We start from the raw sequence: 70,223 nt of genomic DNA on the forward strand, positions 1-70,223 counted from the left end.
GATGGGAACATATGAAAGTTAAGAGTGTGCTGAGAGTGGCACTTACTGTTTCTTGACCTCAATTCAATGGAACATCCAAATATTGACTCAGGGTCCTAAAGGGGAAAATATTTTTTAATCCCTAAAACATGATAAAACGTGAGTCATGATGACAGTGAATGAAATCAGTTGTGTCTGGCTGGGCACGGTGGCTCACATCTGTTAATCTTAGCATTTTGGGAGGCCAAGGTGGGTGGATCACCTGAGGTCAAGAGTTCAAGACCAGCCTGACCAACATAGTGAAACCCCATCTCTACTGAAAACACAGAAATTAGCCGGGTGTGGTGGCACATGCCTGTAACTCCAGCTACTTGGGAGGCTGAGGCAGGAGAATTGCTCGGACCTGGGAGGCAGAGGTTGCAGTGAGCCAAGATTGTGCCACTGCACTCCAGCCTGGCCAACAGAGCAAGACAGTTTCAAAATAAATAAATAAATAAAATTGAAAAGGAATATGTCCATTTGTTATTAAACTATAAACAGTGCAAATTCGGGGGTCAAAATAGGAAATAAAAACAAAGACAATAAAGGTTATTATTGTGGAGGAATCTGCCAATACCAAATCAGAACTATCTTTCTGATTTGCTTAGTCTGTTCACTTCTGAGAGGAGTATATTACTATCTTCAACTATTATTGTTTCCTTACTTAGTTCTATTCATGATTCTTCCAACTGTTGTTTCATCAAGACTGTCCAATGTAGTAGGTAGTAGGCACATGTGGCTATTTACATTTTAATTGGCAGGGCACAGTGGCTCATGCCTGTATTCCCAGCACACTGGGAGTCCAACGTAGGAGAATCACTTAATTCCAGGAGTTTGAGACCAGCCTGGATAACATAGTGAGACCTGCGAACAATTTTTAAAAAATTAGTCAGGCATGGTGATGCATGCCTATAGTCCCAACTACTTGAGAGGCTGAGGCAGGAGAATTGCTTGAGTCCAGGAGGTGGAGGCTACAGTGAGCCATGATCACACCACTGGGTGATGGAGGAAGACCCTGTCTCAAAAACTAAAAAAAAGTTTTAATTAATTAAAATTAAATCTTCAATTCCTGAGTCACAGTAGCCACATTTCAAGTGTTCAGCAGCCACATGTTGTTAGTGGTTACTGCAATGGACAATGCAGATATAGAACATTTCTGTCATTGCAAAAAGGTATTTGGGACTGCCTGGCTTTATATAATCCTGGGCTATATTGTTAGATGCATATATGTTTATGTTTATGTCTTCTTGGTCTATGTTTCTTTTATTAATCCATAAAATGCCTCTTTGTCCCTTATGATGTTTGTTACTTGAAATTCTATTTGTCAGAATTTAAATTTGCAACCCAAGCTTTAATTGGTTTATATTTACTCAATGCATTTGTCTCTTTTTACCTGCCACATCTAAAATCTACAAATTTGTTAATAAAATGTTTCCATTTTCTTGCTGATCAAAGTGATAAAGGAATCACAGAAAATAAAAAGACATTTGATACAAAATTGATACAAAATCACAGAAAATAAAAAGACATTTGAGTTTGTTGAAAAAAATTCACATTAAAAAATTCACGTTGGTTGATTCAGATCTATCCGATTGTTATTCAGCAACCATTTTTCTGCTTTTGTGGACTTCTTACTGAATTTCTCCTGGGAAGCAATACAAAAAAAATTCATTTCTTTAAATCCAATCAGTTTCTGTGTAAGCTGAAAAATGATCCACCAAAAGATATCCACATCAAATGCCTGGAACCTATGAATGTTACCTTATTTGGAAGAAGGAACCTTGTCAATGTTATTGAATTAAGCACGTTGAAATGAGGAGCTAATCCTGGATTATCTGGGTGGGTCCTAAATGCTATTGCAAGTGTCCTCATGAAAGAGAGGCTGAAGGAGATTATATGTCACCACATGCAGAAAGGGCTATGTGAAGATGGAGGCAGGCTTTGGAATGATACTGCTATAAGCCAAAGACCCCATGGAATGCCAGCAGCCACCGGAAGCTAGAAGAGGCAAGGAATGGATTCCACCCAGAGCCTGCAGAGAGGGGCTGGCCTCGCCAACACGTTGATTTTAGATCTGGCCTTCAGAATGGTGAAAGAATATATTGCTGTTGTTTTAAGCCCTCAAGGTTGTGATATTTGTTACAACAGCCCTAGGGAACAAATATATTCCCATAACTTCCCTATCTTCAGCCAGAACTTCAACTCTATTTTCTGCCAACAAGAAGTTGAGAAATTTCTCAACTTCTTCCAACTACAATTCAAAATATCTCTCTAGCCACCTTTTCTAACCCCTCTTCCATTGGTATGGTCAGAACTGTTCTTTCTTCCTTTTCCCCAGGCTAACGTCTGCATTCAGGATTTGTCCCATCTTTTATATTCCATGACCCTGGGCCTTCAGCCACCCTCTCTGAATAGCACTACTTTGCTGTTGCTGTTTAAAAATAATTATATATTGGATATGTGACATGCATATAAATAATATACCAAACATCTGTATACCTATCACCTAAGAAATAAATCATTATTAATATAGTTGAAGCCCCCCAAGTATTACTCCTCAATACCATTCACCCATCTCCCCCATTGCCTTTTATTTGATTTTATTTTTCTATAAAAATAATACCTAAACAATTTTTCTAAAAATTAAATATCACAAGGATTATAATAAAAAACAGTGGCCTTCTGGCCAAATGCTCCACATCACACATAACTGCTACTCAAAGGTAAGCATTTTCAAACTATTTAGCTTTTTCTTCCTATAGTTAGTTCTAATTTCTAAACAGTACCCATATGTTGATATTTCTTTGTCATCCTATTTGGAACATTATGTACTTCCTATGAAATATGAAGAAACGGTCGGGCGAGGTGGCTCACACCTGTAATCCTAGCACTTTGGGAGGCCAAGGTGGATGGATCATCTGCGGTCAGGAGTTCAAGACCAGCCCGGCCAACATGGTAACATGGTGAAACCCCATTTCTATTAAAAATACAAAAATCAGCCAGGCATGGTGGTGTGCACCTGTAGTCTCAGCTACTCAGGAGGCTGAGGCAGGAGAATCACTTGAACCCAGGGGGCGGAGGTTGCAGTGAGCCAAGATCATACCACTTCACTCCAGCCTGGGCCGAAAAGCAAAACTCAGTCTCAAAAAAAAAAAAAAAAAAAAGAACCTGACATCAGGAGTTTGAGACCAGCCTGGCTAACATGGTGAAATCCCATCTGTACTAAAAATACATAAATTAGCCAGGCGTGGTAACATGCACCTGTAATCTCAGCTACTCAGGAGGCTGAGGCAGGAGAATCGCTTGAACTGGGGAGGTGGAGGTTGCAATGAGCCAAGATAGTGCCATTGCACTCCAGCCTGGGCAACAAGAGCGAAACTCCGCCTCAAAAAAAAAAAAAAGATGGAACACACATCTCTCTTTCTTCACCCTTCCAAAATAGTCACATCATCATTTTGGGGAATTAAATCAATATTCAGTGGTTCTATTGTTATTATTATGTAAATGATGACAAAAGGGCAACATACCTACTACTTTTGTACATTTTCTCATTCTTGGTACCAGTAATTGTCTCTCTTTTTAACTTAGTTTACTATGTGCCTACTATTAATTTATCTCAAACTAATAGAATCTCCTTTTGGTATGATTCCCTTTTGTTATTGACAGATATTCAGGACCCCTCTGCACTCTACATTGGCTCCTCTCTGGGCTCAATACACAGCTGTCACCTGGAGACATCCTGTCCGCATCTTCCCTGGAATATCTTACACTTTTCTCTTCTCCTGGAGTTCCTCTTTTTTGGATTCCTCCTCCATTTAGGTGGAGCATATCTTCCAATAGCTTCTTTAAAAAGACACGTGGAAGATAAATACTTGAAGGTGTAGATTTCTTAAAGCATCACTTTATTTTGTTTTCATATTTGATCTGTAGTTTGCTTGGGTATAGAGTTTTAGGTTACAAATCATGTTCCTCACTTGATGCTTTTTGATGATGTAAAAATAATTTTGTTTAAAAAAAGAAATCACTTTCCCTCAGAAGTTTGAGGCATTACATCACTGTCTTCGGTCTTCTAAAGAAGTCTGGTGCCTTTCTGACTCCTGGACCTTACTGCATGCCCCATTACTCTTCTCTGGAGGCTTCTAGGTCTTCCTCTTATCCTCAGTGACTTTATTTCCACAGTGATGTCCCTTGGTATGGGTCTTCCTTTAGTCATCTTGTTGAGCCTCTAGGGAGCCCTTTGTCTTAGGTGATCCATATACTTCAGTTTTGATAAATTTTCCTCCTCCCTGTTTTCTCTCTTCTCTTTCTAGAATTCCTATTCATCAGATATTAAATTTCTAGGTGAAACCTCTAATTTTCTTGTGTGTTCTGTCCCATTTTCTTTTTTCTTTTTAATTTCTGTACGTACACAGTAGGTATGTATGTTTATGGGGTACATGGGATATTTTGACACAGGCACACAATGCATGTCAGGGTACTGGGGTATCTGCCACCTCAAGCATTTATCCTTTGTGTTACAATCAATCCAGTTATACTCTTTTACTTATTTAAAAATGTATAATAAATTATTGTTGACCATAGTCACTCCGTTGTACTATCAAATACTATTCATTCTAACTATATTTTTGTACCCATCAACCATCTCTCCTTCCTCCCCACTCCCCACAACCCTTCCCAGCCTCTGGTAACCAACCTTCTACTCTCTACCTCTCATGAGTTTAGTTGTTTTAATTTTTAACTCCCACAAATAAGCGAGGACATGCGAATAAGTGGAATTTGTCTTTCCGTACCTCACTTATTTCATTTAATATAATGACCTCCAGTTCTATCCATGTTGTTGCAAATGACAAGATCTCTTTCTTTTGATGACTGAATAGTACTCCATTGTGTATATGTACCAGATTTTCTTTTTCCATTTGTCTGTTGATGGACACTTAGGTTGCTTCCAAATCTTGGCTATTGTGAATAGTGCTGTAGTAAACATGGAAGTCCGAATATCTTTTCAATATACTGCTTTCCTTTCTTTTGGATATATACCTACCAGTGAGATTGCTGGATCATCTGATAGCTGTATTTTGAGTTTTTTAAAAGAATCTTCAAACGGTTCTACATAGTGGTTGTACTAATTTACATTCCAACAACAGTATACAAAGGTTCCCCTTTCTCCACATCCTTGCCAGCATTTGTTATTACCTGTTTTTTAAATAAAAGCCATTTTAACTGTGGTGAGATAATATCTCATTGTAGTTTTGATTTGCATTTCTCTGATGGTCAATGATAATGAGCACCTTTTCAAATACCTGTTTGCCATTTGGATGTCTTCTTTTGAGAGATGCCTATTCAGCTCTTTTGCCCATTTTAAAATCAGTTTATTAGATTTTTTTCCCATAGAGTTGTTTGATTCCTTATATATTCTGCTTAATAATCCCTTGTCAGATGAATAGTTTGCAAGTATTTTTTCTCATTCTGTGGGTTGTCTCTTCACTTTGTTGTTTATTTCCTTTGCTGTGCAGACACTTTTAAACTTGATATGATCCCATTTGTCCATTTTTGCTTTGGTTGTCTGTGTGTGTTGGTATTACTCAGGAAATCTCTGCCTAATACAATGTTCTGGAGAGTTTCCCCAATGTTTTCTTTTAGTAGTTTCATAGTGTGAGGTCTTAGATTTAAATCTTTAATCCATTTTGAATTAATTTTTATATATGGCAAGAGAGTCTAGTTTAATTTTTCTGCATATTGATATCCAGTTTTGCTAGCACCATTTATTGAAGAGACTCTCCTTTCTCCAGTGTATGTTCTTAGAACATTTGTTGCAAATGAGCTCATTGTAACAAAAAATAAATAAAATAAAAAAGAAAGAAAATGAGTGTATTGTAGATATATGGATTGGTTTCTGGGTTCTCTATTCTGTTCCATTGGTCTACATGTCTGTTTTTATGCCAGTACCATGATGTTTTGGTTACTATTGCTTTGTATTATAATTTGAAATCAGGTAATGTGATTCCACTAATTTTGATCTTTTTCTCAGGATAACTTTGGCTATTCTCGATCTTTTGTGGTTCCATACACATTTTAGGATTATTTTTTCTATTTCTATGGAGACTCGCATTGGCGTTTTGTTAAGGATTGCTTTGAATCTGTAGATTCATTGGGTAGTATGGACATTTTAACAATATTGATTCTTCCAATCCATGAACATGGAATATCTTTCCATATTTTGGTGTCCTCTCCAATTTCTTTCATCAAGGTTTCATAATTTTCATTGTAAAGATATTTTACTTCTTCTGTTAAGTTAATTCCTAGGTATTTCATTTGTAGCTATTGTATATTACTTTCTTGGTTCCTTTTTTAGAGTGTTCACTGTTGGCATGTAGAAACGCTATTGATTTTTGTATGTTGATTTTGCATCCTGCAACTTTACTAAACTTATCAGTTCTAATAGTTTTTTGGTAGAGTTTTTAGGTTTTTCCAAATATAAGATCATATCATCTACAAACAAGGATAATTTGAGTTCTTCCTTTTCAATTTGGATGCACTTTATTTCTTTCTCTTGTCTGATTGCTCCAGCTAGGACTTCCAGCACTATGTTGAATAACAGTGGTGAAAGTGGGCATCCTCGTTGTTCTAGACCTTAGATGAAAGGCTTACAGTTTTCCTTCATTTAGTATAATATTAGCTATGGGTCTGTCACATGTTGCTTTTATTGTGTTAAGATATGTTCCTGGTATATCCCGTTTTTTGACGGTTTTTATTGTGAAGGGATGTTGAATTTTATCAAATGCTTTTTCAGCATCAATTGAAATGATCATTTTTTGTCGTTATTCTATTGATATGATGTATCACATTGATTGATTTGCATATGTTGAATTATCCTTGCATCCCTAGGATAAACCCCACTTGTTCTTGATGAATGATCTTTTTATTGCTGAATTCAGTTTGCTAGTAATTTGTAGAAGATTTTTGCGTAAATGTTCATCAGGGATATTGGTTTGTAGTTTTCTTTCTTTTCTTTTTTTAATGTGTCTTTGTATTAGAGTAATACCTTGTAAAATGAGTTTGGAAGTATTCCCTCCTCCTCTATTTTTTGGAATATTTTGAGTAAGCTTGGTATTTGTTCTTCTTCAAACGTTTGGTAAAGTTCAGCAGTAAAGCCATTTGGTCCCAGGCTTTTCTTTGCTGGAAGACTTGTTATTACAGCTTCAATCTCCTTACTTGTTGGTCTATTCCGGTTTTGGATTTCTTCATGGTTCAGTTTTGGTAGGTTGTGTGTGTCTAGGAATGTATTAATTTCTTCTAGGTTTTCCAATTTATTGACTTATTGCTTATAGTAGCCTCTAACGATCCTTTGCATTTCTGTGGTATCAGTTGTAATAGCTCCTTTTTCATCTCTGATTTTATTTATTTTGTTCTTGTCTTCTTTTCTTAGTCTGGCTAAAGGTTTGTTGATTTTGTTTATCTTTTCAAAAAACTAACTTTTCTTTTCATTGATCTTTTGTATTTTTTCTTCACTACCATTTCATATATTTCTGATCTGATCTTTATTATTTCCTTTCTTTTACTAATTTTGGGTTTCGTTTGCTCTTGCTTTTCTAGTTCTTTAAGATGCATCAGCTGGGTACAGTGGCTCACACCTGAAGTCCCAGATACTTGGGAGGCTGAGGTGGGAGGATCACTTGAGCCCGAGAGGCAGAGGTTGCAGTGAGCTTAGATCATGCCACTGTACTCCAGCCTGGGGAGACAGAGTGACAGTCAGTCTCTCTCTCTCTCTCTCTCTCTCTCACACACACACACACACACATACAGAGATGCATCATTAGGTTGTTTACTTAAAATTTTTCTACCTTTCTACTTTTTTGTTTTTTGTTTTTTGTTGAGACAGGGTCTCACTCTGTCACCCAACCTGGAGTGCAGTGGTGCCATCTCGGCTTACTGCAACCTCTGCGTCCCAGGTTCAAGAGATTCTCATGCCTCAGTCTCCCAAGTAACTGAGACTACAGGCATGCACCACCACACCTGGCTAATTTTGGGCATTTTTAGTAGAGATGGGGTTCATCATATTGGCCAGGATGGTCTTGAACTCCTGGCTCAAGTGACCTGCCCACCATGGCCTCCCAAAGTGCTGGGATTATAGGTGCCAGCCACTGCACCTGGCCTGAAATTGTTCTACTTTTTTGATGTAGGTGCTTACAGCTGTAAACATTCCTCTTAGTATTTCTTTCACTGTAGCCAATAGGTTTTGGTATGTTCTGTTTCCATTATCATTTGTTTCAAGATTTTTTTTTCTTAGACAAGACAGCATGAGCAAAAAATAAAATAAAATAAAGGATTTTAAAATTTTCCTTCTTAATTTCTCATTGACCCAATAGTCATTCAGGAGCATATTCTTTAATTTCCATGTGTTTGTATAGTTTCCAAAATACCTCTTGTTATTGATTTCTAGTTTTATTCCATTGTGATTAGAGAAGATACTTGATATCATCTCAATTTTTTTGAATTTTTTAAGACTTGTTTTGTCTTAACATATGGTCTGTCCTTGAGAATATTCCCTGTGCTGAGAAGAATGTGTATTCTGCAGCTATTGGATAAAATGTTCTGCAAATATCCATTAGGTCCATTTGGTCTGTAGTGCAGATTAAGTCCGGTGTTTCTTTGTTGATTTTCTATCTGGATGATCTGTCCAATGCTGAAAGCAGAGTGTTGAAGTCTCCAGTTATTATTGTATTGGGGTGTATCTCTCTCTTTAGCTCTAATAATGTTCGTTTTGTATATCTGGGTGTTCCAATGTTGGGTGCATATATATTTACAATTGTTAAATCCTCTTAGTGAATTAACTCTTTTATCATTATATAACGACCTTTGGTTTTTGTCTTGGAATTTATTTTGTCTGATGTAAGTATAGCTACTCCTGCTTTTTTTTGGTTTCCATTTACATGGGATATATTTTTCCATCCCTTTATTCCCAGTTTATGTGTGTCATTATAGGTGAAGTGTGTTTCTTACAGGCAACAGATCATTGGGTTTTTGTTTTTTGTTTTTTTTTTAAATCTATTTAGCCACTCTGTGTCTCTTGATTGGGGAGTTTAGTCCATTTACATTCAGTGTTGTTTGTTGTTGTTGTTGTTGTTGTTGTTACTGAGACAGGGTCTTGCTCTGTTACCCAGGCTGGGAAGCAGTGGCATGGTCATGGTTCACTGAAGTCTTGACCTCCTGGGCTTAAGTGCTCCTCCTACCTCAGCCTCCTGAGTAGCTGGAACCACAGGTATGTACCACCATGCCCAGCTAATTAAAATAATATTTTGGCTGGGTGCAGTGGCTCATCCCTGTAATGGCACCACTTTGGGAGACCTGAGATCAGGAGTTCAAGACCAGCCTGGCCAACATGGTGAAACCCCATCTCTACTAAAAAAATAAAAATTAGCTGGGCATGGTGGCAGGCACCTGTAATCCCAGCTACTCAGGAGGCTGAGGCATGAGAATCACTCAAACCCAGGAGGTAGGGGCTGCAGTGAGCCAAGGTTGTGTCATTGCACTCCAGCCTGGGCAGCAAGAGTGAAACTCCATCTCAAAAAACAAACAAACAAAAAATTGTAGAACAGCAACATAAGACAGGGTGAGAAATAAAAATAAAAAATATAAATTTATTTATTTATTTATTCATTTATTTTCTATAGAGACTGGGACTTACTATGTTGTCTGGGTTGGTCTCAAACTCCTGGGCTCAAGCAATCCTCTCACCTTGGCCTCCCAATGTGCTGGAATTATAGGCGTGAGTCACTGTGCCCAGCCCAATGTTACTATCAATAAGTAAGTACTTACTCTTGCCATTTTGTTATTTATTTTCTGGTTGTTTTGTGGTCTTTTCTTCTTTATTTTCTTCCTTTTAGTGAAGTGATTTTCTCTGATGGTATGTTTTAATTTCTTGCTTTTTATTTTCTGTGTGTCTGTTGTAGGTTTTTTGTTTGTTTGTTTTGTTTTTCTGTTTTGAAACAGGTTTTCACTCTGTCACCCAGACTGGAGTACAGTGGAACAATCATAGATCACTGAAGCCTCTACTTCCTGGGCTCAGGCAATCCTCCCACCTCAGCCTCTCAAATAGCAGGGACTACAGGCATGCACCATCATACTTGGCTAATTTTTTTTCTATTTCTTTGTAGAGGCAGGGTCTCACTATGTTGACTAGGCTGGTCTTGAGCTCCTGGACTCAAGCAAACCTCCCATCTTGGCCTCCCAAAGTGTTGGGATTACAGGCATGAGCCAACATGCCAGATCTGTTGTAGGTTTTTTGATTTGAGATTACCATGAGGCTTGCAAATAATACCTTACAACTTATTATTTTAAACTGATGACAACTTAACACTGATTGTATAAACAAACTAACAGACAAAGAGAAAACTAATAAAAATGCTACACTTCAACTTTCTTTGTTTCTGCTTCATCTTTGAAGGGTATTTTCTTTGCATATACTTTTCTAGGATAAAAGTTTTTTTCCTTCAGCACTGTAAATATGCCCTGCCACTCTCTCCTGGCCTATAAAGTTTTCACTGAAAAGTCTGCTGCCAGATGTGTTGGAGCTCCATTGTATGTTATTAGTTTCTTTTCTCTTGCTTTTAGGATCCTTTCTTTATCCTTGACTTTTGAGAGTTTGATTATTATATGTCTCGAGGTAGTCTTATTTGGGTTAAATCTGTTTGGTATTCTAGAACTTTCTTGTACTTGAATATTGATATCTCTTCCCCTAGGTTTGAGAAGTTGTCAGTTATCATCCCTTTGAATAAACTTTGAATAAACTTTCTATCCCTCTCTCTCTCTCTCTCTCTTTACACCCTCTTTAAGGCCAATAACTCTTGGATTTTTCTTTTTGAGGCTATTTTCTAGATCCTGTAGGCATGTTTCATTGTTTTTTATTCTTTATTCTCTTGTCTCCTCTGACTGTGTATTTTCAAATAGCCTGGCTTCAAGCTCACTAATTCTTTCTTCTGCTTGACCAGTTCTGATGGTGAGAGACTCTGGTGCATTCTTCAGTATGCCAGTTGCATTTTTCTACTCCGGAATATCTGCTTGAGTCTTTTTAAGTACTTTAGTATCTTTGTTAAATTTATCTGATAGGATTCTGAATTCCTTCTCTGTGTTTTCTTGAATTTCATTGAGTTTCCTCAAAGCAGCTCTTTTGAATTATCTGTCTGAAAGGTCACATATCTCTGACTCTCCAGATTGGTCACTGGGAACTTATTTAGTTCATTTTGTGAGGTCATGTTTTCCGGGATGGTCTTGATGCTTGTGGATGCTCATTGGCATATAGGCATTGAAGTATTTATTGTAGTTTTTGCAGTCTGGGCTTGTTTATACCCATCTTTCTTAGGAAGGTTTCCCAGGCATTTGAAGGGACTTGAGTGTTGTGATCTAACTTTTCGGTCACTGCATCCATACATGAATTAGGGCAAACCCCAAACCCAGTAATGCTGTGGCTCATACAGACTCACAGAGGTACTGCCTTGGCAGTCTTGAATAAGATCTAGAAGAGTTCTCTGGATTACCAGGCAGAGGTTCTTGTTCTCTTCCCTTACTTTCTCCCAAACAAATAGAACCTCTTTGTCTGTGCCAAGCTGCCTGTGTAACACAGCACCTCTGTAGCTACTACCACTGAGACTGCACTGGGACAGATCTGAAGCCAACACAGCACTGGGTCTCGCCTAAGGCCTGTGGTAATCACTGCCTGTTTACCCAAGGCCCTAGTGCTCTACAATCAGCAAGTGGTAAAGCCAGCTAGGCTTGTGTCCTTCCCTTTAGGATGGTGAGCTCCTCTTGGCCCTGGGCAGGTCTAGAGATGCTCTCTGGGAGCCAGGGCCTTGAGTTGGAAACCTTAGGAGTCTGCCTGGTACTCTATTCCACTGCAGCTAAGCTAGCACCCAAGCCACAAGACAAAGTCCTTCCCACCCTTTCCTTCCCATTCCACAAGTAGAGGAGTCTCTCCCCATGGCTACCATCATCCCAGGCCTGTGGTGAGTACAACTTGGCTACCACTGATATTCACTTAAGGCCCGAGAGCTCTTCAGTCAGCTTGTGGTGAATGATACCAAGCCTGAGATTCTCCCTTCAGGGCAGTGGGCTATCCTCTGGCCCAGGGCAGGTCCAGAAATATCAAGGCCCATAACGAGTATTGTCTGGGTATCATTGTGGATTATTCAGGACCCAAGGGCTCTTTAGTAAGCAAGTGATGGATCCTGACAGGACTGGGTCCTTCCCTTCAAAGCAGCAGGTTCCCTTCTGGCCCAAGGTGTGTCTAGAAATGTTGTCCAGGAGCTAGGGCCTGGAATGAAGGCCTCAGGACTCTGCCTGGTGCCCTATCCTACTTTGGCTAAGCTAGTATCCAAGTTGCAAAACAAAGTTCTCTTTACTCTTCCCCCTCTTATCCTTAAGTGGAGTGAAAGAATCTCTTCCAGAGCTGCCTGCTGCATTGCCTGGGGCTGGGGTGGTGGGGGGGGGGCGTGGTGCAAGCACTTTCTTGGCTTTCCTGGCTGGTGTCTCACTAGGTCATTTGCCCTGCAAATCCACTGGCACCAAGCCCACCACAGTACCAAGACTTGCCCAGGAATTGCAGTCCTTGTGGCCTAGATTGTCTCTCAAGTTTATTTAGAACCCTAGAGCACTGTAGCCCACGATGGCAGGGCTTGCTGAAACTCAGGTTTCAATTGCTGGGGTGGACGATTTCCCTCTGGCTAGGGCTGGTCTACCTGCTCCCGCCATGGGTGCCAGCTGAGTTCTGCCTGGTGTTGCTTTCCCCTGTGACCAGGCAGCATTGAGTTCCAATGCAAAATCCCACAATCACTGTTTCTCTCCCGCCCACAAGTGCAGATTATCTGTCTGTACCACAGGCTGCTGCAGATGAAACGAGGAGGGGATGGCACCAGCAACTCAGGACTATCTTTCCTACCCTCTTCAGTGCCTATTTCAGTGATATGAAGTTAAAACGAGGTACTGTGATCGCTCACCTGATTTTTGGTTTTTATGAAGGTGCTTTTTTGTTCACTTTGGTGTTCCTATGGGGAGGATGATCAGTGAAGGCTTCACTCAGCCATCTTGCTCCACCTCCATCTGTTTTGTTTTCTGTTTAACTTTTTGGTCTATTTTCTGGAAGTTTTACACTACTTGATATTTAAATATTTTATTGCATTTAAAATCTCTGCTGTACTATTTTCACTTGTGAAGAACATTTTTTGTTCTTTTAATATTCCTTCTTAAGTAGTATTATTTACTTTTTGGATGTAATATATTTGATTTGTTTGCTGATAATATTAATTATGATGTTTTTTCCCCCCTTTCTTTCTTTAAAGTGTCCTGCCTGCTTTGTATCTATTCCTTCTCAGTTTTCACCTACTCTTTGTTTGGGTAACTTTCAAGTAGAAACCTTCCTCAAAAGGCTGGTGATCCTTTGCTGGCTATTCATATTGAAGAGTGAGGCACTAAAAGCCTGATTAGGGGATCTGTCTTTGTGTGGAAAGGGCTCATTGACTGTGGGCCTCACTGTAGGGTGATGGAGCAGAAGTCCAGCTGGTTCACTGGGAACCCCAGATAGGAATATCTATAGGTTTTTGCCATTGGCTTGATCAGTTTCCTCAGAGAGAAATTCTTTTGTCTCATGCCAGGAGGTTAGAGATTAACAGAAGCATTTTGGGGGCAGAGTGTGGGAAGTTGTACAGTTGTGAGGTCTCACTATTCAGAATGCCGTATGTGCCACCACAATCTCCTCTTCCCACCTGTAACTCCTGGGAACTATGAAACTGTTCTCCATTTTTATAATTTTGTCACTTAAGGAAAATTTTTTAAGTGGAATCATGCAGTATACACCTTTTGAGACTGACTTTTACACTCAATATAATTATCTGGAGATTGATCTAAGTTGTTAGGTGTATAAATAGTTTCCCTTTATTCTAGTAGAATTACGTGGTATGGACACACCACAGTTTATTTAACCATTCGCCCATTGAAGGACATCTGGGTTGTCTCCAGTTTTTTACTGTTATGAGTAAAGCAGCTATAAACATCCACATACAGATTTTTGTGTGAAATATGTTTTTGTTTCTCTGGGATAAATGTCCAGGAATGCAATTGCCGGGTTGTATGGTAGTTGCATGTTTAGTTTTTTATGAAACTCCCATTTTCCAGTATGACTGTTTTTGCATTTTAAATAAAAACTTAGTTAAACATAGAACTGCAGGTCCAAAGTTCTTTTCCTTCTACTCTTTGAAGATGTTATTCCATTTCCCTGCATTCAATGTTGCTGTTGAGAAGTTAGATATCAGTCTCACTCTTACTTCTTTGTAGGTGATCTTTTCCTCTCTGGAAGTTTATAGAACTTTATTTAAAAAATTTTTTCCAGCCTCTACATTACAGACAAAAGAATTTCATTTTTGACTTTCAGATGTTTAAGATTCCACTGAAATGTATCTAGATGTGAATTTTTACTTACAGACTTAGTTGGGAATGCAATGGATTATTTCCATATTAACATGCATTCTTTTGTATTCTGGGAAATCTTGGTTATTATTTTTTCAAATATTTTCTCTACTCTATTTAGTCTTTTGGGGTTTCTAGTATATAGATAGTGCATTAGTTATCTCCTGTTGCATTAAAAACTACCCTAAAACTTAACAGCTTAAAACAGCATTAAGCCTTTATTATCTTGTGCAATTTCTTGAGGTCAGGAATCTGGGGTGACTTAGCTGAGTGTTTCTGGCTCAAAGTTTTTCATAGCTGGAGTCAAGATGTTGGTCAAGGCTGAAATCATCTGAAGACTTGGCTGGTATTAGAGAATCTGATTCCAGAATGGCTCACTCACATGACTGGCAAGTTGATGTTGGCAGTTGCCCTCAGTTCCTGCAAATGTGGACCTCTTTGTAGGATTGATTGAGTATCCTCCCAACATGGCAGTTGGCATCCCCCTGAGCAAGGGATTCCAGAGAGGGTAAGAAGAAAGCCACATTGACATTTATGGTCTGGACTTAGAAACTACACTCTGTTAGTTCCTTAATATTCTACCTGTTACACAGGTCTGACCCAGTCAATGTTGTGAGTAGGTGGGTTGACTTCTACACAGGGAAGTGAACACCAGGAGATGGAGATTACTGAGGGCTGTCTTTGAAGCTAGCTACTCTAGATCAGAACATTTCTTCTTCTTTTCTCTATATCTCCTGACTTGTCTTTCATTCTCATTTCTTTATCCCTTCCTGATGTGTTTTGGATTAGTTTCTCAACCAAGTCATTTAGCTCAGTAATTCTCATTTAGCTGTATACTCTCTGCTATTTAGCCCATCCCACTGGAGTGCAGTAATGCAATCATAGCTCACTGCAGCACTGAACTCTGGGCTCAAGTGATCCTCCATTCTCAGCCTCCCAAGTATCTAGAACCACAGGCATGTACCACCATGTCTGGCTAATTTTTGTATTTTTTGTAGAGACAGGGTCTATGTTGCCAAGGATGGTCTCAAACTCCTGGCCTTAAGTGATTCTCCCACCTTGGCCTCCCAAAGCTCTGGGATTACAGGTATAAGCCACTGCACCTGGCCATCCCAAGTTATTTCAAAAATTAGTTTTTTTTAAACATAGGTGTTGTATTGTTTGTGCCTTATGCCCTGCTAGTGTATGCACATGAACATGTTTAAGGAGGGGGAGCGGGGGGAGGTAGCAGCTTGGGGGAAACAGCCAGCTCTTCCTCTACCTTCATCCCCAGGGCCTAGTACATCCCCCAGCATACAGGAGATGCTGAGTAAGTATGTATTGAGAGGAGAATAACATTAATAACAACACAATGGTTATTATCTTTTAAGTACTTGTTGTGTGTCCCTATAACGCTACAAGCACCCTCTGAGGTAGGCACTGACATTTCCATTCTGGAGGGACCTCAAGACTGGAGAGGGGCTCTGGCAGAACTAAGTTCAGATCTTCCCACTCTGTTCTAGCCCTAAAATTGGGAGAATGGAATAGGAGAATGAGGAGTTCAGGACATCCAGCCCTGAAAGAGGGGACCAGGTCAGTGCCCTAAAACCAAGGTTCCAAGCAGTGTTCCCTGGGCCTCCCCAGGTGCCTGGGAGCAGAGGCCTGAAGCTTCTGCCAAAGACACACATTGCTGGAAATCAGGGTGCTGGGGCCAGACCAGCATTTGCCTTTTCCCCCACGTCTCAGCAAAGCTACTCGAAAGTCTCTCATCCCCCAGCAGGAAAAGCATATGTTCTTTCCATATAGAGGAGAAATTGTTCCACCAGTGAGTAAGCCTCTTGGCTGCAGTGCCTGGCCCAGCCCGCAGAACACTGGACAGGAAGCTGGGCTTCGCTGGTTACCACTCTTGGAACTGGGACAGGGCTGGCTGACACCCCTGGAGACAACAATGGGCCTTCGGATGGGCTGGGGGACAGTGGGGAAGCAGGGGCTGGGATGTGCCCAGAGACATTTAGCAGTTCAGGGTAGGAGGAGCACGAGTACACCCCTGAATAGAAGCACTTTTCTCCATTCTGGCTGAGATGGCCTGGAAGCGGGGAGGAACAAGGGGACTGAGAGGGGTGGGGCAGCCTTTCCAATCCCCTCACTGGGTCAGCCCAGGAGTCTGGGTCTGAGTCAGAGGTGACTCAGGTGTGCTCAGCAAGGTGGGGCCGTTTTTTAGACTGTTATTTCCAGCTACCCAAAAAGTCTGTTTGATGCCTGCACAGTCAGCAGGCGGTGACTCTTGTCCCTGGCACCTTCGTTCATCCCGCCAGGGCCGCAGGTCTTTCCAGCAGCCTCGGCTGGATGGCGCATGCTGCTCTTTCCCTCAGCTCACCTGGGTCCTGCTTCTCTCTCCACCTTTTCCCCGTTTGTTAAGGACCCACTGAGAGTGGGGCTTGGGGAGTGTGGAGAGAGAAGGGACAAGGAAGCCAGGGTGTAGGAATGGGTAGGGGCCAGCGGTGGGGGGTACAGGAGAAATCGGGAGGGGCTTCACATAAAAGGAACACATTGAGAAATTGAGTACATTTAACCTGGAAAGTCAAAGACTCAAGGGAGAGGATGGTGACATGAAAACCATTTGAAGATGTGTCACAGGTCACCCCATTAAAGTGGGATTGAATTTCTTGTGGGTGTGAGCTTGAGGGGGACAAACCTTGCTATACATAAATCCAGGGCCTGCACCCTCTAAGAAGTGCTTTTGAGAAGTTGATTTTCTGTCTTTGGACACAACCAGGACAGGGGTAGATGCCTCCCAGTCAGAAAGAGTCAGGAGGTGGACTGGAGTTTAGGTCTCAAACTGGTGGCCTGTGGGCCAGACACAGCCCTGACAATGTGCACAATGGCCAGCACTTGTGCATGGCCACAGCAAGCTGGGGCTGAGTGGCAACTGCCTGCTCCAGCAAGGCACACACTCCCTGTTCCCCACAGCACAGCTGGTCTGGTTCAGTCATTTATTTTTCAGGACTGGCCCTTGAGGCATTTTCATCTGTGAGCCTTGGAGTAGAGGCCTGGAATATACCCACCTTTCTCCCTCTCTAGTTGCACCCTGTAGGCTCAGCTGAGCCGGCTACAGGAGGAGGAAGCAGTACCTGCTAAGACACAGGCTCTCCCATGGTCTCAGGGGACATCAGATAGCCTGAGCTGCCTGCCCTGACTGGAACCCCAGATAGGGCTCCCCGCGGGCTAGACATTACCACCTCAATAAACATCGCCTTCCTTTCTCCCATCCTCAGACCTCATCTGAATAAACCCCACATTTGCAGGCATCAACTCCAATTGTGTTGAGGAGTCTAGAGGGGCAGCCCCAAGGCAGCTCTTGATTTTTATATCAGTAGTGATGGATGCTGTTTATCGGCCCCTGCCCCTCCTGCCCCCACCTCCCGCCCAGTGCTGGGCACCTTGCATATAGACTCTCAATCTTCTTTTCAGCCCTGAGTGGCAGGAAAGCCCACATAGTGGCTGGGAATACTGAGTGTCACAGAAGTAAGACACTGGTCCGCCATGACTCAAGCCAGATCCTTAGCCCAGGTCAGCTGACTCTAAAGCTGGTGCTCTTTCTAGAGCGCTCATTGCCCGTGTTTTACGTGACTGCGGCACCTGCTGCTCTCTGGGGTCCTGCCTGCCTGGGAGTGGGGGTGGTGGGCACCTCTCCGGTTTTCTTTCCCCCCAGGGCATCTAAGCAATTCGGGCTGGAGATTCACTTTGAAATGCTCTGCCTTCAGGAAACCTGGTTTGTCTCTCCTTTCAAGGAAGCCTGAAGCCACGGACAGAACCTTGGGCCGGGAGTCGGAAAGCCTGGGCTCACCTCCCAGGCCAGGCTGCATCATGCTCCAGCCCCTCTCTGAGCCTTAGCATCTGTGGCTGACTGAAGACTGCCTAGAGGATCCCTGGAGCAGCCCCCTAGGCATTTTTGAAGACATTGTCCCTCACACCACATCCCAAAATGTTCATTATGCAGGTTCTGCCCTTGAAGCTTTCGGGAGGACAGACGGCCCAAGGCCACCACCTGGTGGCCAATCACAGCCAGACAAGGCCAACGCGCCCAGCAGCCTCGAAGGCACATAAGAAATCATAAAGCTGCAGAGGGCTGGGTCATCACCTTGAAACTCTGGGGACAGGGCAGGAGAGAACCCTGTGAGAGCAGATGGCATCTTGCCCTTCTTCCAGACATGGGAGGGGGCCCTCCAGCTTCCCAGAGGTCAATGGCTCAGATGGGAGGCACTGCCATCCTAGGATAGCTGAGAGGGAAAAAACACTTGAGTTTGGGGATCAGGCAGGTCTGGATTGGAATCTCTTGGGTTCTTAACCTTGTTCGAGTCCCTCTTCTGTGCAGTGGGCCATTTGGGACCCATCTTGCCGGGCTGTGGACCTCTCTGCCTGAACAGGGAGCCAAGGGAGGTGGCATGGGGAGAGGCTGGACCTGTGACTGAGTGCACCTTGGTGGCGCCCAGCCCTGGGGCCAACTCTCAACTGTGGCTGCACATCCTAACACCTGATGCTTAGGCAGTGCTTCTCTCAAAGCATGGTCCCCGGGCCAGCAGCAGCAGCAGCAACAGCAGCAACAGCAGTGGGGAACCTGTTAGAATGGGGAACTTGCACGTTCTCGAGCTCCACCACAACCCACTGGGTCTCAAACTCTGGGGGTGAACCCAGCATCTGCCAGGTGATGCAGATGCTCACTGTAGTGTCAGAGCACCATGCTTAGGTGCTGGGATGGCTGAGAAAGCACCGCAGGTGACTCAAATACCCTAGGACCAGAATCACCTGTGGAGGTTAAAAAAAGGAACAGCTTGGCCAGGTGTGGTGGCTCACGCCTGTAATCCCAGCACTTTGGGAGGCTGAGGTGGGTGGATCACTTGAGGTCAGGAGTTTGAGACCAGACTGGCCAACATGGAGAAACCCCATCTTTACTGAAAATATAAAAATTAGCCGGGTGTGATGGTGCATGCCTGTAATCCCAGCTACTTGGGAGGCTGAGGCAGGAGAATCACTTGGACCCAGGAGGTGGAGGTTGCAGTGAGCCAAGATCCAGTCACTGCACTCCAGCCTGGGTGACAGAGTGAGACTCCATCTCAGAAACAAAAACCAAACCAAACCAAAACAAAACAAAAAAAGTTGCTTGGACACCATTCCAGTGATTTTTATTTAGTGTAAGCACTAAATTACTAATTATTATTAAAATAACAAAAATTCTGCAGTTGATTTCTGGTCCAGACCCTCCTCCCTGTACAGTATGCCCTCCCCTCAGAGAGCCGAGCCCCGAAACAGAGTGCTGTGACTCTTCCTGGGGTACCCTAGATCTGTAGGCAGTCCAGGGACACCTGGTGGATGCTTAAGCTAGGACAGGCATGGTGCTGGGGGCTTTGCATGCAACGTCTCACAAATACCCTATGAGTTGTTAGAATTCTCATTTTACAGATAGAGAAACTGAGAAGTTCAGTGACTCACCTTAGGTCAAACAGCTACTAAATGACAAAGACAGGAGTCCAACCTACTTCTCTCTGACTCCACAGTTCGTTACCGTTCCTTCCTCGTTTTACAAATAAGAGGAGGGGTGACTTGCTCAAGGTTGCTGGGGTGGCACCCTTGACATTTCCTATACCTTCACTTCAAAGTCCACAAATGCTGTGGCATCAAAATCAAGAGGAGCTGAATGCCACCCCAGGAAATAACGCCACCTTTCTGGGCATAAATGCACCAGGAATAGGGCTAGAATGCAACAGCAAAGGGTGGGATTAGTAATTAAGCCACATGCTACTTATATTCCCAAGCTGCATTTTGGACCCACAGGATTCAAGATATTAAGGAAATTGACACTTGCCCACCTCCCCAGCATAAGACTTCATTCCCTCCTAACATCACACAGAAATGGATCCCGTCTACTGTTAACCCAGCTCGGAGAGAAGAATAAGAAGAGGACCCAGTGATGGCGTAGAGAAAATATAGAGCCACTTTACTATTAAAAATGTATTTTCCAAAAGCAAGGTAGTTGCTGTCCCAAAAAGCCGAAAGCCTCTAGTCCCTGGGGAATGGGCTGGACGAGGCTTCAGTCTGACACAGCCAGGCGGGGCAACCCTCGGCGGGCTCGGATTCTCTGGGAGATTTGGTAGAGCTCCATCGTTGTCCTTGCATCTTCCACCGAGCTGTGTCCAAGCAGGCTGTTCTGCAGACACAAGTATAGAGTGGGGACTTGGGATGAAGCTGAATTCAGAGGCCCCATGATGGGGTCTTCCCTGGTCACATCCCGATTTCCAGAGTCCCCAGGTGGGTCAGTGGCTGAGAGTCTCTTGAGATCTCTGACACTCTGGACTTAGGAGATTCAGCAGGTGGCTGGAGCTGGCCTGCCTTCAGCCCTGGGGCCAGTGGCACAAAATCCAGCCTCCTGGGAACCAGGCTGTGCCTTGAAGTTGCCTGCAGTCCCACAAGGTAAGTAGAGGCTGCAGACTTGCTGTCAGACACACACAGTGGCTCCAGCAGCTCTAACAAGGAGCTTCAGGACACCGAGGAGGGAGTGAGGAACTCCAGCTAGGAACATGGGGAAGGGCTGCTCAGAGAGAACACAAGGACATCAATAAATGGAAAGGAAAGGCTGCAAGCATTTAGGAGGCAGGGAGAGCATGTGCAGCTAAAATAAGAGACCTGAGAGGGTGGGGACAGGGGGTGTGTGAAAGATGGTGTGGGGACAGATGGTGGGCCTGGATTTATCACTGAAGGCCTTGAATGCCGAAGTCGGGAGCCTAGACTTTGTGGGGTAGTGCTATGGGAGTCAGGGGGCCCTCAGTCCATTCAAGGGAGAAGCGATGACCATTTACCACGTCTTCCGTGCACTAGGCTGAAGTTAAACCTCTGAACTGGATACGATTATTCCCCCATTTTACTGATGATAAAACTGAGGCTCACACACAAGCCAGCCAGTTGTGGAGCTGAGATGTGGATCCTGCAGAGGCAAGTACGCTGGGCAAATCCTCACTGTAGTCACCTTTCATCTCCCTTTGCATCCCCCGCTCAGCCCTGGTGTCCTGGCTAGTACCCAGCATGAGAGCCAGTGGGCTGTTGGATCTGGCTGCATTTTCTTGGTGTCCCTCTGTCGAGAGAGGCCTTCCTGTTCTCACAGGGGCTTCTTTTCCAGGCACTCCAGACAGGGTGTTGGGAATACCTGGTTAGGTGGCCCAGCTCAAAAAGGCTTTTTCTCGTTGCCGTTATTAAGCTGTATTGTTTTATTTTTTAATGTTTATTTTTTGGCTTGGACACTCTATCATTAATCAACAAGCAGGTAGCATGGTGGTGTCGTCTGTGCTGTGCCTCTGAATACCTGCCCGTCACCACCCTTGCTTGACAGATGAGGAAACTGAGGCACAGGGAAGTTATGTGCTCTACCACTCTATTCTATGGAGAAGGAAGCCAAGAACAGAAGAAGAATGCAGCACCAGCATCCTTTATTACCAAGTGGGGAGGTAAAGAGCCCTGGACTTGGAATCAGACAAACCCAGTCTCCAATTCCCAGCTCCCCTGCTTATGAGCTCTGTGACCATGGGCAAGCCACTTTTCCTCTCTGGGCCTCTGTTTCCTCTTCTGTGAAATGGGCCTGATTATACCTGCCTTAGAGGATGGAATGAGAGATGCCAAGTGCCCAGCATCCTCCACAGGGCTTGGTAAATGGCAGGGTCCTTCCTTTCCTATGCAGCCTAGTCTACCATGCACACAGCTTGGCGGGGAGCCACAGGCCTGCCATTTCACCCCCTCGAGGGGCAGTAACACCACTGCCCAACTGTGACAGCTCTACCATGTTAGCTCCTTGTGTCCTGTGGATCAGTTCTAGTCACAGTGATCAGTAGCACCACTGTCCATGTGAGGGGGGCTGGAGGGCTGGTTTCTAGGGGCATCAGTGCAGGCAGGAACTGCCTGGTGGGGTACTGAGCTTCTGGAACAACCAGACTTAATAAGCCCAGGGACAGAGCCTAGGAGAAGGCCCTGGGTCAGGCTTAAGGCCCCAGACTGAGAACTACAGAGTGACAAGGGCTCCAGGAAAACCCCAGCCTGGCCCTTATGTGCCTCATGTGCCTCAAGGCTAACAGGCCCAGACTCAGGCCTGTTCCCTGCTCCGGACATGGTTCCTGAAGTTCTTACCAGCAGGCGAGGGGCGGGCTCCATGCTCCCCAACCCCTCACCCAGCCTCAGGCTTTGGCTCACCCGGCCCCACTCCGTATGCCTTCTGCCCTCCTTGACTAAGACCCTCCAGGGTCTGCTCAGATCTGGTCTCCTGCCCTGCCAGCCCCATCCTTCATCCTGCTCCCAGGCCACTGCCTTTCCCTCCATCAGATACTCCCTACCATGTGTGCTGATGACCTGATTAAGGGCCACCTCCCGACCAACCAAGAGCTCAAGAACAGAGATGGGTCTTGTTCACCATGTGTCTCTAGGATCTGGCCTAAAGCATGGAGCAGGTGTTTAACAAAGAGCCGTTGACCTGAAGGGTCCCTGTGTGCAGCCCTGGCTCTTAGTGTCTGGCCCCTCTCCCTCTGCCCTTCCCACAGGGTAAACTGCCAACCCCCCACATCTGCATGCCTTTTCCTGCCTGCTTTGCTCACCAGCCAGGAGTGCTGTGGAATCAGTGCCCAGGAGCAGCAGCAGCTGGAGGTTGATGGGAACTGGTGTACAAATATACCAGTTCCCTGGCTCCTGCTGTGAGACACCTCTGAGGTGAGGTGTGTGTTTTACACCATTGCCCAGAGTTCTATGGTGGGAGCAAGTTTCACTTCCCACAGGGTGACTGGCTTGATTTCAACAACAAAAGCAAACCTTTGTTGGGTGTTTCCCCTTCCCTGCCCTCATCCTCATTCTACCAGCCCAGGGACCAGGCACAGCAGGACCTACCATCAATGCCTCAGGCAGGCTGCCCTGAGGTGTGCGAGGGCATGAGGGAGGAGGAAGAAGGGGAGGGGACAGGGAGGGAGAAGGGGAAGAAGGGGAGGAGAGCGAGGAGGTGGGGGAGGGGGAAGAGGGCAAGGAGGAGGGGAAGGAGGAAGAGGGGGGGAGGAGGGGGAGGAAATGGAGACAGGTGAGGAGGAGGGGAAGGAGATGAGAGGGAGGAGGGGGAAGAGGAGGGGGAGGAGAGGAAGGAGGGGGAGAAGGACAAGGAGGTTCTCACCTGGATGCTCTTGTGCAGGAGGCGCTCACTCAGCACCCGCAGGGAGACACGTCTGCAGTGGTCCAGCTTGGCCTCACGCCACAGCAGCATATCGGTGGATGTATCATAGATCGTGTAGCGGCTCATGTCCTCTTTCAGTGCCTGGAAGTCGTGCTTCAGGTCATGACCCACCACCAGCTTGCCTTTCAGGAGCTGCAGGATCTGGCCAGGAAGACATGTGCCCACCCCTACATGACCCAGCATCCTCTGGGTGGGTCTGGGGCTGGCAAGGGAGCAACCCCTCCTTGAATGGCTGTGTGACCTTGGGAAAATTATCATCCCTCCCTGGGCTTCAAATATACCATCTTTGAAAAGAAGAGATTGGACTAGGTCCCTCCTCACACTTGATTCAGTCTGTGCCAAAAGCCTACCTGGGCTCCTTCAGGAGCTGCACTGTGTAGGAGCAATGATTAGTATGTCTTGAGTATTTCCCAGGTGCCAAACATGCCTCAAAATCCGTCATGCATATTATGTTGTTTAATCTTCCCAAAAATTCTATTGTGGCAGGCAGAATAATGACCTCCCAAAGATGTCCACACCCTAGTCCCCAGGATCTGTGAATACATTACCCGGCAAAGAGGAATTAAAATTCTGGGCAGAATTTAGATTGCTAATCAGTGAACCTTCAAATGGGGAGATTGCCTGGCCTACCCATGTGGGCCCAACATAATCACAAGGCTCCTTACATGTGGAGGTCAGAGTGAATCCACGTGAGGAAAACAGGCTGTTGCTGGCTTTGAAGATGGAGGGAGGGGCCGTGAGTCAAGGTATTCAGGCAGCCTCTAGAAGCCAGAAAGGGCAAGGAAATGGATTCTTCCCCAGAGCATCCAGAAGGAACCGAGCCCCACTGACATTGTGATTTTAGCCCAGTGAGACCCACGCTGAACTTGGAAACTACAGAACTGTAAGAGAATACATCTGTGTTGCTGTGAACCACTAAGTTGATGGCTTCCTTACGGCAGCCACAGAAAACTAACAGTGTGGAGGGAGCACTGCATTTAACTGAGTTTTACACAGGAAATATCTGAAACGCAGACAAGTAACATGCTCAGGCTTACTCTGATGATTTTAAAACAAATTTGCAAATTCCTTGATACTCTTCTTAAAAAAAGATGGAAAAAAACTCCCCTCCCTTTGCATATGGGCTGGGCTGTATGACTTCTGCCTTCTGTCTGGGACAGGAATTCTATAAGAAGTCCGGCCACCAGCCAGGCACGGTGGCTCATGTCTGTAATCCCAGCACTTTGGGAGGCTGAGGCAGGTGGGTCACCTGAGGCCAGGAGTTTGAGACCAGCCTGGCCAACACGGTGAGACCCTGTCTCTATTAAAAATGCAAAAATTACCCGGACGCGGTGGCTAGTCCCAGTTACTCGAGAGGCTGAGGCAGGAGAATTGCTTGAACCTGGGAGGAAGATTGCAGTGAGCTGAGATTGTGTCGCTGCACTCCAGCTTTGGCGACAGCGAGACTCCATCTCAAAACAAACAAAACAAAAATCTGGCCACCCCAAAGCCACCATGCTGGAGAGACCATGGGGAGAGCCACCAAGATAGTGATGCGGCCAAGGCAGGCCAGCACCAGCCACCAGACAGGTGGGTGAGCAAACCTTCCAATGGTTCTAGCCTTCAAGGTGCCTTAACTGACGGCCTGTCCTGCTGCCGAGCACCTGCCCAAATTGCAGGTGGCTGAGCGAAATAAGTATTGACATTGTTAGAACCAGTAAGTTTTGGTGTGACTTGCCAAGCACCATTTGATAACTGGGACAGTCACACGGCTAGTTAGTGGCAGAGCCAGGCCTTGAAGCCAGTGGGCTGAATCCAGAGCCTGCCTGCCACTGCCACACTGAGCCAGAAGAGTGAACGACCACTCCAGGCCTCCAGCAGCCCAGAGGCCCAGCTGTGATTGTCCCAGCCCTACGTTCCTTGCCTCGCCTCCCACATGGACAGCCTGCTTTGCTCTGATCACACAGGCCAGTCAGCTTGCTTTCACTCGACTGCCACTGGAAAGGATGGGAAGGGGACCTGAAAATAGAACAGATACGAGCTGTATTAGGGAAAGGGGTGGCTTGTGGCTAGTTCAGGCCCACTTTGGACAGCTCTAGGACAGCCTTTGTCTCCTTCTCTGCATGCACCCCACAACCTTAGCCTGTGCCCCAGGAAAGAGCCTTCTGGTGGCTAACACCTTCCCCACAGCCTGCTTCTCCTTCTAGATGGCCAGCGGCCTCCCAGAACATCACGTGGTCCCTTTCACACGTTCTTCCCTGGCAACCACAGGAGACTGAGGCTCAGAGAGGAGATGTGAGTTGCCCAGGGTCCCGATGCGGGAAGCAGAATCTGTCCATCCACTGTCAACAGGCAGGGTCACCAGCCTGCCCAGCCGTCCACATGGTCTGTTTGGAGGCCTTCTCTGGACAGAGCTCACGCTTGACTTAGAGGACTGGGGAGAGTGTGCTAGACAATGAAGGGGCACTGCTCCTGAACCACACCAGCGCTTCTCAAGCTTGAGTGTGATAGAGGTCACCTGGGAAATGGCGATAAAACTGAGGCTTTAAAATATGACAACAGGCACACGACCTCAGAGCAGTAGCTCAAGGGAAACTGTGCAGAGGAAACTGCCTAGCACACAGCGGTGGGCAGAAACGGCACGGGGTGTGGAGAGATGTGGGTGTGTGGGCGGCCACAGGTCACGTGTCTTTTCTTGCTAACATCCTTTGTGCTCCTGAACAATGTGGCCTGTTTTCCCCTTCTGGGGCTTGGCTCAGGCCCAGTTCACACAAAGACCTGAAGGAACTCATCCACCATCCCAGAGGCAGCCACAGCTGGGCCCAGACATAGAAGGAACGAGTCATTGTGATGTGGATTCCCAGGAAACTCGTCACTTCCCAAGCCTGAAAGTCTGGAGAGGGGAAGTGGAGGTCTACATGAGGCACTATGGGCGTCACCACGAGACAAACAGAATAAGAGGGAGAGGACAAGCCAAGGAAGGAAGAGGAAGAAGGGAAAGAACAGAACCATCTATTTAGCAGAGAGACACCACTCTTTGGGACAAAAACTCTGGGAAGAGACACTGGAACTTGCTGTGTGACCTCAGGGATATCAAAGACCCTCTCTGGGCTTCAGTTTTCCCATTTGTAAGGTGAGGATCCAGACTGGTGAGGCTTGAGTGGCCCTTTAGCAGCCAAGGCTAAACAGACTGAGGCAGATCTGAAAAGGGAAGGAGCTGGGCATCTACTGGAGTCCAGGGGTCGGGGAAAGGCAGTGGCAGGCTGGCCTCGGGGCTGTGTGACCTGCTGGCCCCAGGATCTGCCCTGAGTCCGTGTCATGAGGCAAGTGTGTCAGACTTTGCCACTTTCAAGCACAGGGGGAGGAGTCTCTCAAGTTCCTGGAAAGAACTGGGGTGGGGCTGGGGGATGGGATGTTTACTGATCTCTTAGCAGCCTGGCACTGTGCCAGGCACTTTCCTTACCTCGTCATGAAGCTCCTCCATGAGATTATTCTTAATTCCATTTTACAGAGGAGGGAGCCCAGAATCAGAGAGATTAAGGGGCTTGCCCAAGTCACACAGCTAGTCAGCTGAAAGCTGCAGTGCTGTGTCTGGATCCACCTGACCCCATCATTGTTACTGTAGTTGTTATTATTAGCACAAGGACCAAGGGACAGGGCACTACCAGGCACACAATGATAACCCTACATACCATCTGACCCACCAGCAAAGCGGGGCACAGGGCAGTGTGCACCCAGGTCACACGCAGGGGAGTGCCAGGCCAGGTGCTGCCTGCACACACCTTCCACTGTGTTTCCACTCTACTCCAAGTATTTCCCAGATGTGCCTGATGCAAAAATCCTGGAGGGCCAGGCCCTACACAGACTTACTAAATTGAAATCTCCAGGGAGGGGTGTCAGCAACTGTTTCAGGGGATTATTCCCATCTAACAAGTCTGCACTGAATCCCACTGAGCAGTCCAGAGCCTGCTGCCTCTACCATGCATTCATTCATCCATCGTACATTAGCTCATATACCCATTCATTCATTCTTGACTGCCAGGAGAGGAGGCTATGAGTAAGGGGCTCTGAAGAATGTTGTTCTTGCAGAGGACCAGGTCCCTTACTATCACCTTCTGGAGTGGCTCCAGCCCCACTCTTTGCTCTTGTCCCCTGCCAAGCTCCCTTGGTATCCCTGCCCCCGGCTAGTGCCTGGTTCCACAAGGCTGCTTACCCTGGGGCAAATCTGGATATTGAAGCCTTCCTCCTTCATCTGGCTGAGCCCCAGAAAGACCTGCCAGGTGTCAGGGCCCCAACAGGACACTCCCACCTGTGCAGGGACTACTGGGCTGGCTACAGCTGAAATCTCTCCCTGTTCACAAGCTACCATGACTTCCCTTCTGTCTGCATCTGTGTCCACAACCACAGTGCTTCCCAGGCTGGATGCCCCTCCTTATGCTGGGTTGACATTAAAAGAGCATTCACTCACAAAAGTGATTTACAAGTTACTAAAAATTACTGTTAGACTTTTTAAAAAGGAAAAAGAAAAACATTAACTCACCAGGTGGGACCCCTGAATGTGAGCAGTGATTTGTATCATAGCTTCCTGCATGTCCTTAGGCAAATCACTGCCCCTCTCTGGATGCCAGCCTCCAGTGCATAGATTCCCTCCTGTGCTGACAGTTTGATTTGTGGGGCTTTCTATAGACCGAGGTTTCTTAGCCTCAGCACTGTTGCCAAGTGGGGCCAGATATTTCTTTGTTATGTGTGCGTGGCAGGGGAGGGAGCTGCCCTGGGCATTGTGAGATGTTTGGGAGCTCTCTGGTCTCTACCCACTAGATGCCAGCCACTGTGACAACCAGAAATGTCTCCCAACATTGCTAAATATCCCCTCTATATAATGGTCAGACACAAAGACGTCAGATCATAAGGGACTTACATTATAACATAATGTCACCACATGACAATAAATTAAAAGGGATGGAGTCGGGGGCCTCCACTCACATCAGTGGCCTAAAGTGCTAGCACTCCTGGGTGGACTTGGGACTCCCTGGAGCCTCCTGACCACTATGGGCTACCTTATTGCTGGCTGCTGGCTGGGCACACTCACTGCTCCTTACTGGGAGGAGACAGAGAGGTGAGGGGCCTTTGAAAAATGCCTGCATAGCCAGGCGCAGTGGCTCATGCCTGTAATCCCAACACTATGGGAGGCCAAGGCGGGAGAATTGCTTGAGGTCAGGAGTTCAAGACCAGCATGGCCAACATGACGAAACCCTGTCTCTACTAAAAATACAAAAATTAGCTGGGCGTGGTGGCACATGCCTGTGATCCCAGCTACTCAGGAGGCCGAAACACAAGAATCACTTGAGCCAAGATTGCGACACTGCACTCCAGCCTGGACGACACAGCAAGACTCTGTCTCAATAAAAAAAAAAAGAAAAGAAAAAAATGCCTGCATGAAACCAAGGGCTGGCCAACCCTAGACTCACCTGAGAGGTGTCACCTTGTTTTGTGGGGTCTCCTCAAAGGGCTGTTAGGCTTCTGCCCTTTGGGGGCTCTCAGCACATTTGGGGGCCTGTGAGTCTGATCTGTCTTTGGGATTAAAACATTACGGATGATAAATGGTATCAAACTGCCTCCGGAGCCTCCAACAAATTGACACTCAGTGTCCTCATCCACAGAGACAAATAATGACCATTACTGGGCCACATTTCCACTCGTGCTATGCAGGACATCGCCTCTTACATACATTGGACACTTAGCATTTATAGAGTACATTCACACACACTGAGCATGGGATCTGAACACCACAGCTCCAGCTCCGGAGCCAGAATCTGAGTCTCTGCTCTACCCCTTCCTTGGACAGCTTACTAAGTCTCATACTTCAGTTTCCTCATCTGTAAAATGGGAATGATGGTACTAGTTCAGGGTTGTGGTGGGGAGCATGAAACGTGCTCAGAACAGTGCCTGGGCCATGGGGCTGGATACACCTGTACTATTTAATCATCTCTGTGTTACAGAGGATCCTACTTAGGGGAGCACAAAGAGGTTGAGCAATAAGCTAGAGGACACAGCAATCCAGAGGCAAAGCTGGGATTGGATCCCCATGCAGCCCACTCTAAAGACAGTGCGCGTACTCCCTGTCCGTCAGGGGGGTGCGTCACCGCATCTCGACAGCAAAGGCCACACAAGGGCAGAGACAATTTTACTCCATGCAGCTGCCAGAACTCTTTTGTATTTATGAAAATCAGTTCAACTTCAATCCCACAAACATTCTCAAGTCACCTGTGTGCAAAACACAGGTTCCAGTCTGGGGGCAGATGAAGTGTATAGTAAGAGCTGTGGAAATAGGCAGATGGTGTGGGTAATGGACAAGCTATGAAGTGCATCAGCAACAGCAAGGAGGGCCAGAGACCAGGGATCAGTGGGGCAGGGATGGTGGGCAGGAGTGGGTAAGTGCATCATAAAGGTCTCTTCTGGCCTGGGGCTGCCAGAATGATGGTATTTCTAGGGATGGGGATAGGAGAGACTAGGAGTTGGCTGAAATGCTTGGTAGGCAATGGCCGAGCTATGAGAGAAAGCAAGAAAGGCAGGTAGATAGGGGTTTGGAGAGCCTGACTGCTGGGTGCTGAGCTGGGGGAACCTTAGGCAATAGGGAGCCATGGGAGATATTTGAATGGGGGAGGCAGCGATGATCTGAGCCAGGTTTTGGGAAGTTCTTGCAAACATCAGCTGTGAACCAGGCACTGCGCTTAGGGCCACAGTCCATGTCACTGCATCTGACCCGCATGAGACCAGGGAGGAGGCACTACAAGTCCTCTTCTGCGATTAGGGAATGGAGTCTCATAAAGTTCAATAACTTGCTGACAATTGCACAAACCAATAGGTGATGGAGCAGGAACTGAGAAGCCCAGATGTGGTTCCAAAGACCTGCCTGGTCTTTGAACCCCTGCCTCGTCGTTCAGTGGCTATCAAGTGCCCAGTCTGAGCAGGGTTCCGTGTCACATGCTTAAAGCGTTGAACTTCGCATAGCCTCTAACTGTGAAACAAAAGCATTTCTGCACCAAATCTGGATGAAGATTGAGGCATCCAGGCCCCTAGGCCAATGCTCAAGGGCACCCAGGGAATTGTGGTTTTACAGGTCTGGATGTGCAGGGACTGGGAGAGGCACTGCTCTACTGTCTCCTTTCCCCCTGCTCTGGGCTCCTCTGCCCCTCTTCTGTCTCTCTGATGGGGAGGGAAACTGGGGACGAGGAGGAAGGAGAGGGACATACTACTCACCCTGACAGCTCAATGGAAATCTGAGGGTGGGGAGCTCCTCATGGTGTCCCTGGGCCTCCCATCAGCACCTGAACAGACTCCCACCTCTTCTTCACGTTGCCCTCCCCTTTTTGGTGACACACCAAATGTTTTCTTCCTTTCCTAACGTTTTCTTCACTCCAATTCTCTGTCTGCCAAAGATGATACAGGCCCTTGTAACCGCTCCCTTTGTTTTTCTGAGACCAAGTCTCACTTTGTCTCCTAGGCTGGAGTGCAGTGGCACAATCTCAGCTCACTGCAACCTCCGCCTCCTCGGTTCAAGCAATTCTCCTGCCTCAGCCTCCCAAGTAGCTGGGATTACAGGCACGTGCCACCATGTCCAGCTAATTTTGTATATTTAGTAGAGATGGGGTTTCACCATGTTAGCCAGGCTGATCTCGAACTCCCGACCTCTGGTGATCTGCCCACCTTGGCCTCCCAAAGTTCTCGGATTACAGGCATGAGCCACCACGCCTGGCCTCTGACTCTTATCATCATCTTTTTTCTCACTCCCATCTATCCTGCATGGTACTCCCATTCTAGTTTTCTTGAAACTGGTTTTTATCCTCCCATGCATTGCTCAAGAGTTTTCAATGGCTCCCTGTGGCCCATTTAATTGCCTACATAGACTCTCTTCCACTTCTTTCAAATACCACCAGCTTCAGAGTCTTTCCAGAACCATGATGATATACTGTGACCATCCCCAGGGTTCCCACACTATACTGTTGATACAGGTTGAGCATCCCAAATACGAATGCTCCAGAATCCTAAACGTTTTGAGTGCCAACATGACACTCAAAGGAAGTGCTCATTGGAACATTTCAAGTTTCAGATTTTCAAATTTGGGATGCTCAACCAGTAAGTATAATGCAAATATTCCAAAATCCAAAAAAATCCAAAATCCAAAACCCTTCTGGTCCCCAGCATTTCAGATAAGGGCTACTCAATCTGTACTTCTAGAACAGTGTTGTCCAATAGAAATATAATGCAAGTCACAGATGCATTTTTTTTTTTTTTGAGACAGAGTCTTGCTCTGTTGCCCAGGCTGGAGTGGCAGTGGCACAATCTTGGCTCACTGCAACTTCCACCTCCTGGGTTTAAGTGATTCTACTGCCTCAGCCTCCCGAGTAGCTTAGATTACAGGCACCCACCACCACGCCTGGCTAATTTTTGCATTTTCAGTAGAGATGGGGTTTCACCATGTTGGCCAGGCTGGTCTTGAACTCCTAACCCTAAGTGATCTGCCTGCCTCGGCCTCCCAAAGTGCTGAGATTACAGGTGTGAGCCACCGTACCCAGCCCACAAATGTAATTTTAAATCACCCAACAGCCATATTTCAAAAGGTAAAAAGTAAACAGGTGAAATTAATTTTAATGTTTTATTTAACCTAACATATGCAAAATACTATCATTTCAACAGGTAATCAATATAAAAGTTATTGAGACATTTTATGGCTCTTTTAAATTTTTAATTATTATTATTTTTAAATAGAGACAGGGTCTCTGTCACCCAGGCTGCAGTGCAGTGGCATGATCATAGCTCGGTACAGCCTCAAACTCCTGGGCTCAAGCAATCCTTCACCTCAGCCTCCTCGAGTAGCTGGGACTACAAGTATGCACCACCATGCCTGGCTAATTTTTATTTTATTTTATTTTATTTTTATTTATTTATTTTTTTATGTAGAGGAGGTCCCACCATCTTGCCCAGGCTGGTCTCAAACTCCTGGGCTCAAGTCATCCTTCTGCACTGGCCTCCCAAAGTGTTGGGATTATAGTCATGAACCACTGCATCTGGGCTGTCTCTTTTTTAAAAACAAGCCTTTGGCCAGATGCAGTGGCTCATGACTGTAATCCCAGCACTTTGGGAGGCTGAGGTGGGTGGATCAGTTGAGGTAAGAAGTTTGAGACCAGCCTGGCCAACATGGTGAAACCCCATCTCTAATGAAAATACAAAAACAGACATGGTACACAGCTACTTGAGAGGCTACTTGGGAGGTCAAGGCAGGAGAATCTCTTGAACCTGGGAGATGGAGGTTGTAGTGAGCCGAGATCGCGCTACCATGCTCCAGCCTGGGCGATAGAGCAAGACTCCGTCTCAAAACAACAACAAAAACAACACAAATCCAGTGTGGACTTTACACTTACAGCACATCTCAGTTCAAACCAGCTACACTCCAGGTCTGAATTCAGCCTACTAGCAGCATATGGCTCCTGGGGACCCCACTGGACAGCATAGTTCTAGAGACTGTAAGCCTGAGTTTGGATTCCTGAGCAGTTGTCTCATATTCCAGCTATCTTAACAGCGCAAGTTATTCAGTTTATAGGTTGAAGTGTGTCCCGCTCTCTCAAATTCATATGTTAAAATCCTAACCCCCAATACCTCAGATTGTGATTTATTTGGAAATAAGGTTGTTGCAGATAGAATTAGTTCAGGTAGGATGATGTCACACTGGAGTAGGGTGGGCTCATAATCCAATACGATTGGTGTCCTTTGAAAAAGAGGAAGTTGGCCGGGCATGGTGATTCATGCCTGTAATCCCAGCGCTTTGGGAGGCCAAGGCGGGCAGATCACCTGAGGTCGGTAGTTCAAGACCAGCCTGGGCAACATAGCAAAACCCTGTCTCTACTAAAAAATACAAAAATTAGCCAGGCATGGTGGCAGATGCCTATACTACAACTCGGGAGGCTGAGGCAGGAAAATCGCTTGAACCCAAGAGGTGGAGATTGCAGTGGGCCGAGATCGTGCCACTGCAGTCCAGTCTGGGCAACAGAGTGACTGTCTCAAAAAAAAAAAAAAAAAAGAGGAAGATAACCAGGTGCGGTGGCTCATGCCTGTCATCCCAGCACTTTGGGAGGCCAAGGCAGGTGGATTGCTTCAGACCAGCCTGCCTAACATGGTGAAACCCTATCTCTACTAAAAAATACAAAAATTAGCTGGGTGGGGTAGCTCGCGCCTGTAGTCCCAGCTACTCAGGAGGCTGAGGCAGGAGAATCACTCGAGCCTGAGAGGCAGAGGTTGCAGTGAGCCGATATCCTGCCACTGCACTCCAGCTTGGGCAACAGAGCGAGATTCCGTCTCAAAAATAAAAAATAAAAATAAAAAGAGGAAGTTTGGAGACACACAGAGAGAATGCCATGTGAACATAAAGGCAGAGATCTGGGTGAGACATCTATAAGCCAAGGTACCCCAAAGCTTGCCAACAACCCCCAGAATCTGGGAGAGAGGCAGGGAACAGATTCCCACTCACAACCCTCAGAAGGAACTAACCTGGCCAACACTTGGATATCAGACTGCAGCCTCCAGAACCCAGAGACAGAACATTCCTGTTGTTGAAGCCACCCAGTGTGTGGTGCTTTGCTATGGCAGCCCTAACAAACTAATAATCAAGCGAGTCCCAGTTTTCTCATCTGCAATATGGGGATAATAAGGTAAACAATCATGGCCAGATGCGGTGGCTCATGCCTGGGACTTTGGGAGGCAAAGGTGGGCGGAGCATCTGAGGTCAGGAGTTTGAGTGAGACCAGCCTGGCCAACATGGTGAAGCCCCATCTCTACCAAAAATACAAAAAAAAATTAGCCAGGCATGGTGGCGGGTGCCTGTAGTCCCAGCTACTTGGGAGGCTGAGGCAGGAGAATCACTTGAATCTTGGAGGCAGAGGTTGCAGAGAGCCAAGATCGCGTCACTGCACTCCAGCCTGGGTGACAGAGTGAGACTCTGGTTAAAAAAATAATAATAAAACAGACAAACAATAAAACAATCATAATAGCTAACTTTTTTTTTTTTTCCTGGCTCTGTTGCCCAGGCTGGAGTGCAGTGGTACCATCTTGGCTCACGGCAGCCTTGACCTTCTGAGCTCAAGCATTCCCAGCTGCTGGAGTAGCTGTGACCATGGGCATGTGCCACCATGCCCAGCTAATTTTTGTGTTTTTTGTTTTTGTTTTTTGTAGAGATGGGGTTTCTCCATGTTGCCCAGGCTGGTCTTGAACTCCTGAGCTCAAGTCACCCACCCGCCTCCTCCTCCCACCGTGCTGGGATTATAGATGTGAGCCACTGCACCCAGCCAATAACTAACATATTTTTGAGTACTTATTTAGGCACTCTCTCTAGACCCTTTCTCAATCCTCACAATAACCCAACGAAGTTGCTACTACTATTATCCTTCTTTTCTTTCACTAGGTACAAAGAGGTTGAGTCACTTGCCCATGGTACCTTAGCTGTTAAGTAATGGGAGCTGAGATTGAAACTGACCCTCTTAAGTCTGCGTTAACAGTTCCTGAGAACCCGCCTGGCAGGGCTGTTTGTGAGGAGTGAATGAGCTCAGGAATGGCCAGTGCTTAGGGGAGCAGCCAGTGCGTAGTGAGTGCTCAGTCAATAGTAGCTATTGTTGTCATTTCACCCCCAGCACCTGGAGCCTGGCACGGGCTGGGTGTGCGCTGCCGAGAGGAACCTGTGTTCTTCTTGGACTTCCTCAAACCCTACCATGGTGTCTAGAAACTGATGAGCTCGCCTGCCCTTCTGAGATTTCCCAGGGGTGGCTAACCCTGTTGACACCTTTAAGTTTTGCTTTCCACTTAGTAATTCAGAGAAACAGAAAGTGAGACCTGGAGATGATCTCACAGTCAGCTAAGAGCAAGACTGTAGGAAATCCCTGGACCACAAACTCAGGATTCAAACTGAGCAGACCGCCTACTCTGGGTCAGAATGCCAGCCTGGGAGCAAGGTCCACCCTCAGCCCAAGAGGCTCAGCCAGTTCTCCAGGACTGGGAGGGCCAAAGCCTCTGGCCGAGGCCTCAGCCAAGAATCCTCTCATTTCCCCACAGGTCTCACCAGTGGCAACCTGGGGTAGAGGGAAGAATGGGGAATGTAGACCCCAAGTCACTGTGTGGGGAAACGTCAGATGGGACTCAGTTTCCCCATTTTAAGACCGGCAAGTTGGACCAGATCCAGATAGATGCCCCAAAGGCAGCTCCCAGATGTGAGTCTATGGTTCTCTGAAGAGAGGAAGCCTTCTCCAGGATGTGATGGAGACACCACCGGCTTTCTCCCAGCAGCAGTGTGGGAAATCTTACAAGTGGGGTCACAGGTCACAGATAGGCACCAGGGGGAAGGGGCCAGGGAAGTGGGAGAGGGGTGGTTTCCATAGTCCCTGTTGGCCTGGCCTTCACTCACCTCTAGCCTGGCCACGGCAAATGGAGTGGCCCCCACCATATGCTGAGGGGTGACCCCGCTGACCCGTGTTCTGTAATCGGTGATCTCTCCCTCAGGCCGGATGAACTTGTCGTACAGCACAGCACCATGGACGTTCACGAGGCTGCAACGAGCCAGGCCGCTCTCCCGGTGGGGCCCCATCCCCACCATCTCGCAGTCCATGGCCACCACCTCACGGCTCCCAGCCATGTTCCTTGGGGACCCTCAGAGATGCTGGAGAGAGGGGTATGGGGGGCGGTCTCATGCTTGGGCAAACCAAGCCTCCAGGTGTCCTCAGCCAACCCCAGCTGGCCTTACCCTCCACCCTGCCCTTTGTTTCCAACGCCACCTGGCCACAGTGGAAGCTGGCCTCTTGCCTCCCCCCTCCCCCTGCCTTACCCTGCCCGTGGGTCCTAGGGCCTCTGCCCAGCAGCCTGGGGACCGGGAAGTCCCCTCCCGTGGCCTCCCCAGCTGCTGCTCCAGCTCCCGCTCTCACCTGCCTGCCTCTGCGCCCTCAGCTCACGTCTGCCTCTCTGCTGCCACTGCTCAGCTACTGCAGCTGCTCTCAGCAGTGACTCATCTCTAACTCCAAGCCGGCATCCCGACCCTGTTTCAGTTTCTGGTTTGTTATCAAATGAAGTCAGGGGCGGAAGGCCGGGCACGTGGGCTGGGCTGCTCCATCTCCTAGGCTACCGGCAGGTGGGGAGCTCAGCTCCTGGCCGAGTCAGGGCTGACGGAGCTGGCAGACTCCATGTCAGGGTGCCCCTCCTTTGCCCCGGCCCTCCCCCTCCTCAGATGACGCATCTGACTGTTCGTTCGTTCGTAGAGTGGATTGCAACATCTTTGTTTCCTTTCTCACCCTCCGCCCAGAGAATAAACATCCCCAGGACTGGAGCTCAGGGAATGTCCCACAACTAAGTTCTGGGGCCTGCTACCAGTCTGATACTCAGTGGTCTCTTATGGGGACAGGGAAGCTAGTTCTTGGGACATATAGGCTTTTATTGGAATGGGCAGGAGAAAGTTGTGGTGGGAGTGGCTAGCCCCCACTTCCAACCCAGGGAAGGCAAGGAGCAGCGAGGGAGCCCTTACAGGCCTCCGTGGGTTCCGGATGCCTCAATGAGCTCTGCCTCTAGTGGGGCTGACACTGTGAGGGTGAAGGAGAAGCAGGCCCTGGGGGAGCCCCCACCAGCCAGGCCACACTTCCTTGGGTCCACACTCTCCCAGGCTAGGACTTTGAAATATCAGAACAGTGCCTGCCAGATAGGGAGAGCTCGGTATTTAGTGAATGACAAATGAGTTACAACTGGGGCAGAAAGAAAATCAGCTTTCAATGAGGAAAATGCTTGTCTTTTACTGTGGTGAGATCCAAGAAGAAGCTGAGCATTCCCCACGCTTGCCTCCTACCCCAGATCTGTGCAGAACCTACACTGATCCCTCCAACCTGACTGACTCCCAGTGTCATGAAGATCTGTGGTTTGAAAAGTAACTTCCCTAGGTCTGTGATATTTTCACCAAGTGGGATTTGGATACGCAACTTTAACAGACCTCAAAAATAAAACCAAAGACTGAAATATGTCTTCATAAGAAAGCACTGCTCCTGCTTATTGTTCACTGGATGCAAATTTGAGGTGTGAGAGGATTTTTGGTTCCCATCCTGAATAAGCAACTTTTGCTTTACTTCAGACTGTGTGGGGACTTTTTGCTTTCCAAATGCATAAAGGTTATCCTGATTTAGGAGGAAATAAAGTAACATTCCTGTTACTTTATAGGAACATGCACTTAAAAAGTAACCCCCTTAAGATCCAATCGTAGGTTTGATTCTACAATCGCCACAGGACCCCCAAGTGCCCCGTGGTGATCCTCAGGAACATCTTGGCTGCAACCCCTCACACCTTCACCTCCGCTCACCTCCTCGGGTCTCAGACAGAGCACATCCCACTCCTCCAATATTTTCCCCATGGTTCTGTGCCTGCTCTGTCTGACCTGAGCTGCCTCTAATTCTTACCCTTTCCTGTGGAAGCCCTACCCTAGACCTCACCTGCCTGGCCCATGTGGCTGCAGGAGTCGCTCCCGGGTCTCCCACCTCCATCTTCATGCCCTGCTCAAAATGGTCCTTTTGAGTCCTACCATATTACATTTCCCAGAATCTAATCTCTTGTACTGTTCACGATTGAGGCACTGCTCAAGAAATTTAGTGATTTCCTGTTGTCCAAAAAAAAAAAAAAAAATCAAACCTCAACTCCAGACAGTTTCCAGAACCTCTTCCATCAGCCCACCAGCCTTTCCAACCTCATCTTGCATCACTATCCAATCTAAGGCCTTTCTTTTAGGTTTAAACTCACATTCAGGGCTTTGGTTTATGCACATGGTGACTTCTGTCAAACCATCAGCAGGCTGTTCTGAAACCCCCTGCATCTCCCAAGGACTAGGTCTGATGGCCAGAGGGACCAGTAAGATCGGGTCTCTGCTTCAGGTGGAGACAGGTAGTGCTACAAAGGTAAAACCCTCTCCTGTGCCCTTACCACTCCCACCTCCCCTACTTCCTTCCAACCACACTGGCTCTTTCTGTCTTCCTCCAACATTCTGGTCATGCTCCTGTCTCAAGGCCCGGGCATTTGCTGTCCCCTTACTCTTGAAAGGTCTTCCAATGTGGCCTGGGGGGTCACACTGCTCCCATTCCATGACATCTTTCCATGAAGCTATCCCTGACCTCTCTATTTAAAACCGCACTTCCTGCCAGGGCGATGGGTAGTATCTATAATCCCAGTTACTCTAGGCTGAGGCGGATTTGCTTGAGGCCAGCCTGAGCAACACAAGGAGATCTCATCTCTAAAATGAAAAAACAATCCATTGTGGTGACTCACACCTATAGTCCTAGCTTCTCCAGAAACTAAGCTGGGAGGATCAATTACACCCAGGAGTTTGAAGTTATGACAGTGCCAATACACTCCAGCCTGGATGGTATAGGGGGCCCTTGTCTTTAAAAACTAAGTTTACTTCCTATCCCCCTTCTCTGGCCTTTTTCTGTGAGAATTAGCACCCTCTGAAGCACTGTATTTTACTTGTTCATTTACTATTCCCCCTGCCATCTGTTTAGTTCAATGCTGGGCCCCCAGCACCTAGAACCCTGCCTGGGTCCAGCTGAACTGTTTTTCAAGTGTATTGTGTGCTCTGATGTTGGACGCCACGCACCGGTGGCTCAGCACCCAGAAAGAAGCCCGACCCCAGTCAGGATTTCCTGGTGCTGATGCTCTACCTTTAACTGGCATCACCTACCGGCAGGCTACGCCCACAGATCTTGTTGGATCAGGTGACAGCAGGTGAGTCGCTCAGGGCAAACTAGTCAGCCTTTCAAGACACACATCCAGCTACAGCTGACCACCTGTAATGACCATAACAGGTGCAAGTCGGCCACTCTGTGGCCCTCTCTGGATCCGCAGCACTGGCCTGGCCTCAGGCTGAGACAACTCATACTGGAGGGCAAGAGGCATCTCTCCCTACAGGGGACATGCTCTCCCAGCCCAGCCATCTCCAGTCCTGCTGGGTATGTACCCCTAAAATGTGTATGTGTATTCCTAAATTGTGGTTGGCCCTTGAACAACATGGGCTTGAACTGCACGGGTCCACTGATAGGCAGATTTTTTTTCAATAAATATATTGGAAATTTGGGGAGAGATTTTTCAGCAATTTGAAAAAACTCAGATGAATTGCATAGCCTAGAAATATCGAAGAAATTAAGAAGCTAGTTATGTCATGCATGTATAAAATACATGTAAATACTAGTCTATTTTATCACTTACTACCATAAAATATGCATGTCTATTATTAAAAGGTAAAATTTAACAAAACTTACCTACTTACAGACCACACATGGCACCATTCTCAGTCAAGAGAAATGTAAACAAATGTAAAGATGCAGTCTTAAACTGTAACTACATAAAATTAACTACAGTACATAGTGCACTGTTAATGTAGCCACTTCCTGTTGTTACCGTAGTGAGCTTAAGTGTTGCAAATATCTGCTTAAGACGTGTGTGACACTAATCATCCCCGCTTCAGCAGTTCATATCCAGTACATCTGGTATCCCAGTAAGATGGAAAAAGTGATTTCTTGCAGTTTTTGTGGTATTTTTCACCATGCTTAGTGCAATACTATAAACCTTGAATCCCACCATGGGACCCATATGAAGTGCCACTACTGATGCTGGAAGTGCTCCCAAGAAGCAGAAACAAAGTCACGACATTACAAGAAAAAGTTGAATTGCTTGATATGTACCATAGATTGAAGTCTACAGCTGTGGTTGCTGCCATTTCAGACAGATGGTTCATCTCATATGTAAATAAAGTAAAAAACTTACAATATCAATAAATACAGTAAATATATTTTATCATCCTTATCATTTTTTCTCTCACTTACTTGATTGTAAGAATACAGTATATAATATATGTAACATAAAATATGTGTTATTTGGCCAGGTGCGGTAGCTCACGTCTGTAATCCCAGCACTTTGGGAGGACAAGGCAGGCGGATCATAAGATCAGGAAATCAAGACAATCCTGGCTAACATGGTGAAACCCTGTCTCTACTAAAAATAAAAAATTAGCCGGGCGTGGTGGTGGGCATCTGTAGTTCCAGTTACTCAGGAGGCTGAGGCAGGAGAATGGCGTGAACCTGGGAGGCGGAGCTTGCAGTGAGCCGAGATTGTGCCACTGCACTCTAGCCTAGGCGACAAAGTGAGACTCCAGCTCAAAAAAAAGAAAAAAAAAAAAAAAAATATATATATATATATGTGTGTGTGTGTGTGTGTGTGTTATTTGGCTACCTGTTATCAGTAAGGCTTCTAGTCAAAAGTAGTCTATTAGTTGAATTTTTGGGGAATCAAGTTATATGCACATTTTTGACTGTATGGGGAGTCAACACCCAATCCCTATGTTGTTCAAGGGTCAACTGTATATACCGAAGGCTGAATCATAAGAAACAGTGGGGCCGGGCACAGTGGCTCACACCTGTAATCCCAGCACTTTGGGAGGCTGAGGTGGGCAGATCCCATGAGCTCAAGGGTTCAAGACCAGCCTGGGCAACACAGAAGACCATGTCTCTACTAAAAATACAAAAAATCAGCCAGGTGTGGAGACATGCACCTGTAGTCCCAGGTATTATACTTGGGAGGCTTAGGCTGGAAGACTACTTGAGCCTGGGAGGTTGAGGTTGCAGTGACCTAAGATTGTACTACTGTACTCCAGCTTGGGTGATAAGTGAGACCCTGTCTCAAAAACAAAAAACAAAAAGCAAAACACTGTAGAATATTAGCAATTTCATGTGGTTTAACATATGTAAAACTATGTTAATGGATACATATTATAAAACACATGTTAAGAAAATGAGTTAAAAATGAACTGTATACCAAAAAGCATGTAAGAAGATGCTCAATATTACTAATGATTAGGGAAATGCAAATCCAAACCACATCATCTCATACCCATTAGGATGGCTGCTATGGAAAAACAGAAAACAAATGTTGGCAAGGATGTGGAGAAATTGAAACCCTTGATCACTGTTGGTGGGAATGTAAAATGGTACAGCTACTACAGAAAACAGTACAGCAGTTCCTCAAAAAAAACTAACTACAGGCCAGGTGCGGTGGCTCACACCTGTAATCCCAGCACTTTGGGAGGCCGAGGCGGGTGGATCACCTGAGGTCAGGAGTTCAAGACCAGCCTGGCCAACATGGCGAAACCCTGCCTCTAGTAAAAGTACAAAAATTAGTCGGGTGTGGTGGCATGCGCCTGTAATCCCATCTACTTGGAAGGCTGAGACAGGAGAATAGCTTGAGCCCGGGAGACGGACATTGCAGTGAGCCAAGATTGCGCCATCGCACTCCAGCCTGGACGACACGAGTGAGGCTCCGTCTCAAAAAAAAAAAAAAAAAAAAAAGAATTACTATATGATCCAGCAATTCCCCTACTGGGTATATATTCAAATGAACTGAAAGGGGGGTCTTCGAGAGGTATTTGTACACTTGGGAGCACTTCCAGCATGCTCATAGCTGCATTATTCACAATGGCCAAGGGGGGAAGTAGCCTAAGTATTGTTGACTGACAGATGAATGGATAAACAAAGCATGGTATATGCATACAAAGGATCATTCAGCCTTAAAAAGAAAATTCTGGTCAGGTGCAGTAGCTCACTCCTGTAATCCCAGCACGCTGGGAGGCCAAAGCAGGAGGATCACTTGAGGCCAGGAATTCAAGATCAGCCTGGGCAACACAGTGAGACCCCGTCTCTACAAAAAAAATAAATAGTTGCCAGGCATGGGGGCACATGCCTGTAGTCCCAGCTATTTGGGAGGCTGAGACAAGAGGAAAACTTGAGCCCAGGAGTTTGAGTCCAGCCTGGGCAATAGTCTCTTAAAAAATAAAATTCTGACACATGCCACAACATAGATGAAGACACTGTGCTAAGTGAAATAAGCTAGTCACAAAGTGACAAATACTGTATGATTCCACTTGTATGAACTATCTAGTCAAATTCATAGAAGTAGAAAGAAGAATGGTAGTTGCCAGGGGTTGAAAAAAGGGGGGAAAGGCCAGGTGCAGTGGCTCGCACCTGTAATCCCAGCACTTTGGGAGGTTGAGGCAGGGGGATCACCTGAGGTTGGGAGTTCAAGACCAGCCTGACCAACATGGAGAAACCTTGTCTCTACTGAAAATACAAAATTAGCTGGCCGTGGTGGTGCATGCCTGTAATTCCAGCTACTCGAGAGGCTGAGGCAGGAGAATTGCTTGAACCCGGGAGGTGGAGGTTACAGTGAGCCAAGATCGCACCATTGCACTCCAGCCTGGGCAACAAAAGTGAAACTCCGTCTCAAGAAAAAAAAAAGAAAGAAAAAAAAAAGGGGGAAATGGAAAGTTTCAGTTTCACAAGATGAAAAAGTTTGAGATCTGCTGCACAACAATGTAGATACAGACATAACACTATTGGACTGTACACTAAAAGCAATTAACATAATACATTTTGTTATGTGTATTTTACTACAATTAAAAACATTTAAGTGAGTACATAGCTTCAGGGAGAAACAAAAAAGTTAAAACAAATATGGCCAGGTGTGGTGGCTCCTGTTTGTAATCCCAGCACTTTGGGAGACCGAGGTGAGTGGATTGCTTCAGTCCAGGAGTTTGAGACCAGCCTGGCTAACATGGTGAAACCCCATGTCTAAATGGCCGGGCGCGGTGGCTCAAGCCTGTAATCCCAGCACTTTGGGAGGCCGAGGCGGGCGGATCACGAGGTCAGGAGATCGAGACCATCCTGGCGAACACTGTGAAACCCCGTCTCTACTAAAAAAAATACAAAAAACTAGCCGGGCGAGGTGGCGGGCGTCTGTAGTCCCAGCTACTCGGGAGGCTGAGGCAGGAGAATGGCGTGAACCCGGGAGGCGGACCTTGCAGTGAGCTGAGATCCGGCCACTGCACTCCAGCCCCGGCGACAGAGCAAGACTCCGTCTCAAAAAAAAAAAAAAAAAAAAAAAAAAAAACCAAAAAAATTAGCCGGGCGGGTAGCGCATGCCTGTCATCCCAGCTACTTGGGAGGCCAACGTAGGAGGATCTCCTGAACCTGGAAGTCGCGGCTGCAGCCAGCCATGATTACACCCTGCACTCCAGCCCAGGCAACAGGAGTAAGACCCTGTCTCAAACAAAAAACAAAACACAAAACTTGTGCTCTGTAATAGGGCAATAAGAAATAAATTATCTAAATTCTGTAGCTCTGCTATTTTCTTGCTGCAGCCCACTGCATCCTCTTGAAAACTGCCCTCTCAAAAGCCAAAGCACCCAGCAAGGCTTAATGCCCCAGTCCCCTCCCAAACCCCCAAAGAGCCACTCTACAACCCCAACTTGCCAATTCACAGGAAGGGCCACTTAACCCACTTTTACAGTTGAGTTTTATTCTAGAACAAATGGTTTTACAACAAAGCTGATCTTAAATAGTACATTTCCCCGCTGATAACAGCGCTATCTTCCTTTAACCCCCAGAACAAGGGATCAAAGCTTACTGCTCAACTGAGTTTGACATCAGCTACCAACTTTTAAGGAATCTAGAATAAAGTCCTGGAGCCAGGCCAGAAGTAGTAAAAGACTCAGCTAGCCCCTTCCTCTGTGCTGTGCTGACACGGAAGGAGCCAGTGACTGAACAATCTAAGACCCCAAGTTTGTGGAACGTGGGGCTTCAGCTAAGGGTGGGGTAGTGTGATTTTAGCAGTGTCTCTACCTCCCTGATCCCTGTGCTGCTGTGCTCCGCTGTCACCTCCCGCACAATGTCGGGACACTGACCGGAAGTCAAACCTGTGCCTGGTGACCACAGACAAGAACAGGGATAACCGTGACCCTTGCTGCTGTGTCCTCACCGAGGCCAGCGCCCCACCTGCTGCAACAGCCAAGCCAGAGCAGTTCTGTCTGGGCCACAGCTACTCAGCCTGTGGACTCAGGTGTTATCCTGAAGAAGTTGCAACAAATCCTCAAAGAATAGACAACGTTGTGGCCCCTTTTTGGGCTTAAAAAAAAAAAGGAAAACAGAAACTCACAGTGGCTGTGGCTCACCACGTGCCAGGCACTGTGCCAAACACTTCACATTTAGTGCTCATTACAACCCTATGAGGTAGGCCGTACCACTATCCCCATTTTACAGATGAGGAAACAACAGGCTCAAGAGTGAAGTCCCTCGCTTGCCTAGTATCTCAAAGGTAAGTGGCAAGCAAAGATGGGGCTCCAAGGTCTGTGTGACCTGAGTTCTTGGTTACCCAATATTTCAAAACTGTCACTTAGGAAACAAGAGAACATTTTTAGAAATAGGAGAAAACCCAACAGCCACAGTGATAGTCAAAGAGCTGAGGGGGCATCAGACCAGGTTCAGGGCCACTGCATAACTGCCAATGCCCTGCCCCAGCCCCAGGAGACAGACTCTACTCCCCTAGACGAGTAGCCCTGCTCTTAATAAATAAATAAAGGTCAGGCACAATTCTACACAAAGGCCCCAGAATTCAAACCACTGTCTTGTTTCTCAGGCTTTTGCTTAAGAGCCCAGTACTGGGTGGACTGGGGAAGTCCCTGATTTGGGTCAAAATAAATATGCCCATTCTCATCCAAAGCTTACCTGCCTTCCCTCCTCCCTGAGCTGTGCCTGCGGCCTTCTGTTGCCAAGCATGTTAAGGGGCCAGTTCCCCACGAGAAGCCTGTGGGCTCTGCTATTCCACTGTAGCCTAGCAGGGAGCTGACAGGCGACGCGGAGCACGGAGTTCCTACAATGCCTATAGCCAGAGTTCCAGGTCAGGGAAGTGGGGAAGAAATGTCTCCTTTAGGACTTAACTCTTTAACTTCAGGGCATATTTATTCTGAACCCAAAATGAGTGGAGGAAGAGGTAGGCAATAAAAGGAAGATAACTTTACCCCAAGTCATTGAGTTGGGGTAAGGGAGCTCCAGGATATTGACACCCCCACCCACCAACCCCAGAGAGGGTGACATGATTCCTTTCATTAGCACAGCATGATGACTCAGGAGATCTGAGGGGTGGGGAAGGCCATGACAACCTGGTCAGTCTGTGGACACATTCCCTACTCCTGCTGGGCCCTAGAAGATGGTCCACCTGACATCTCCATGGAGTCTGTAAAGTGCCACTAGCAAAATCACAGGAGTCAGGAGAAAGAACTAACAGCCCTGGAGAGACAGAGCCCTATGCTGTGAGCAGAGGGTGTCAAGATAACAGATGACCCCAACTCCTCTGGCCCTGGGGCTGGCTCGCTGCATTCTGCCCCGCCCTGCCCAGGAAGGAGTGCCCGCTGCTCTCCTGGCCCCCACTTCCTACCGGCCACACCAGAAGCCCAGTCAGGGAGCCCCACCCCCTTCTCAATTCCTTCTGTCCTGTGCCTCCCTGGCTCCTCCTCTGCTGCCATGGACAAGGTCGTCGGGCCAGTACTGGTCCTCCATGTACTGTTCCATGTCTGTACTGCTGTCAGGTTCTCTGTCCTCAGGGCAGGTCCAGAGGCTGCGGGCCTCCTGCTGTTCCCACTGCACCTCCACCAGCCGGTAGAGCTCCATGGCTGTCGTGGCATCTTCTACTGATGAGTGCCCGTGCGGGCCCACCTGCTAACAAGAGCCAACACATCACTACCTGCAAGCCTGGTGAGAGGCCTGTTACCCCAAGAAGCAAGGCCAGTTACCCAGGGTTCTTTGTGCAGGCCCAAGAATACATATGCTCAGAATGGAGGTTCACAGAAAAGGGATGGAACCTCAACTGTACACCATAAGCCATGCAGCTTCTCCAAGCCTGTTTTCCTCAAATATAAGGCATGCTAAAAATCTCTTGCTTCAAAGGCTTGCAGACCAGATGAATAATAAATGTGAAGCCCAACAGGAGCAAGAGGTACTGGCTCCTCATCTAAGGCTATATGTCTGGTAGTAGGGGATGGGAGACCACCCTTTGGGGATACAAGAACCAAGAGTGAGGCAGGGTACAGATCTGGAAGAGATCAGCCTAGGAGAATGTGTTCTGGGAGAATCGCAGTACACACTGGGGAAGAAGGACCATGGAGAGAAACACCTGGGGCTGTCTGTACAAGAGGGAGACCCATTTATGCAAGGTCCCTGGACCTGGACTGGGGAAGAGAGAATGACAAGGAGGCTGGAGGCACAGCCCAAAGCCTTGTCTGTGGCTCAAGTAGCATGGAAGCCAGGTGGGCCTCCCTCCCTTCCAGTCATTCTCTCCCACGCACCTGGATCTTCTTGTGCAGCAGCTGCAGGGCCAGGTCCTTTAGAGAGACCCGGGCCCGGGTGTGGAGGCTGGGCTCGCTGAGGAAGTTTGGGACATAGGTGGTATCCCGGGTCTGGCTCCGAGGGTGGACATACTTGAGGGCCTGGAAGTCGTTGTGCAGCGCGTGCCCCACCACCACCTTGCCCTTCAGGAGCTTAAGGATCTGTGAGCAGAGAGAGGAGTCAGGGAGGTGCCCCCACACCCCATCAGGCTGACAGGAGCCACGCCCCGAGAACCCTTGGCCAATAGGTGCATGGATCCCTGTGGAGGGAGGCAGCACAGAGTGGGGAGATCATGAGCTCCACAGTCAACCATGCTGCCCCAAGTCTGAACCCAGATCCTTCTACTGTCTATACCCAGGGGCGTACCTATGTCTTCCACACCTGTCAAAGGGGAACACTGGCAGCAGCATTCCGTGGGGTAGCTGTAAGGACTAAAGGAGGTCATGGATGGAAGTCTTCCTGTTACCAGATACAAGCAACTCTACTGCTGGCGTTGGCTTTCCTCTCAGGCTGGAAGACATCACCAGGCCTCCACCCAACTCTCCCCCACCCCACTGTAAGGTCTGTGAGTGCACAGACCATGTTGGACTTATTAGTGGTGCTCCAGGGAAAGCGTCACATTTATTCTTTTTTTTTAATGCCTATCTTTTTCCAGTAGCAGAAAGCATTACACTTACTTATTTATTATTTACTTATCACAGGAGGTGATCAATAAAGACCAGCTGGGTGAAGTCAACAGAACCGTGGCTGTCATTGGTAGACACACCACAGCAGCAGCTCTTATGAGCATTAAGGGCCATAATCCCTGTCTTCAGGACTCTAACCCCTTGCCCTGGTGTGTACTAACTCCTCCTCACCCTCTTAACCTGCTCTCTTGCTCAGCTCTGGTCACTTGCACATTGTGTTCCTCCCCTCCCTGCTGGGTGGCCTCCTCACACACCAGGGAGGCCATGTCCAGGGCCATGGGCCAGCAACCCCCTCCAGCCCTCTTAGCTGGGCTTAGGCTCTCCTTATCACCAGCTGCTGGCCTCCACAGCCTACCTCTGCTGGCAACATATGGTTTATCCCTAAACCCAGCTTTCATGGCAGATGGATAAGATGCATTGAGACTTTATGGTAGGGACATGCCACCATGCTGGTCACTCACCACACTGCCCCTCCCCCCCAGTCAGCCATGAAGTGGAAAGAGATGGAGCACACCCCACAGTGGCTCAGAGTCTGGGCAGACAAAAAGTGGTCCTGCTCTTGGGACCACCACCCACCAGGTCAATGGAAGGGACCAAGGAGCTGGAGTGTTCACCACGCACCTCCCCTCTTGGTGCTACCCTTACTGATTGGCCTCCTTGATACATAAAATAACCTCCAATCATTTCAAAGGAATGCTCGGGCCACAATGTTATGTGAAAAAGTAGGACACAAGACAGTGTACACCAGTATTTCCCAACCTTGCCTAATCCCAAGAATAACCCAGAAGTGTTAAAAAGTGGTTCTGTTATAAGGCTTGTTTAGAAAATGCAGATTTGTCTCAATGCAATTGATGTATGACACATTTTGGGAACAACGCAAATTTCACCTTTGCTTACGCATAATTTCGTCCTTGAGAAACACAGTGAACGCAGAAAACTGCATCCAGCTGAACTGAGCCAAGAGGGCATACACAATATGCACACAGCCCAAATATCTCCCAGCAACCCTGGTTCACCTGTGTGATGAGCCACACCCATCCACAGCTGGTGTCACACTTCCTGTCTGACTTCAAAGAACTCTCCTTCCACCACTTCACAGAAACTCAAGCTGCAACCTTTCTGACTCCTGTTTCCACAAGCAAGCTTTAGGACTTTTTCAAGGTAAAGTGCCGTACTTATTGGTGTATTGTGCATTTCTTAACCATTTAAGATATGTGGAATAAGGAGAAAAAAAAAAAAGAAGAAACAAGATGTGTACAACTGGACTACCTTTTTATTAGGTTTCTATCTTATTTTTGGGGTGCCACTGATGTCCTTTTTAATACTGTTCCCTTCCTCCATTTCTCCTTAAGCCCTGTGGCTTTATGGTGCAAGTCTGCACAGTGTGATGATTTTTTGGAACAAGGGTCAGAGCCCTCCCCAAGCCTAATGGATCAGGGTCTCTACGGAGGGAACTGGGGACAGGGATCCTGGATTGTTAAAAAGGCCTCAGGTGTTTCCTAAGGACAAACATGTTTGGGAATTCCTGGTACATCAGTGTGGTCCCAACCACTAATTACATTTTTCTAAGCACTAAGAAACTAACATAAGGAAATATGCCAAAACATCAGTACCTGACCATGATGCCACTGTGGGCTTTACAAATTTTATATCAACTCATACAACTTTTAAAACAGAAAGCAAACTCTAAAATGTAAGCCGCTTATCACCTCACAGTTGGTGTAGCCTTTCTATATTGCCCTGTGCAACAGGCCAGCAATCCTTATCTGGAGGCAGGTTTGGGATTTTATTTTTATTTCCCCTACTCTATGGAGAAGGAACTTACTGTTCGGAGCAGTTAGGTGACTTTCCCAAGGTTTCTTGCCCCCAGTGAAGCAAAGTGGTGACTCAAACCTAGGGTGGCTCTTTCCAGCCCACCACACCGCCCAAACAAGTACCCAACCCTGCCCTTACCTCTTTCTGGGCCACCTGGAAGGGGATAGCCTTGTGCATGTGCTTCCGAGTGACGCCGCTCCAGCGAGTACGGTAGTCAACGATGGGCATCTCAGGCCTGATGTACTTGTCATAGAGGACATCGCCATGGTAACTCACAATGGAACAGCGGGCCAGCTCGCTCACCCGCCCTTGGGGTCCCGTGCCCACCATCTCACAGTCGATAGCCACACACTTGCTGGGCAAGGGCCCTGAGGCTCTCCTGGGAGCGGGCCTTCTGCTGCATGGGGCACTGCCAGATCCAGCCCTCAGACACTGCTTCCCACTGCTGGCAGCCTCAGTTGCTGGCACTGCCCTGTAAGAGGTGGGCAGTAGGGAGGACCCTGGTTCTGGAGGCATGCTCAGCAGCCCCTGCTCCTGCAGCAAGGCCTTCCGGGCCATGAACCGCTGGTGCTGTCGGCTCCTTCTCTTGTGCCTCTTCCGAAGCGCATCCTTGGCATTTGGGATGGTGAAGGAAGGGCACAGGCACTGAGCAGACTCAGGGGCCTCCCGGGGTACCATTCCAGTTAGCTCACTGCTTGGGGCAAGGGAAGCCTGGGGAGTAATCTTCCAATGGGGCAGCAGCCTGAAGAGAGAACACACAGGCAGAAGGGCTGGGTGAGAATGTGCCAGGCAACCCATCCACCCTCCCTCCCTGCAGCCCATCCACCATCCCCTCCTCCCCATGGTGGGGATGCCCGAGAGCCCTGCACTGTAGCTGGTGGCTCCCAGATTGAGCTGAGGACCCATTTCACTAATAAAAGCATTCATACTATAAACACATGCAAGTCACTGTTGTAAATACTACATGGAATCACTCAATCTGTTCAATGACCCGAACAAAGTATTATTATCTTCATTTTACAGGTAAGAAACTGAGGCACAGAGGTGAAGAAATTTGCCCAATTAGTAAAGGCCAAAGGCTGATAGAAACCCAGAATCCACACCCTCAACCTCAATCAAACCATGGCTGAGTCCAATATTGTTAGCAGCAGACTTCTTTTCTGCTGTGATTTTTTCTAAGAAGTATCAGACTTTGACAGACGTATGGTTATAGGAAAATAAAGGTTACAGAAACTGTATAGGCCTTTTTAAGAAATCTTTTTTTAAAATATGAAGGCACAGATCCTCAGAACCTGGAGAAAAAATTTCACAGGAAGCCTGCAGTAATTGAATAGCTATATTTTTTGTAATATATTAACCAAATGTTATTTATTTATTTATTTATTTATTTAGAGATAAGGTCTCGCTCTGTCACCCAGGCTGGAGTGCAGTGGCATGATCACAGTTCACTGCAGGGCTCAAGTGATCCTCCCACCTCAGCCTCATGGGTAGCCGGGACTACAGGTGCACACCAGCAGACCTGACTAACCTTTTTGTATTTTTAGTAGAGATGGGGTTTCATCATGTTGCCCTGCTGGTCTTAAACTGGGCTCAAGTGATCTGCCCACTTCGGCCTCCCAAAGTACTGGGATTATAGGTATGAGCCACCATGTCCAGCCTTTAAATGTAATTTCTTTACCTGACTTTGTAATTCATTAATCACCATAGCATCTACAAACATTTAAAAGTCCTGATCTGAAGTGCTTGCAGATTTCTGTGGTGGGCTCCCACCCAGCGGACTTTAAGCCCTCGTCATTGAAAGCTAGGATAAGAGGTGCTCTTGCACACTGCTGCTACAGGAAATGTCTTATGTTCCTGTGAGTTTGCAAAACCCAGCATCTTCCCAACAGCTGAGGCCATAGCTTGGAAAGCCTATCTCATTTGTTATGCCAAGTCAGTCAGTACATTTTTAACAGATCAAACAAACTAGGGCTTTGAAGTCAGGCAAAGCAGGGTTTAACTTGGCTTGCTTATTTATTTATTTATTTATTTATTGAGGCGGAGTTTCATTCTTGTTACCCAGGCTAGAGTGCAACAGCGTGATCTCAGCTCACTGCAATCTCCGCCTCCCAGCTTCAAGCAATTCTTCTGCCTCAGCCTCCTGAGTAGCTGGATTACAGGCATGCACCACCACGCATGGCTAATTTTTGTATTTTTAATAGAGATGGCGTTTTGCCATGTTGGACAGGCTGGCCTCAAACAACTGACCTCAGGTGATCCGCCTGCCTCGGCCTCCCAAAGTTCTGGGCTTACAGGCGTGGGCCACCATGCTGGGCCTAACTCAGCCCTTTGTAAATTACCTAAACTGCTGAGTTTCAGTTTTCAGGCATGTAAAATGATCCTACCACCCCCTCTACTGTGTGAAGAGGAAATGACACAATGTATGCTGGGGTATTCCTGTATTCTAAACAGCAGGGGCTCAATAATCACTGTTCCTTCTCCCAGAGAGGTTAGACTCTAGCCTGTGGTTGGTAACCAGCTCTTCTTAGGCCAGAGCAGTGCAACCCAGTGGGATAGAGGTTCTTCCAGAAGGACTTCTGGGTGGTGGCAGACTCACAGCCCTTTCCCAAGCCACAGGCCTTCCCCTGCCTCCCTTCCCACTCACAGTCCTCCTGCTCTTTCAGACTCAGCTATTGTTCTGCCACTAGGTTGCACAGGCCAATGCCACACTGAAGCTTTCTCGTGTCTCCACTGTGCCAAGTGCTGGGCAGCTGCAAAGGTGGATCCTGGACTCCAAGAAGTTTAGTTTCATGGTGGAGACAGAAACCAAGCACAAAGTATATTAAGGGCTGAATTAGAGGTGCTAGGGAGGCAAAACAGGTTGGAGGACAATTCTCTGGAGGCTTCCTGGAAGAAGCTAAATCTGTGTGCATGTAAAACAGTAACCTTCCAGGTAGAAGGGAGAAGAATCAGTGGCCATGTTAGGGGTAAAGGCTTTAAAAAAGAGTAACCCAGGGTGAAGGAAGAGGGCCCACCAGCAGCCTGAAGTCACTAGGGTGCAGAGCATAAGGCGGGTCATGCTGGAGGCACTGCTCCTCGCTCCTCTCTCCTTTGCACCATTTCATCTTCTGCTTCCCACTCTGGTGGCCCTTCCATGAGCCACCCCTACTCCAATCTGGTATCCCCTGAATTGGTGTCTACTGGCCAAGTGAATGGGGGAGCCTCAGAGGCACCTATGGAGGTCACTGAAATACCCCATAGTAGCCCTGACTCAGGACATTAAGTCTAGCTGGGGAGCAAAGAAATTCATCCCTCTGTGCTGAGCTCTTATAGCACAATTTGAGAATTATTACACCCTTCCAAGTCCATTGGTACACACAGTCTACCTCAGAGCTATATGAAGGCAGGTTGGAGCCTTGTCTCCGTCCCTTCCCCAATAGCCACTAGAAGCTAGCACGTGCCAGGTCCTCTTCAGAAGGGTGTAGAAAGAGGTCTGGAGAAGATGAAAACCTGAGCAGTAGCAGCAGAGATTAAGAGAAACGGGAAGGGGGTGGGAAGTGAGGTGAATTGCCAGGTTTGATGATACCACAGCATTTCCATAAAGACTCTCCACACTCTAGGGCAGGGCACCGCATCCTGACTTGACTCATCCAGACCTGACCCATCCTGACTCATTCACCCTGCTTGCTCATCCCATCCTTTCCAGGAGAAAAGGTCTCTCTTTTAAAAAGGTCTTAACTGTAACCAACTTCCTCATATTGACAGTCACATCTTAGAACTGACAAATTCAGAACCTCAATTTGCTTCAGTCGAGCAATGGGAGAAAAAAGCCTAAGAAGCCCAATGCCAACCCTGCTAATAACTAATTTGGGACAGCGGGGTGGTGGATAGTCCCCTCCTTTCTCTGTGAGGGGCTGAGGCTAGGAGTAGGGTGGGTGGCTTTCCTGACCCTACAGGCAAGGTTTTAAAGAAGCCAGAAATGAAGTTATCTGAGAAAAGGTCTCTATGGCCTCCTATTTCAAGAGAGGAAAGCAGTCCTTTTCCAAACACCCTGACCTTGCTTGAGAGAAGAGAGAGAGAGTCCCCCCGCCGACATACTGTTCTATATTATTTTATACTCAGTACCTGTTTCAATAAGAAACGAGGAAGCAAAACCAAAGGCAGGCAACACAGCACTGCACCAGGCACCAGACCAGAAACCAGGCCTGGGCCTGCCTGACCTTAGCCTGATAGTTAAAATTCAAACTATGACCTAGCAACCGATGTTATCCATAGATTCCAGACATTGTGTGGAAGGACATTGTGAAATTTCTTGTTCTGTTCTGTTTCACTCTGATTACCGGTGCATGCAGCCCCTGTCACATATCCCCTAGATTGTCAATCAATCACGGCCCTTTCATGTAAAATCTTTAGTGTTGTGAGCCCTTAAAAAGGACAGAAATCATGCACTCAACAAGCTGGGATTTTGAGACACTAGTCTGCTGATGCTTCTAGGTGATTAAAAGCCACTTCCTTCACTACCTCGGTGTCTGTGGGGTTTTGTCCACGGCTCCTCTTGCTACATGCTGACGTCAAAACCAACAGTCATCAAGGACACACCTCTTTGGGGGCCCAAATGTAGCTCAGTGAAACTGGAGAGAAGTTCCACTCAGATAAAACAACCCTTTCATCAAGGACAAATACAAGCCTTTGTGTAGCCTGGACCCAGCGCTCTGGGGGGTCAGACACCGGGCTTTCAGGCAGGGAGGGGGTCCCTGGCCTAAAGAAAGGGTCCCAGCTGCAGAGTCAATGGAGCAAAGGCCCCAAAGGAACCACTAAGTCAGAATCCTCAGTGGCATCAGAGTCACCAACCTGCTGGCTAATCAGGAGGGCAGAGGGCAGTTCTAGACCCTCCTCTGGCACTAAATAGCTAGATGGTCTGGGGCAAGTCACGTCTCTTCACCATCAACCGAGGGCTGTGAATTAGATAAGGGCTTCCCAAGTACAGTTAATTACCAAATGACATCTGATAAAGGCTGATTTTCAGGCCCACTCCCACACCGTCCTAACTGCTATTTTGGGGAAAGGGGCCTGAGAATCTAGAGTTTCAAAAAGAGCGCGCACGACCCCTACCCTCAAGCCACGATTCTGATAATTGCCCAAATCTGAGAAAATCTGGCTCGATAAGGTCCCCTGTGCGGCTAAAAAGTCCAACGACAACAACTAAAGTCTGCTATCCCGGCACGACCCCCCCGCTGGCTGACGTTCTCTCAGGCGTGACGCGTGGGAAGCCTGATCTCAGCGGGAAGGACTCGGGCGTTGGTCACTTGCTGGCCGCGGCGGCTGGGCCGAGTCCCAGCGACCAGCGCCGCCCCCTCTGGCCCTGGACCCCAGAGCAAAGCGAGGACTGGAGACAGGCGGCGCCCGGCCTGCTTTTCTGCCGGCCGGTAGAGCATGGTCAGCCCAGCTCAGGCGTCCCCGCCGCAGGCCGTGGCGGACACAACGCGCGGGGCCTGCGACCCGTGACACGCGGCCTCAGCCCGCCCAACCCCGCCGCCCCGGCACAGGGTCCCAGATCTCACCTGAAGCCCCGCGCGTCTCTTCCGGTCCGCACGTGGCGTCCAGAAAGCCGGCAGCTTCCACATGCCCGGGCAAGCCCGGCTGCCACTGCCCGCCTATTGGCTCGCTGGACGGCAGCGCCCGCCCAAGGCCTCTTCTGTTTGGTCGAGCCTGCCTGACAGCGGGGAGGCGGACAAGAGCAGAAGGGGAGGGACTCCTGAAGAGGGTGTAACTCGTGCTGCGAGTCGACCATACTGGCGGGAAACTTTAAAGAGAAGGGAGGGGAGCCCGGCCTCCTCTCATCCCTGCCCGGTCCCATCTGTGTTCCCCGGCTCCAATCCACTCCTCTACCTGGGTCGGGATGTGGGCTCCTGTGAGCCTGGGACCACCAAAGGCCGAATGACTTACTGAGTACACCCACATCTGCAGATTGGGAACATCGGCCCCTACCTCCTCGGGTGTTCTGGGATTGAAGGAAATAATATACACAGTGGGCACTAAATAAAGACTGAAAGATTTCCTCTGTCAGCGCTGCTTTTTCATTTATTCTTTTGCAACATTTGACTCCCAAGTATTAAGTTCCTACGTGGGCTTGGCAGTGGGATGCACAGAATAAACACATAAGCATCCTGAGTTGTTTATCTAACAGCAGGGAAACAGCAAGATTAACAGAAAATTCAGTGCAACGTGAGGCCGGGGCGCAGTGACTCACGCCTGTAATCCCAGCACTTTGGGAGGCCGAGGCGGATGATCACCTGAGGTCAGGAGTTTGAGACCAGCCTGACCAACATGATGAAACCCCATCTCTGCCAAAAATACAAAAATTAGCCGGGCGTTGACGGGCGCCTGGAATCCCAGCTACTCTGGAGGCTGAGGCAGGAGAATCGCTTGAGTCCAGGAGGCGGAGGTTGCAGTGAGCCGAGATCGCGCCATTGCACTCCAACCTGGGCAACAAGAGCAAAACTCCGTCAAAAAAAAAAAAAGAAAAGAAAGAAAAATTCAGTGTAACATGAGTAATAACAAGAACAATAATAAACGGTTCACATGTATTATGTGAGCACGAATGATGTGCCAAGCAAAATATTCAGTTAATTTGTACAATGACCTTACTATTATTTCAGTTTTACAACTAAGAAAATTGACACTTAAATTAAGGAGAAACACCTAGAGTCCAAAGATCCTTACCTAAGCAGGCTGACTTCCCTTAGTCCCCATTTTGCAAGCAGAAGTGGTATTGGAAAGGTACCTGTGAAGAGAAATAGGCTAGGAGCTGTTTCTGATGGGAGTACAAATTTGAGGGAAGCAGGACAAGGAATGAGGTCACAAGAGAGATCAATCCTTTTACCCAGGCCCCTGAAGGCTTAGGGGAGGCAGAGCGATTTAAATCATAGATGGTTCACCAGTGGATCTGCATTTGAGAAAACTCATTCTGGCTGCAGCATAGAGAGGAATGGATGAGGACTGGAGAAAGAGGAGTGGGAGAGCGGTTGTGGAAATTTGGAAGATCCTGATGTCCAGAGTGGTGTGGAGGATAAAGAGCTTCCCACCTAAGTAGCATTTGAAATGACAGATTCAAATGCTACTTAGGAGTCAGCGTTGATCAGCGAGCACAGAGGAAGGGGTTATAGGACAGTGGTCTTCAGGCATGGAGACTGTGGGAGGTAAATCCGGGACAAGGAGAGTTTTTTTTGTTTGTTTGTTTTTGTTTTTGTTTTTGAGATGGAGTCTCACTCTGTCACCCTGGCTGGAATGCAGTGGCATGATCTCGGCTCACAGCAACATCCGCCTCCCGGGTTCAAGTGATTCTCCTGCCTCAGCCTCCGAAGCACCTGGGATTATAGGCACGTGCCACCATGCCCAGCTAATTTTTGTATTTTTAGTAGAGATGGGGTTTCACCATATTGGTCAGGCTGGTCTCGAACTCCTGACCTCGTGATCCACCCACCTCGGCCTCCCAAAGTGCTGGAATTACAGGCATGAGCCACTGGGCCCAGCCAAGGAGAGTTTTAAGAGACTTAATATCCAGATCCTCAACTTCCAAGGTGCTGGGACTCAGTATATGCCTGGAGTCTTTGGTGTTCAGCTTCCCTCTCCTCCTATGTAACCAGCTGTCTCCCACTTTTCAAAGGCAATTCACACTGCACCTGTTCTAAATCTTGCTCTGCTGCATTACCTTGGAAAATAAAAGTCTCCAGGAGAAACAATAGGGAAATTCTAAATAATGTATTAATTATGTTGAAGACGGGGCTAGAAATCCTTCTACAAGTCAGGTGGTTTCTCATTCTTTGCTTTCACCAAGATCCAAGGAAGATCTAATCATTTTGTTAGGTCATTAAAAACATTTTCTTGAGACCGAGGCTGGTGGACTGCTTGAAGCTAGGAATTTGAGACCAGCCTGGGCAATATAGCAAGATCCTGTCTCTACAAAAATAAATACATGTGGAGGTGTGTGCCTATAGTCCCAACTACTGGGGAGGCTGAAGTGGGAGGATCCCTTGAGTCCAGGAGTTAGAGGCTACAGTGAGCTATGATTGAGCCACTGCACTCCAGCCTGGGTGACAGAGCCTGACAGATCCTGTCTCAAATAAACAAATAAATAAATGTTTTGAGTATAGTAATTATCAGCAATTTAAAAGAAGTGAGAGAACTGCCAGACTAAAACCCTTCCCACTTCTCTATGGTTTTAATGCAAACAATGTTTATCAGGCTTACAACTATAAAATCAAAATGACAGACTCACCCCTGTCTCATTCTTACAAAAAGTTATTTTCATCTCTGGACTCACAAATTTATGGAAAAATAACTGGCTCAATCCCTCTCCTTCAAAGATATATTTTCCATGACATTTTAATGAAGATTAATTAACTTTTATGTTTAAAGATTCTCTCATATAATGAAATGCTATGTATTTATTTTAATCATATGTACTACTAATAATTACAACAACATTTCAATCCAGAAGGAAAAAAAATTAACCCTTAGAACCTCATGGTCACAGAAAATTTTTTAGAGTTAACAAGTTCAAATTTATCTACATAATTGTATGAGAGAAATGTACAATAGGGTGCTTCATAAAATATTACCAAGCATGAAAATATATTATGCTTGGATAAAACTCCATAGCAGAAGCTGAATGGGAAGAAAAAAAGAATGTTGCATATTACGTCAAATAAAAAAACAAATCCAGATTTCATAAAGAGAGATGTTATTTAAAAGGATGATTTTGGGGTGGGGTGAGGGTGGTAAGACTCTCTAAACAGGGAGAACACTCAGGCCATAAATCTACAAACTCTCAAGGGGTAGGCAAAAAGGGACTTTCTTTTATAGGGAGGAGTAAACCAGTCTAGAAAGAACCTGGTGTAGGCAAGTGGGATGAATGAGAGTGACAGGATGGGGCAGTAGATCAGAGATTGCTTTATCTTGAGGCCAGCCTGTTCTCAAGGTTGCTGTTACAGAGGGATTTCATGCTGGTTTAGGCTGAGGATGGGCCAAAATTCAGAGGCCTTGGGGAAGGACAAAAGCTTAACCAAAGTTTTATTAATGAACATTTTGTTCCAGCTGATCAATGGGCCAAGCAGTTCACCTAATCACTTATGAGGCAAAGGGGAACTGGGGATGTCTGTATCCAGTCTGGTAACAGGGTATAGTGGGGAATCGCCACAGAGGGGAATCCATGAGTTTTATCTCAGTCATATGGGGAAGGGTGTTTCTTTGCAGTGAGCCATTTCCAGAACCCTAGAGGGTGGGGTTGAGGTGGGGTTTGGGGGTGAGGGGTTAATCATTGCTTTTCTCTAGGAGCACAATGCTTAGGTAAAACTCAATATTGTCAGAAATAGTTTTTTCATGTACTTTAAAAATGAAGGCCGGGCGCTGTGGCTCACACCTGTAATCCCAACACTTTGGGAGGCCAAGGTGGGTGAATCACCTGAGGTCTCAAGTTTGAGACCAGCCTGGCCAACATGATCTCTACTAAAAACACAAAAATTACCTAGGTATGGTGGTGGTCACCTATAATTCCAGCTACTCAGGAGGCTGAGGCACGAGAATCTCCTGAACCCCGGAGACAGAGGTTGCAGTGAGCCAAGATCACGCCACTGCACTCCAGCCTGGGCAATAGCGCAAGACTCTGTCTCAATAAATAAATAAATAAACAAACAAATAAATAAATAAGGAAGCTAGGCAAGGTGGCACATGCCTGTAGTCCCAGCTACTTTCGAGGCTGAGGCAGGAGGATCACTTGAGGAGAGCAGGAGTTCGAGGCCACAGTGCACTATGATTGTGCTACCCTCCAGCCTGGGCAACATAGTGAGACCCCACCTCTACAAAAAATAAATAAACAAAAATGAATAATGTTTGTATCAAATCATTATGATATTTAGAGTCCACTGCATTCATTTAATGACATATTTTTAAGATGTCCATATTTACAGATGCTCCGTGACCTAACAATGAGGCCATGTCCTGATAAACCCACTATAATTCAAGAGTTGAAAATGTGCTTAATCCATCTAACCTACCAAACGTCTATAGCTTAGCCTGACATACCTTAGATGTACTCACAACATTTACATTGGCCTACAGTTGGGCAAAATCATCTAACACAAATGCTATAATAAAGTACTGAATATGTCACATAATTTATTCAAGACTGTACTGAAAATAAAAAACAGAATGATTGCATGGGCACTTGAAGTAAGGTTTCTACTAAATGTGTATTGTTTTTGCACTATTTTAAAGTGAAAAAAATGTTAAATTGAGCCATTGTAGGTCAGGGACCATCTATACTTACATTTATCATAAAAGAATTGCTAAGTGAAAAAACTTGATGTCCCAAGTATTCAGTAAGGGTGGTCTCACGTTGGCATCTTGACTGTAGATGGTAGTACTCATACCCATTCTTTCTTAGGGAAACCACTAAACTCACCCTCCAACTTCTGCTAGCTATGTGACTTTTGGCAAGGCTCTTGACCTCGCTGAACCAAGTCAGCCCTTCCCTTCTACCCAGAGGCTGCCTCTGGATTGAGTAAAAATGTCTCCTCCTAGGCCGGGTACGGTGGCTCACGCCTGTAATCCCAACACTTTGGGAAGCAGAGGACAGTGGATCACAAGGTCAGGAGTTCAAGACCACCCTGGCCAACATGGTGAAACTCCGTCTCTACTAAAAATACAAAAATTAGCCAGGCATGGTGGCACGTGCCTATAATCTCAGCTACTCAGAGGACTGAGGCAGGAGAATCACTTGAACCTGGGAGGCAGAGGTCTCAGTGAGCCGAGATCGCGCCATTGCACTCCAGTCTGGGTGACAGAGCAAGACTACATCTTGAAGAAAACAACAACAACAACTCCTCCTTCCACAAAGACGAGGGCTTCTTTATGACAGAGCTTGTTTAGGCTGGGGCCTGGTGGGGAAAAACCCGTGATCTAAGCTCTGACCTCACAGACCCCATCATTTCCCCCTCCCCATTTTCAATCTGTAAACACTTGAGATAGGACTTGACCTATTTTGCATTTACAAATCATTATGCTACAGTCAGAGTGCCATTCTTCCTGCCCTGTGTACTCATTTTGAGGACTTTTTGGGGGTACTGTGGGGATCCCCATGGTGCTGGGCCAGGTGCAGACTTGAAAGAGAGTGTTGATCTGCTCAATTTTTAAAGCAATTGTTCTCCGTGTGTCATCCTAGCCCAGCAGCATAGGCATTTACCTGGGAGTTTGTTGGACCTACTGAATCAGAAAATCAGGGTGTGGGGCCCAGAAAGTCAGGGGATGAGGCCCAGAAAGTCAAGGGGTAGGATTAAGAAAATTAGGGGGTGGGGCCCAGCATTTTAACAAGCTGATGAAATAGCTAATCCTGAGACATGCTGAAGTTTAGGATCCATTGCGTTGGAAAGTATGAAGCTGACAACACTCCCAGTGCTAAATGTGAATAATGTACTTGTTTTATTCACACAGCTCCCCCCTCTCAGCTTTCTTGATCCAGCAGCAGCTGGACTTTGGACCTACCAGGACACAGCCTGGCACAGAGACAATTAAGGTACCTTTGTACCCTCCCCCAACTCCTGAGAATGTCCAGGATTCTCAGACCCAGACTAAGTCTCACATGGCTAATTTTTAAATGGAAGACTGGAGGGATTTGATCCAGGGGGGTTTTATTCTCTGCCGTTGCTTGCTCCATTCTAGATAGAGTCCCCTCACATATAAAATTAATCCTTCATTCAGTGGTCCCCAGTCTTGACTCAACATGCTGAACTGTAAAATACACAGATGCTTGGGGTCACACCCCAAGATTCTGATTTAACTGGTCTGGGGTGGGGCCTGAACAGGATGGTTTTTAAATCTCCCCAGGTGTTAGTAGTTTGTAGCTGAGACAGACGAATTGCCGCTAAAGTGGAGTTACCTAAAGCTTCCAGCAGAGGACGCTGCCTCTCTGCCCGTCCAGGGAAACGTGAGCAGGGAAACCTGACAGCTGCAGTTGCGATGGGTGGGGCTGGAAATCGGGCTGCTTCGTAAACCTGATTGATGCAGTTAAGGCGAGGGGCCAGATGCCCTGACCCTTGATTCGCCGACGCTTTTGTGTTGAGACTCCAAGAAAGTTATCTTAAAAAGTAGTAAGTTAGGGCTGGACGCTGTGGCTTATGCTGTAATTCCAGCATTTTGGAAAGCCAAGGTGGGAGGATCACTTGAGCCCAGGAATTTAAGACCAGCCTGAGCAACACAGGGAGACTCCGCCTCTACAAAAAATACAAAAGTTAGCCCGTCGTGGTGGTGGGTGTCTGTAGTCTCAGCTGATTGGGAGGCTGAGGGAGGAGGATTGCTTGAGCCCAGGAGGCTGGGGCTGCATTCAGCCTAGATCACACCACTGCACTCCAGCCTGGGTGACAACGCCAGACCCCATTTCAATAAACAAACAAACAAACAAACAAACACAGTAGTAAATTGTCTATTTTGCTGAGTGACCAAGAGATAAGTCACAACCTCTGCAGGCCTTAATTTTAGCATTTTTAAAGTGGGGAGGGATTTGGTCTATATTCATTCTTTCAATATATATTGAGCCCCCTGAAATGGGCAAGATACTGATCTGGAAGGGGAAGGATACGTATTTAAATGGGATAAAATTCCTACATGATTGGGGAGACTAATAGAAAGATGGTGGTTTCCATTTGTTCCTATTTCAGGATTGCAGACTTGTGGGTGCCCAAGGCTGGTGAAGAGGACAACCATGAAAACTATGAAAGAAAAGACAGAAAAGACCAATATTGTGTATATACCTATGCCATTTTGTATTGTGACACTTCACTTGCCAGCTAATCATAACAACCTAACAAGGTAGATGTGATCAATTCTGTTTTACAGTTGAGGAATCTGAGACTCAGAGATGTTAAGTGACAGACTCAAAGTCACACAGCTCATAAGCAGTGGAGCCAGGATTGAAACTAGGATGTGTTTGACTTCAGAGCCAGGGCTCCCCCCACCACTTAACACAGGCTCTCGTATCCATCCCTCAAATCCGGAATGCACCCCACTTCCCTCCCCAGATGCTTGTTTCACTGAGGCACAATCTCTCCCTGTTCCATCCCCACACCAGCCCCAGATGCTGAGGGCTGCCCAGGAGAGACTCACCTCCCCTCCTCTCCTGTTCTCCAGCTCTGCCCTTCCTGCCCAATCTGGGCTTCTCTCCCACTGTGAAGGACAGACACCTGCTGAGTGACACCAATTTGCGACTTCTGAAGTGTAAATGAGATTTCTAATAGGACTGGCTTCCCACTGGCTTCAGGCAGAGTTAGCAGTAAAGGGAAATTTAAAAGACTGGAAGTGCAGAAGAAGAGAGCCAGTTTGGAGGAGAGGGAGCAGCAGAAGCAGAAGCAACCACAGTCTCTGGGTAGAAGTGAAGGGCTGACTTGGTTCAGAGAGGTCAAGTGCCTTGCTAAAGGTCACACAGCTAGCAACCGGAAGAGGTAGAATGAGCTCGGCTAATGGCTGCAATTTTCGCATTCCCTAAATGAGTACAATCTCCAACCCCCAACTTAAGTGTGTAATATGCTTTAGTGTCCTCTGCTGTATGGATGGAGGAGGGTGGGAATATACTTAGGAATAGGGAAGGCATTTGGATTTGTTGATTGAAAAATGAATCTCCACTGAAAGTGTCATCACTGTGACTCAGTGCTTACCTTAAGGCAAGGTACCCCCCAGGCAGAGGGATCAAGAAAGGCTGGGAGGCCAGGTGAGGTGGCTGATGCCTATAATCCCAGCACTTTGGGAGGCTGAGGTGGGCAGATCACCTGAGGTCACGAGTTCGAGACCAGCCTGGCCAACATGGCAAACCCCTGTCTCTACTAAAATTACAAAAAAATCAGCTAGGCTGGTGGCATTCACCTGTAATCCCAGCTAGTTGGGAGGCTGAGGCTCAAGAATCACTTGAACCTAGGAGGTGGAGGTTGCAGTGAGTCAGGATTGCACCACTGCACTCCAGCCTGGGACAGAGTAAGACTCTGTCTAAAAAAAAAAAAAAAAAAAAAAACCTGGGAAATGCTTTTTCTGATCACTAATTCTAGTTGTATTCCTGCCACAGTGGGGGATGGCCCCCAAGCACTGGACTTTTTTTCTCTTGGCCATACCTCTGGATGTCACAGCACAGAGGCATGTACTAGGACCAAGAAATTCCATATACACAAGTCCACTCCCTCAGTTATGGGGCAGGCACCAGATAAGCTCTGAGCTCAGGTGTGCCCCCTTGCTGCCAGGTGCACTGAACATCCGGCAACCTCGGTCTCCAGTACATACCTCTTGGTACTTGTGTACACTGTGGCTGTCCGGCCACAGACAACGAGGCCCTGAACCCCAGGGTGTGGGGTCACAAGGTGCCTCCATTATAGGTGCCCCAAAATGATTGTTGGGAGAATTAGTAATTAAGGAGGGTTTTTCTCCCCCTGCCCTTCAGGCAGTGGTATGGAAGCAATCCACTGCTCCCTGAAAACAGAGACCCTGCCCCACTTTCCTGCTCATACCATAGTTTGTCCATGTTTCTGGAAGAGTTTGCCGAGGGGTGTTCAGGGTGGTTACCAGAGATGTTTTCTAGGAAACACAAAAGATACAAAAAAGAACACGAGGAAGGTTAGCAAAAAAGGGAGGCTCCCCCCATTTTCTGCACCCTGCTGCAATGGCTGGCACCATTCGGCAGACTGGGATTTGTTGTTGAGCGCAGTAAGACAACAACAAAATCACTAGTCTTCCAGACGGGGCCAGCCAGTTCACTCTGTATCCAGGCCAGTTCTGCAAGGCGTTCGAGGACCACCCCCCTCCCCTTGCCACCAGGTCAGGGGTCTGGATGCTCCTTCAGGCTAGGCGTTGTCTCTGCTCCTATTACCAAATTCATCTCCTCTGAACACCTCTCCTCACCTCAAAATTCCCTGGAAAAATTATTTTATTTCTTACTTTTCCCTTTTTTCCGGAGTGTTCTACTTTCTGTAATGGGCATAGCTGTTTTGTTTTGTTTTATTGAGACAGGATCTTGTTCTGTCACCCAGACTGTAGTGTAGTGATGCAATCATGTCTCACTCCAGCTTCGATCTTCCAGATTCAAGTGCTCAAGTGATTCTTCCATCTCAGCCTCCCTAGTAGCTGGGACTACAGCTAATTTTTTTTTTTTAGAAGAGACAAACTCTCACTATATTGCCCAGGCTGGTCTCAAACTCCTGGGCTCAAGTGGTCCTCTTGCCTCAGCCTCTCAAAGTGCTGGGGATTATAGATGTGAACCACTGCACCCAATTTGAGCATACTTCCTTTACAAATAGGGGAATTATTTTTAAAGAGAAGCAGGCAGGTGGCTCATTTCTCTCTTTTCTTTACTAATCATGAAGCACTGAACCACCATGGAGAAGGGAAAGTAGAGCTCGGAAATGGTGACCCCTCTCTACTGGTGCTTCCCCCTTCTGGAAGCCTATGGGCATGGCCCATGGTGAAAATTCTTCCAGTGGTTACTGAGCCCTGGAAGCATTGGAAGCACAGATTCAGAATGAAGTCAGAGTGGTGGTGCTGGGGTAAGCAGAGCAGGAAGAGAGGAAAAGGGGAAATGGTTGTGGACAGGAGGCTGGTGGAATCCTGGCCTAGTCATCCCCTCCCTGCAGGCACAATGCTGGGCTCCCTGGTTAATTTCCCTTGCAGTGTGGCCCTGGTGGAGGAGAGGCAAAGCCCCTGCTGCCTGGGCCAGCCTGTAATTGCACTGGCAGGGCACATCCGCTCCTTAATTAGCAAAAGCCACAATATCCTGGTGGCTCAGAGAGCATGGCCCTAATTGTATTTCTGCAGCAACTGAAGGATAATTACCCTTCCCTATTGGTGCTGCTTTTAATTCTTTCTCTTTTTAATTGTGAGCGCTTCCTCTTTAGCCCACCCTTCCATCCTTGGGTTTATTCTCTCTATCCAGAATGGGGGCCGGGGCTTGCCTGGTGATGGAAACGCTCAGGAGCAGGGGCAGTCAGGGGAGACATGAAGAAGACTGGCAGTACCCAGCTCTGAGTCCCAGTCCCTTGCAGCAGTCAACCTGAAACAGGGCACAGTTCTGCCATGGGTCTGAGAAAAACCAAGAAGTTCTTTTGTGGAAGATGTAAGGGAGAGATGTCCCTCCCCCAGAGGCTGTTATGACCCTCTTCAGTCCATCCCCCAGTGAGGTGCTGGCTCTGAAATTCCCAGCTGTAGAAAACTGAGACCTCCTTTCCCCATCCTTTAACCTATCAAGAAACAGAGATAGATGTGCGGCGTTTAATTTCTTTTACAATAATAATAATAATAAAAAGCCCCATGTCTCTTTGCCACTATTGAGAGAGGGTTAGTCCTTCATCCTCGCATTGTTTTAGAGACAAGGACCTGAGTGTACCATTAGAGAACAATGCTAACTAAGGTAACCCCTTGGTTAAAAGGAGAGCTTAGCACCCTAGGTATTTCTAGGAAGAATAGCCCTTTCTTAGGGAGCTGGCAAATAAACTTCAAGAAGTAATAGATAAGCTAAAATGCACCACAAAGAGAGTTTGGAGAGAACCACAGCATCTCTCTGGATGTCATCTTGCAGGACTGACTGATCTAGCTTACATGAGCAACCCTGGCTCTAAAGCTACCACCCAAACCACTGCCCTGCTAGAAGCTCACTATGAGAGCAGGGACACTTGCTCATTATTCCTCCTGGTGCCTCGCATGCAGCCTGGCCTGTGATAAATGAAACTGGTTGGCAAAGAAGCAGAGTTCAGAGACAGAGCAGGATTGTGAGGTGTGAACAGGGTAAATCCATTTTCATTGGCTTTTTCCTTACAGAGCCAATGAAGATGAACTTGAACTGACTTGACTGTGGCCCTAGTTTTCAAAATTCTTTAATTCTGGGCTCTATCTGAATTGGGAGAACAAGCAAGCAATAAAATAAGCTGCTATAGTCTCAAAGAAATGTGTCTTGAAAAAATGACCTGCCCTTGAGCCCACCAACTTCCACTCCCCACTTCTAATTTCTTTCCTCTGAATTTAGAGCTGTTCCCTTAGCAACACTTGTTTCCATGGTTTCCTCCATTACAATGATCCCAAACCCCTCCTCTCTTTTACCTCATGACAGTAATGGATGATGGGGATCCTCAATGTGGCCACTCCATGTTACCATGGTAACAATTAACTGAGCCTTAATTTATCTTTTGTGAAGAGGCCTAGGGAATATGAAGCTTTGATTTGGAGGGGGAGGGTTCAGGTCTAGAGCTACCATTCTCATAAAGAAGAAGTTAAGCTATTTGTCTTAATACTAGCCAGTAGGATTTAGTTCAAACATTTGTTCAGCCCCACTTTAAGCACAACTGAGTTTGAGGGAATCAAAGGGCTACAAGACATAGCTCCTAATATTGAAGGGCTTATAGTCTAGCACTAGGGCTCATGGTACTGCTGAACTCTGGCACAGATGGGGCCAATAAAGAATATGGTTCTTGACAGCACCATGATGATCAGGCATCTATCCACTCCCAGTATCCCCTGCTGCCAAGAACCAAAAAAAGACTGACCGAAGTGGTCTGTACTCACGTTAAGGCTTCTTCCAGGCTGTTATCAGAGAGTTTCTGTCCTGAAAGAGAAAGAATTTTGACTTCCCCTCTTTTTAGGGAAGTGGGGACCAATGCCAGCATCCCTGAGTAAGACTATTCGGTGCAGGAAAAAAGAGAAAAATAAACAGACTTGCCCATTGCCAATGCGACAAAGGACTGGGATAATCTCCAGTTCCAGAATCACCATCACTTACCTGCAACAAGTCTTCCTGGGAAGCGATGAGTCAGCTCTTACACTGAATTAGAGAGTCATTGTCTCCATCCATTCAGCTTTTCTATTTGTCACCGAAAATTCAGGCCGAAAGCGCAGCTCTGAAGAATGAAAGTGGAAAAACAAACAAATAAAAATCAAAGTGGAGAGGACACCAAACACCAAACATAAAACACCAAAGCTGAGAGCTGTGCAGCGTGAATCCAAAAGCTGAGATATCCATTCTGCGTCACATGCAATGCAGCTCTTCCAACTTCTAGCTTTCCATCTTCATCTCCAAAAGTTTTCACCAAATCTCTAATAATGAGGGCCAATTATCTACTTTTAGGGGAAATCACAAAATTCTCTGGACCCTCAGTGTGCTGGTAACAATAACCTGCACTGACTTGGAAAGATGATCAGAGTATCTCCTAAAATGAAGGGGAAAAAAAGCCATAGGACAATGTAGAAGGCAGGTACATTGAAGTAAGCTATGAATAGATAGGTAAAAAACGTCATCCTTGCAAGTCAGTGCAATCTGGATTAGCCAAAGTCAATTGCAGATTCTGAGTCCAGTACTCTGAGTTCTATCCTTTGCTACTGGATGGAACTAAGGCAGATTCAATCCTTCTGTGTACCCTGCTCACTCAGCTAGTCAGAAAAGGATAAATGGCATCCTCTTATTGGTTGACAAGGCAATACACACCAACCAATGAAAGAATGCTTCTTCCTTTCCAGCCAATAAGAGCTCAGTTATCTTCTTGAAAGGAAAGTGGACCCTTTGTCCATAAAGAAAATAAGAAGAAAGTGAATAATAATTTTAAAAAAATCAGCTGTTGCTATGGGACATTACTGATGTAATCAACAATAGCTGCCACAGAGAATTCATAAAGAAAAGCACTTCTTTGGGAAGAAAAGTACAAAAAGCAGACCAGCTGTCTGGTCTGGTCTAAAGGGAAGTTTCTATAGTAACATGTGAGAGAAAAGCATTTTAATGTAAATACCCCCAGAACTATCAAGTCAGTTCACTGAGGGAATTTTTGACCTTTTAAACTTATGCTGAAATTACAATGATCAAAAATTTTTATATTAATAATAAATGAAGGAAATGGAGAGAAAAGAACAAGATGAAAAAAGAAAAGACATGTGTGTTTACTGGGGCAGGGCATCACAGATAACGATATTATAGTTACTGCCTGAAACGGAAATATTCTCCATTCCCGTGTTGTCAAGTAATATCTCAGTGTAAAACAAAGTTCTTTTTGTTGTTGTTGTTGTTTGGGAAAAAGAAAGTTCATGGCTCTTAAACAGACATATTTGAGGTCAAATAGTGCACAGAGCACAGGCTGTTCTGGTAATTTGCTAGCAATTTCCTCTGAAATCATTCTGAGAATGTTACAGCTGCCTTTGGAAAATTATGAGTGAAATAATTTCCTACCCAGATGTTTCAAATGAACACAGGCAAGGCAAGGCTGACAGGTGAAACAGAAAAACTCAGAGGGTTAGAAGCTTCAGGTGCTGTATTTGCTAATCATGAAGGCAATGCTGGGGAGGAAGAAAAGAGGAGAGAATCTTGAGGAATCAAATGAGAGTGATGGTAGTGTCCATTTGCTAAGGGAGACACATTTCCCTCTACCTGTGCTTTCTATGTGGTCTATGGGGCAAGGTGAGAAGTGAGGGTAATCCAGAATTCAGTCCCCTCTCCCCTGAGGGGAGTGGTTTAGTGGGGGGTAGGGATGACTCTTAAACCAGGGAGAAAGCCTCTCTCTATAGTAGACACCACTGGACAATTTCCTTGTTTCCCTCCTGTTCATTCATAAAAAGCAAATTTTTTTTTTTCTCATTTTAAGGGGGAAAAAAGAGAGGGTGGGGACAGGAACTCAGCTCCTCCAGTGTAAAGGACTAAATGAAAAATATAAAAGCCCAAATTGTAAATCCTGGAGAAATGAAGCCAGTGGGGTGGAGCGGGGGAGGAGAGGACTGTAGTGGTGGAAAGTTAAGTTGCTTTGCTATGCGCCTTGACTTAAAAGAAAAACAAACAAACAAACAACAAACATCTTCCAGGATTTCCCTAGACGGGGCCTTATGCGGGATCAGTGCGCCTCTCACCTAGCCCGGGGAAGGCAGGGGCTCCCCAGGAGATATTTCAAATAATCTGGGTCTTCACGGATAATCAGTGGCCAAAGCCCCTCCACCCACCGTAACCAAGGCAACAGGAGGCAGGGGCTGCGATTGGTTGCCTGGTAACCATGCTAGTGCCTGAAGTCCTGTCCGTTCTCTTCCTCCTCCACCTCCGTTTGCCCTTTTGTGATAGAGTCTCTCCCTCCGCGGTTCCCTTTCTTGGCCAAACAATCATCTTTGCTCCTCATACAAAGGTCATTTTGGGCTCCTTTGGGTAAAAAACGCGTACCTTGATGTTCTTTTTGGACAGATTTCATCCACGAGTGTTGAGACCTAGATAAAATGTGCTTCTTACCTCGGCTTCAATATCTTCTCCCTCCACCCCACTCTTTCCCTTTCACTCATTCTCATTAAGGCGTACAGAGAGCGCGGGGAGGAAGGAAGGAAGGGAAAAAAGAAGGGGGATAGAGCGAGAGGGAGCGCGGGGGAGCGCAGGATTTAAATGTGGCGATTTTTCACGGAACACCAGAGCCTGGGGCTCGCAGTAGATCCTCTGTCCCGCTTGGCCCTTTGCTCACCGCCTGCAATCGTTTCTCTGCTCCCAGCACCATTGCCTGCATTTGGCGCCAAGTTTTTCCACTGGTCGTAGCCAGGGCGAGAGAGAATGCTCTCCTAGAATCCCACACCTAAATCCCTGGAGAAATGAGGAGGATGAATCCCGCCTTCTTCCAGAACCTGTTACCTCCCGACCTCCTCCGCGTGGGGTCTGAGGGGCCGCGAGCGCAAGTGGGGTGGGGCTGGGAGGCCGAGCCGCGCGCAGACACAGACCATCGGCACCCTAGGGTCGGGGCGCTGTCCAGCCTCTGGTGCTGAAGCCGGAGG

The 70,223-nt window shown here is 46.9% G+C and overlaps 2 protein-coding genes and 1 long non-coding RNA gene across 12 annotated transcripts; all 3 read right to left on the reverse strand.

The window, feature by feature from the left end:
* Nucleotides 1-20,420: 20,420 nt before the first annotated feature.
* Nucleotides 20,421-40,075, reverse strand: ISG20 (interferon stimulated exonuclease gene 20). 8 transcript variants are annotated; one of them, XM_033189084.1, is made up of 4 exons: nt 40,000-40,063; nt 36,129-36,380; nt 23,642-23,842; nt 20,421-20,656 (listed from the first exon to the last, which is right to left on the reverse strand). In XM_033189084.1, exons 2-4 carry the CDS (start codon nt 36,354-36,356, stop codon nt 20,540-20,542), a joined length of 546 nt encoding a protein of 181 aa, XP_033044975.1. In that variant the 5' UTR covers nt 36,357-36,380; nt 40,000-40,063; the 3' UTR covers nt 20,421-20,539. The 8 variants fall into 8 exon arrangements, with proteins under 8 accessions (XP_033044975.1, XP_033044977.1, XP_033044974.1 ...); XM_033189086.1 differs by lacking the exon at nt 40,000-40,063 and adding an exon at nt 36,643-36,974 and having other exon boundaries at nt 23,642-23,782; XM_033189083.1 differs by lacking the exon at nt 40,000-40,063 and adding an exon at nt 36,643-36,974.
* Nucleotides 40,076-44,064: 3,989 nt separating this feature from the next.
* On the reverse strand, nt 44,065-55,084 carry AEN (apoptosis enhancing nuclease). Of its 3 annotated transcripts, none has more exons than XM_033189090.1 (4): nt 54,989-55,084; nt 49,587-50,190; nt 46,908-47,108; nt 44,065-46,278 (listed from the first exon to the last, which is right to left on the reverse strand). In XM_033189090.1, the coding sequence occupies exons 2-4, from the start codon at nt 50,124-50,126 to the stop codon at nt 46,042-46,044; spliced, it is 978 nt and encodes a 325-aa protein (XP_033044981.1). In that variant the 5' UTR covers nt 50,127-50,190; nt 54,989-55,084; the 3' UTR covers nt 44,065-46,041. The 3 variants fall into 3 exon arrangements, with proteins under 3 accessions (XP_033044981.1, XP_033044978.1, XP_033044980.1); XM_033189087.1 differs by having other exon boundaries at nt 44,065-46,281; XM_033189089.1 differs by lacking the exon at nt 54,989-55,084 and adding an exon at nt 52,093-54,964 and having other exon boundaries at nt 44,065-46,281.
* Nucleotides 55,085-63,490: 8,406 nt separating this feature from the next.
* LOC117071557 lies at nt 63,491-67,409 on the reverse strand. Its single transcript, XR_004432352.1, has 3 exons — nt 67,225-67,409; nt 67,011-67,050; nt 63,491-64,037 (listed from the first exon to the last, which is right to left on the reverse strand). It is a non-coding gene; the product is annotated as an uncharacterized LOC117071557 (long non-coding RNA).
* Nucleotides 67,410-70,223: the final 2,814 nt, after the last annotated feature.

Source organism: Trachypithecus francoisi, unplaced genomic scaffold, assembly GCF_009764315.1.
Source record: "Trachypithecus francoisi isolate TF-2019V2 unplaced genomic scaffold, Tfra_2.0 Lachesis_group3, whole genome shotgun sequence".
In the NCBI taxonomy this organism is placed as follows: Eukaryota; Metazoa; Chordata; class Mammalia; order Primates; family Cercopithecidae; genus Trachypithecus; species Trachypithecus francoisi.

What these genes read in the sequence shown, in the direction of transcription:
- AEN (XM_033189087.1), bottom strand. Translation starts at nt 50,126, where the DNA reads ATGGTACCCCGGGAGGCCCCTGAGTCTGCTCAGTGCCTGTGCCCTTCC. An exon ending in TCCAGGTGGCCCAGAAAGAG is followed by an intron (nt 47,109 to 49,586) that starts GTAAGGGCAGGG and finishes CTCTGCTCACAG; the next exon opens with ATCCTTAAGCTCCTGAAGGG. An exon ending in TGCTGCACAAGAAGATCCAG is followed by an intron (nt 46,282 to 46,907) that starts GTGCGTGGGAGA and finishes GGCTCTTGTTAG; the next exon opens with CAGGTGGGCCCGCACGGGCA.
- ISG20 (XM_033189081.1), bottom strand. Translation starts at nt 36,356, where the DNA reads ATGGCTGGGAGCCGTGAGGTGGTGGCCATGGACTGCGAGATGGTGGGG. An exon ending in TTGCCGTGGCCAGGCTAGAG is followed by an intron (nt 23,843 to 36,128) that starts GTGAGTGAAGGC and finishes CTTCCTGGCCAG; the next exon opens with ATCCTGCAGCTCCTGAAAGG. An exon ending in TGAGAACCTCCTTGTCCTTC is followed by an intron (nt 23,591 to 23,620) that starts TCCCCCTCCTTC and finishes TCCCCCTCCTCT; the next exon opens with TCCCCCTCCTCCCTCTCATC.